This window comes from Equus przewalskii, chromosome 15 (genome assembly GCF_037783145.1).
Source record: "Equus przewalskii isolate Varuska chromosome 15, EquPr2, whole genome shotgun sequence".
Taxonomy (NCBI): domain Eukaryota; kingdom Metazoa; phylum Chordata; class Mammalia; order Perissodactyla; family Equidae; genus Equus; species Equus przewalskii.
Window position 1 is genome coordinate 16,856,837 of NC_091845.1, and position 72,089 is coordinate 16,928,925.

General features: G+C 39.1%; 2 long non-coding RNA genes across 2 annotated transcripts; one reads left to right on the top strand and one right to left on the bottom strand.

Moving 5' to 3' along the window:
- Positions 1-19,977: 19,977 nt before the first annotated feature.
- On the top strand, positions 19,978-20,464 carry LOC139076116 (uncharacterized). Its single transcript, XR_011527394.1, has 2 exons — positions 19,978-20,133; positions 20,246-20,464. It is a non-coding gene; the product is annotated as an uncharacterized lncRNA (long non-coding RNA).
- Positions 20,465-22,289: 1,825 nt separating this feature from the next.
- LOC139076117 (uncharacterized) lies at positions 22,290-51,321 on the bottom strand. The gene is made up of 3 exons (XR_011527395.1): positions 50,561-51,321; positions 48,140-48,316; positions 22,290-22,914 (listed from the first exon to the last, which is right to left on the bottom strand). It is a non-coding gene; the product is annotated as an uncharacterized lncRNA (long non-coding RNA).
- Positions 51,322-72,089: the final 20,768 nt, after the last annotated feature.

Genomic DNA, 72,089 nt, shown 5'->3' on the forward strand with positions numbered 1-72,089 from the left:
ATTCTTTCATTTAATTCAGGTTGCCATCTAAATGCCACACCCTTAAAGTGTCCTTTCCTGCTTGCTTTATTTAAAATCTATCTTCTTTCACTCTTTATTTCCAGAGACTGATTTTTTGGTATTTATAGCATTTATCACTAATTCACGTTACATTACATATTTACTGAATTATTTGTTTGATGTGTTTATTCTATAAGCTCCAAGAGGAAAGTGACCTTGGTTTTGGTCACTACTATATTCTTGGTGGCTAGATAAAGACATGTCTTTTTGTAGGCAACCAATAAATGCATGTCAAGTGAATGATCACCTGTTTATAAAGATTTGAAGATTCGTTCTTGCCTAAAGGGGAAAGACCATGGAATAGCCACAATGCCCATCCAAGCAGGCCTGTTATCTCTCCAGACTCATTTACTGGTGCTCATGGTGCCGATATTCTTCTGCCCATGGTTTGAGTCAAAATGGATCCCTTACCAATTCCTACTTAAGCTCTGTATCTTCTCCTCTCCAATGTTTGCACTGATCTTTTCATGTAGACAGTTACAAAAATCATTTTTATCCCTTCACTGTTAGCAAACTCCTACTCAATCTACAGGGACCTATTTAAGTATGATCTACTCCATTAAATCTTCCCTCAATAGCTCCTACTTCCTACTTCCTGTTTAGATATAAATGTCTGCAACTAAATATTCACCCTGCCAGCTTCCCTTGGAGTAAAGGATGGTCATATAAAGCAAGTCTGGCCAATGAGATGGGTCTTAGACTAGATTCCTCCAGAAATCAGAGCCTGAGACAAAGGTTTTCATGAAGTAAATTTATTTGAGAATTGATGCTAGAGATCAGGAGTAAGGGAAATGGGAGAATGAAACAGAAGTATGGAAAGACTGCCCAATGGTGAATTTTCAAGTTAGTCATGTTTTTTGGCAACTAGGGCCCCATTGCACTGTGATGATCTGAGGAACTATATGGAAAAAACCTCAGAATTGTCTACCAGGAATGGAAACGGGGAGAATTTATCCATTGGTTTCTGTCCCCAATGGTCAAGGATTGTTCTCATAGGTTGTTGATTCTTCGTTTCAGTTTGCACATGAGTGTGTGGCAGATTTCCATAGGTTTCCTAGGTCCTGTGTTAATGAGGCCCAGGAAGAAAGTGCTAGATACATAGAGCAGCTGAAATGGGTCCTATTAGGTCACAACTGCGTGAAGCTGGTTTTGGCAGTATTGGCTCAAAAGATTTGAAACAGGAAACAAAGACCTACTGTAAGCTGTAAGCAACAGTCTGCTGGGGTTTCTGGGAAAATGCTTGCTTTCTTGATAAAGGGAATAGATACAGCTGGTTCTGCCCATTTCCTTCTGTCTTCTCTCTGCCTTGAAGGAGGATATGATGTCTAGTACCAATCTTGAGAGCTGGAAGAGCTCGGCTTGAAGGAAAGGCCAAAGAAAAAGTGAGGACATCATCCCTGGCAGCACTGGGCTACTGAACCAATCCCTAACTACCCCATCTGGAATTCTTATTATAGAAGAAAAATGAACTGCTCGTCAATTAAGCCAATGTAGTTTGATTTTCATGTCACTTACAGCTAAATGCATTTCTGATTCCTCCCTCCAATCTGCTCACATAGTGCATTATTTTTGCGTTATTGCCTTAGCTACATTGCATTACATAATAATTTTTTATTTAAATATCATTCTCTCCAAAACTTCACATGTGGAGAAACAACTCAAACATGTTAATATCCCCATCTCATGTGTAAAGAAGAACTCGTCCCAATATTGTATTGGTATACTATAGTGTCCACCTCAGTGACGTCATAGGGACCCAGTAAATATTTCAGCATTACAAAGAGATATGGGGAGAGTTGTAAGGACAGAAAAGATCATCCCATAAATATTGATCGTCACATCCCTCTATAAACAATTTGGACCAATTCGGAACTAGTGTATATACATCTTTTGAAATCTCCGTTGGCGTATGGATTTTTAAGCATTAAGCAATAGGGAAGCTCTAAAACTTGTACATGATAAAAAAAATTGTTTTACACCAGTTGTCTTGACAATTATTTTCTCTGAAAAAATTATTTCAGACCCCCAGACAAAATATTAAGCTTTAATCAATGCAGGACCTACCCTGATTTTTTTTGTTTTGTTTCCTCCATCTATTTGTTATTGTATGCACTGATTTTGCTGAAATTGAGGCTATAAAGTGACAATAAGAACATCTTTGTTTCTGTGGTTGAGTAGTTCTCTGAAAAATGTCTTGCAGTTCAAAATGAGAATCCCGGCACAAGAAGGTCTAACCGACCCCAGTAAAGCCAATTTTTAGACATGCCTCTAATCATGCTTTCATCTCATCCTGCCACTTTTGAACTATGTGGGGAATCAAATTGAAAATAAGATTCTTCAGGGTTCAGATCAGAGCCTATGAGTGAATATTTTGTGATCCCACCTTAAAAGGACCTGACACACGCTCACTCGTCTTGTGTGTCTGTGAAAAAAAATTGCAAGGATTCTATCACAGCAACATTTTCCTTTGGAAATAAACCCAGACTTCTAGGTTTGCATTTTAACAATGGTAGCCCTTTTTACTTCTTCACAGGTAACTCATTTTATTATAAAAAGGTGGCTAATACAATTATGCAAAACTAAGAATGAAATATCTCTATAACCTTGTCTCTCAAATATGACCGCATTTAATATTTTAGTGTGTTTTCTTACAGTCTTGTTTCTCTGGATGCAGAATATATACATTTTTCATCATGTAACATCAAAATGTTATCTAATTAGGATCTTATTGTATTTACTGTTTAGTAAACTACCTTTTAAACATAATCATTCATTGTGAATGCTTTCTATGATATGACAGATTCTTTGACAGAGTAATTATAATAACTGTATAGAGCTTTGTCGTTTAGCTGTACCATAATTACTTTATCCAGGTTGGATATCCAGGTTGCTTCAATTCCTTTTGCCATATCGCTTGCAGTGGATGTATGTTGCTTTTATTTCCTCCCCTGCATTACTTCTTTTGGGAGCACTACCATTCCCTTAATTCTGGAGAGATGTCAGTCAGTGTCCATTGCCCATCCTGGCTACAGTGACCTTGAATGAACTAATATTTCATCTCCTGGGAAAAGAAACTGGCCTAATATTAAGAATATACCTCACACAGGTAAAACTAGAACCCCACTTGGGATTGATATGTAGATGATGGGGATGAGTAGGAGGGGAGGGAAGTTACCCCTTTTCCTTGGTGTTCCTCAGTTGTGTTGATATGACCCAGGAGCTCCAAGAAGCTCTCTTACAAGGTCTCTTGGGAGAAACCTACCTATAGTTAGGGAGAATAAGGATAAGACAACAGTGATACTGGTTGAGAAGTTTAAGAAGGGAGAAAGAGTGCTAAGTTTCTGGGTCAAGCTATGCCTACTCTTGGATTTCTCAGTTCCGTGAGCCAATATATTCTTTCGCTTTTGAATATCATTATTTTCACTTAGACTAGTTTGAACAGGCTTTCTGATAACATCTAAATAGCAATTCTAACATAGTAGTCTGCTAAATTTTCCATGAATAAATGAGAATCTCTTCATCTCATTTTTATGGCATTATTATTTTGATGCACAATTGATAACTGTGTCTTTTTAACGTGATAACGATGCCCTGAAAAAAACCTGGGAAATACATAGTTCATGAGTTGTATTATTTTTTTATATTGTCTTTTCAAAACGAAATAAGTTTTGCTCCTGCAGACCACTCTTTTGAGAGCCTCTTTAGTTCCGTCAGATGAGCACAGCACATGGTAAGTGCACAATAGAATCGTGATGAGTAGATTATCAAATGATTGAATTTGCTGCATGAAGAGCCCCAAGAGTTACTTTTTAAAGGTGCATTGATTCCCTTAGGTTATGATCAAACACTATATCAAACACTTTTTATACGGTCGTAAAAAATTTCATTGTGTTTGTTGCAATTTTTCAACATGAAATGTAAGCTGCACTTTAAAAACATGAATTTTGCTCTCAGGGAAGGAACTATAAAGTCCCAGTGAGATTTAAACACAGAGGATGGAATTATTTGCTTGGTTTTGGGGTTTGAATTCCAAGTATCCACACTGTTCTTACAGTTTGAAAAAAACATAATTGGAGGGAGTTAGAAAGCTTTTTGACCTATAGGATCATGTTTAAGATCATAAAGATGGTGTTGCAGGCCTCAGAAAAGGAGAATAAGGAGAAAGGTTTTCAGGTTCTCATTTACCCCTCCATCACTGAGCAGTGCTTGTCATGTTTTTTTTTTTTTTTTTTTCTACATGATCCTGGGAACTCTCCAGCTTTCCCAAGAGTGTCCAGCTTCTGTCTGGGATTAACTAAGAGGCAAAGAAAAAAAACCCATAAGGTTTTATAGTCAGAAAGCTTAGGGCCATTTCAATAGCAGAATCAACAGAGTCATAACAGCTAATTAATGTTGTCAAAATAAAAGTAGGCAAATGGCTAAAACAGGGTAGCGAGCAGGATATAATAAACTGTTATAATTGACTCTTCCATTCCTTTTCGGCATGCTTACCAACACACCTGTCAACTAAAGCATTTTTTTCTTCCTTGTAATGAGTTTATTTGGGTACATTTCTTTCTTTCTGATACGCTGCTTTTTGTCTGATGTTCTAAAGTTTGTTTAACTGAACCAATTATACTTTGTAAGCATCCCCCTCGTGGGCTGCTATATGCATAGGTCCAGAGATGGTCCATACCTGAAGGAAATCCATGCCCTGCACGGCTCCATTCAGCAGGGGCCAAGCAGGTGCCTGAGACCTCAAAGGAAGGCCGTTCTTCTGCAGGACATCTTGACTCCAATGGCATAAGTCAAGTGGGAACTCCAGAATTCTTCTTGCTTCTGGCAATAGCTCCCTTCTTCCCTCTTTCCCCTTAGCAGCCTCTTCATCCCTCTGCCTTGGGACCCCTGGGGTTTATCACTATGCTTCTTGCCTGGTTTAGGTTGAGCATCACAAGACGTCCAGGTTTCCCACATTGTTACTCATCCTCCAGAAACCAGATTCTAGCCCCCGTTGTATTTTGTGACCCTTGTCCTCCCTCTCCATCTCCTAAAACCCTTTCATGGAGCCCACTGGAGCTCTGGGTCAATCATCAGCAAATTCATATTCTCAGCCTCATCAGCAAACATTCGCTTCTTCTTGTTCAAACTGAAATCTACCCTCCTCTGATGGCACTACTTTCCCTGCAGCACTTTCAAGGGGTGGCTCTTTGCTCTCTTACAAGTCTCCTGTCATGGCACCTGGAGGCAGGATAGATGACCCACTATTCTGCACTGCCACTTCCAGACGATTTTCTCTTGAATCTTAAGCAGTCAGCTTTGAATCTTATCTCATCAGACTCTATCACCCAACATTTCTCCTTATTTGCCATCCGCCCTCAGGCTATCCTCTGTCTTTCTTTGGAAACGTTTTCTCCTAGCGTGATGTCACCTTCTTCAACAGTACTGATATCACTTGTTGTTGTTATTGCTGTCAAGTCGATTGCAACTCCTAGCTACCCTGTGTACAGCAGAGCAGAACCTTGCCCAGTCTTTTTGGCCCCTCCTCTCACCTTCCAGTGCTGTGTCAGACAATGCTCCACGGCTATTCATAGAGTTTTCATGACCAAGTTTTTCAGTGGATGGCCAAGTCTTTCTTCCTAATCCATCTTAGTCTGGAAGCTCTGCTGAACCCTGTCCACCATGGGTGACCCTGTTTGTATTTGAAATACTGGTGGCATAGCTTTCAGCATCACAGCAACATGCAGCAGCCACGGTATGACAACCAACAGGTGGGTGGTGTGGTTTCCTGACTGGGAAACGAACCCGGGCTGTGGTGAGGAGAGCACCGAATCTTAACCACTAGATCACCAGGGCTGGCTTCTGATGTCATAATTCTTGATAATTTCTGTAGCCACACAGATGATCTTTCCAGTACCCTCCTCTTAATTTCCTGACTTCCTCTGCTCCAGTGGTTTTGTTTTACTCTCTATCTCAGGCACTCTATATCACTGCCATATGCTCGACCATATTATTTACCAATAATGGTATGACATTTCATTCTACTTTTCAGCTCCTCCCCTGTAGTACCTAAGCTCCAGTAATATTCCAATCCATCCAGAATATCTAATGCATTGATCCCACCAATTGTTTATTGTTCTTCACTGCCTCCCCAAGTCTTCTCTTCCCTCCATCTTCCACTCAGATGTCATGGTCGGTTACTATTATCTTTTACAATTTATCTATTATTATAATATTATTATAATCATTTTCTTGCAAATACATCACCTACTCTCTTGGCAAAACTACATCCCTGGTTAAATTCACCGCTTCATGTACTCAATGCCTCCACCAGCACTGCTGCAATTGGCTGGAGAACACACAAATATCCTGATGGATCTCATTTTAAACTCATCAACAACCTCAAGTTGGCCCTTAATGCTGCCTGTAAAGCATCCTATATACCTAAGTCCCCTCTTTTAGCCTCTAGTCAGTGTCTTTCAAGCTTTAATGGGCAAAAATAAAATCACCTGGGATTCTTATTAAGATGCAGAGTCTAATTTTGTAGATGTGTGGAGGAAGCTAAGATTTTGTATTTCTAGTAAGCTCCTGGATAATGCCAATGCTGCTGGCCCATTTAGAAGCAAGAACCCAATGATGGTTACCAATCTTTTTCACCTCTCTCAAAATTCCATTACATATTTCCCCAACATCACTCTCAACAGTTGACCTTGCTTCCTACTTTACTTGAAAAGTGAGGCAATCACAATACAAATTCTATAAACAGTACCCATCATAGCTGCCCACCTTGCTACACTTGGGCTCATGCAGTTACTTTATTTCCTATTAGTAAGGATGGACTCTTCAGGGTCCTCACCAATGTCAAATGTTCTATTTATACACTAAATCTAGATCTTTTTCTTTCTTTCCAGCTCTCTCAGGTTGCTCTGGCAATTCTCCCTTCTCAGTTTGAAAACAATTTAAAAAATATCTGCTGGATCTTTCCCATAAGCATACAGATACAGTGCATTTATCCCATATTAAAGAAAATTCTCGCTCCTGGCCCCACTTCCCTGTGCAACCATCACCTAATTTCTTTTCTTACCTTGAAAAGATATCTGCATTTCATGTGACCAGTTATTCTACATCCATCTCTCTTGACACTGCTCCAATCAGTTTTTTACCCCATCACTCCACCATAACTGGCCTTCTGAACATCAACAATGACTACACTGATACTGAATCCAAGGTCACATGTCTGTCTATATGTATTGTTGAACTTCCAGCAACATTTGTCACAGTTGATCTCTCTCCTGGAGAAGTTTCTTTATTTTGCTTTCAAGACATCTCATTTTCTAATTTGCCTCCTAATTTTCTAATCACTTATTCTCAGTCTCTTAGGCTGGTTCCTCTTCATTTCCAACCTCTACATGTTGTAGGAGCTCAGGGTTCAATCCTAGGGCGTCTTCTGTTTTTGTTATTTACAGTCACTCCTAGGTGATCTCATCCAGTAACATCACTTTAAATACCTATCTCTATGCTGATGACTCCTAAATTCCTATCTCCATTACAATTTCTCATCTGAAATCTGCACTTGTATAGCCAACTGTCTAATTGTCATCTCCACTTGAGTGTCTAAGAGGTAACCCCAATTTGAATGTAACTAAAACTGAGCTCAGTATTTCGTCTTCTCAATCCCCTTTTCCCTTTTCCCAAGAACAGAACTTCTCCTGCAGGTTTTCTTCTTCTTTGTTAACATCTGTACTTTCAGTTCAAGCCTCACACCTTGAGATATCTTCCTGAACTCTTCCCTTTCACTTACTGTTCCATATTCAGCCTATCAGTGAATCCTCTCAGTTCTAACTTCAGATCATATGCAGAATTCATCCCGTTCTCATTGCTCCTACAGTAGTGGACCAAACCATCAGGGACTGAACCGCTATGCCTAAATTCTTGCAGTGATCTAATTGATCTTTCTGCTTCCAGCTTTGCCAGATCTACTGGACACAGTAGCTAGAGTGATCTCCTTAAATCATAAGTCAGATCCTGTCAATCCTCTGCTTAAGCTCCTCCAGAGTTCTCATTGCAACCAGACTAAAAGTTCTTACTAAGACCCTCAAGGTTCTACTTGTTCTGACCCTCGTTATCTTTCTACTGTTATCATACAGTCCTTTCTCCTTAATGCCTCTACTTTCTTCCTACAGCCATGACAGCTCTTTGATGCCAAGCACAGCTCAGGACCGTGGCACTTGTCCTCTCTACTTGGAATGAGCTTCTCCAACTATCTGTCTGGCTCAATCCCTCACCTCCTTCACAACTTGCTCAAAACTTCCAGTCTGAGCAAGGCGCTTCCTGACTACCTTTTCTAAAATTTGTCCAGATTTAAGTTCCTCTTTTGCACTCCTCTCTATGCATCTTTTTTTTATGAGGAACATTGGCTGTGAGCTAACATCTGTGCCAATCTTCCTCTATTTTTATGCAGGATGCTGCCACAGCCTGGCCTGCAAAGCACAGGCTGCTGAAGTGGAGCGTGCAAACTTAACCACTATACCACTGGGCTGGTCCCATAGTGCGTCTTTTATTTAGTTTATTGTGTCTCTTTCTCTGCTAAGCTTTTTAAGTGTAGCAATTTTTGTGGGGTTTTTTGTTTATTGTTGCTTCCCCAGTACTTAGATTAATGTCTAAGATATAGTAGAGGTTTAAAAAGTATTCGTTGAGTGAATAAATCACCTCAGAATTGTATATACTAAGTACTGAATAAATACCTAAATTTTTGCACCTATCTCTTTATTGGTGAGGTCTGGACAAGTGCCAATAATTGTTAAGGACAAAAATTTTAGAGTAGTCACTTGGACTTGAGCAAAGTCTATTTCATGCCTACCTCAACACCCTCCTTGCTTCCTCTTATTTCCTTTTTTTTCCCTCTAGAGAAGAAGGTGGCAGGTAGCTGCCTTGTTCAGCTTTGCTAGGGGAGGGGAGGTTGCATGCACAAATGAATTTGCCTCAAATCCAATCCAAGGTGTGTTATAAGAGCCTGTTGACATTATTATGGTCCGCTTACTCAAACTTGAAGTCTTCGCTGCCTCCCACAGCCCTCATCCCTGTATCAACCTCACCCCCACCAACCATAGAGATCTGCTCTGACATTTGACCCCCTTACTCATAATCCTCAGGATAAGACCATCATCTCAGTAAGCAAGACAAATAGTCAGAAGCATGGGTTCTTATATTTGTGTAAGCTCTTCCATAGTCCACAAATTATCCAAGAACTCTATTTGTTCAAAGAATCATCCATATATTCGTTAAAAAGTTCTAATTCAATCTCAATCTTACAAACTTTTCCAAATGAAAAAATTTGTTGGAACTTGCCGTAGTGAAAGTTCTTATTCATTTCTTTTCTGGCTCATTTCCTAGCGTTCCCATTATATCTTGTTAAGGAGATCATAGGGTTCCCAAATTGCTGCCGAGTGCCTAGTGTTTGTATAATGTATATCATTTGAGTGCTTCAAGTGTGCACTGAATCATGGAATCCCATGTTGAAGAAACATTAAATCGTCAAGCTACGACACTCATCCACTGTTTTACTCTCTCTAATGTTTCCTTTTGAACACCTCTTGGGAGGGATCACACACTACCTCTTGAAGAAATGTAAGAATAGGCCTGTTACACAACTCTTCTATGTTGAGCTGTGATAAAATTAATTTGTATATTGAGACCCACAAAATGGAGGCCGCCCCAGTGGCCTGGTTGACCATCTAAATCTAAGTTAATCACAAATCTAAACCTAAGTTAGCCTGTACTTATGGGAAATATGTGTCAAAGAAATCTGACATACACCAATTACAATCCTGCAGCTCAGCTTTAACTAGCCACCTTGCCATAGAAAGGTAAATGAAAAATAGGACCTGCGAGTCTTATAAGGAAATCTCCGAGCTCCTCACCAGTCATGCCCTGTTTACCAGTTACCTCTTAACACTCTATAAAACTCGCTCTTGCCCCAAATCCTGCAGGAACAGTGCTCCACTGCTTGTGAGGTGCTGCACCCTCTGATCCCTGAATTGTCTTCCCTTCAATAAAAGGCACCAAACTCATTACTAAACTGTTTTAGTTTTATCATTTGACAGCTGTAATCTCTGTCCCTTTCATTCATAACATTGATCCTAGTTAGTTTGCAGGGCAGGGTGGTACAAGAGAAAAAGATGTGGATTTAGAATGAGATGGCCTGAGTTTCAGTCCCATTGAACCACTTGATAATTTGATTGTCATTGGATTCCCGACACTCATCTGTTAAGTTTCACTTTCTGAGTCTGTTGAAGGAAATTGAGGTAGGCTAACTGCTTTAACAACAGACTTCAAAGTGTACAATGGTACAAACGTATTAGCAGTTGAATTCTTACTACATCACCGTACACGGTGGGTTAACAAGTTGGTGGGGCAGCCCTTCTCCATGTGGTCAGTCAAGGATCCAGGTTGATGGAGGCTCCATCATAGTTAGCATTGGTTTCCAAGGTTGTGCTGCAACTTTTCTTCATCCTAGCTAACCAGAAGGGGAAAAGCACATGGACGCAAGTCCATAGGAGATTGTGTGTGTCTGCATGTGTGTGTGTGTGTGTGTTTAAATGAGTCACGTGTAGAAGTGGCTACCAATTCTTTAACTAATGTTCCTTTGATTAGCACCCAGTCAAAGGGCCACATCTAACTTCAGCTGGGGTGGGGAAGCCTAGTCCTTGGCTGGCAGCCACTTCTCAGGGATAACACTACGGAAAAGGGCAAGACAAATATTTTTAGTCTCTGCCGCAGCTGTCGGATAGGACAGAAATTACTCACAGGGTTGAGAAGAGGTGCACATGTTGGTGTTTTGTGAAACAGTAGTTATCATTTTCTATAGCTTACATGCAAAGAGAATGAGCCCCTGTGGTCCTCTGCATGGCAGTCTTAAAACACTTAAAGTCAACCATCAGCTGTCATTTGAGTATTCTTTCCTCCTGGTTAAATAACTCCCCGTTCATTTCATATTCCCCACAGGACATCATTTGAAGCCCTTTGACAGCCGTGTTTTCTTTCCTTGCACATGCTTCAAATGTTAGTGTACACTCCTAAACGGTTAGTGTACACACACACCACATGTAACACTCCAGGTAGAGTGTGAGTAGCATAGAGGAGAGAGAGGCTGCTTCTTCACTTGTTCAACATTCTGTCTCTTTTAACGCAGTTAATGATAAAGATAGCTTTGCGGGAAGCCTCATCACAGTGTTGATTTATATTGACCTTGCAGTTGAATAAAACCCTGAAGTACTGCACTATTACATTGCTTTGCATTTCAAAGATGTTCTACTGCCTTTTGTCTGAAAAAATATCTGATTTTCACATCAATACAAAAAACACTAAAGGAACAAGAGAATTTGGGGCTTATCCAATGGACAAAGCTTTGATGAAAATGTGCAGCCATACAGAACAGCAAGTCCTTGCCACCATGGTTTTTATTGACCCAACTCCTTTTTATTTTTGTCATGTCTTAATTTTTTAATTACTCCAATGTTACATTGCAATGTCATTTTGCAATAATCAAACAATACCAGTAAAGTAAACACCCTCCTTGACTCCCCATCCTAACAGAATTCTACTCCTATATATATACGTACATGAGGATTATATAGTTTTGTTTGTTAAGATTCCAGATCTAAATTATATTATACTGTGCATAGATCTTTGCAATGGCTTTTCACTTTCCAATGTGTTTTTAACATCCATGTATGTCAGTGCATATAAATCTACCTACTCCATTTCGTTAGGGTTATCTGTTACATGGATATGGGTAGTCCATTGAATGAATATTCTGTTAAGAGGCATTTAAATTGGGTCTGATATTTTCCATTATTATAAACAATACAGCAATGAACCTCCTGAAGCTCTCCCTGTACACCTGTCACTTTCCTTTACATTTAAATATGTCACTGCTGGGCCATGGTAATGGCACATTTTTAATTTTAAGAGATATAGAAATACTTTTTCCTGAAAAGTCAATACGGATCCTCTCACCCACAAAAATAGTGGAAAGTACCTGCTTCCCTACAACTTTGCCAACATAAGCTTTGTTGTCTCTCTCGGGTTTTTTTGGTGAGGAAGATCATCCCTGAGCTAACATCTGTTGCCTGTTGCCGATCTTCCTCTTTTTGCTTGAGGAAGATTGTCCCTGAGCTAACGTGTATGCCAATCTTCCTCTGTTTTGTGTGTGAGATGCTGCCACAGCATGGCCCAATGAGCGTGTATAGGCCTGTGCTAGGGATCCAAACCTGTGAAGCCTGGACTGATGAAGTGGAGCGCACGAACTTAACTGCTATGACACTGGCTGGCCCCTGATGTCTCTTCTTAATTCAGTTAATGACTGAGCTAAGTTTTCAGGCAGCCTCATCATGCTGCTAATTTTTACTACTAGTTTTTAAATTTCCCCAATTATGTGAAAAAACTCATATTTTAATTTAGATTTCTCTGGTGAGCAGTGATTCAATCATCTTTTCAGGTGTGGATTGGGCACTGGTTTGTTCTTTCCTGTGTATAACAGGACCCTAGTTCCGTGTCGGTTCTTAGACTTTTGTGTTATCTTTTTGCTAAACTTTGATCATGGAGGGAGAGGTTGGTCTCCACCTTGTCATCAGTGTCTCTGCCAGGCCTGCTGCTGTATCTTCCACACTGCAGATGCTCAAGTAAGGCTTGAGTTTCGATTTCTCCTTTCTCTCACTCTCCATGTCTAATTTACCAGCAAATCCTTTGAGTTCCACCCTTGAAATGTATCCCAATTTGTTGTGTGCTTATTATTTCTCTCTCTTCACAAAGAACTTAATTTCCATATGATCAGGGACTCTGTCTCTTGTGTTCATGCCCTTATTCCCAGTAGCTAGGAACCATTCTTATGCTCTTGCTGACATATCGTCTGTCTTTTGATTAGTTTTCCTACTTCTCTTATCCTAAATTTTGAGAGAAGAAGCTTTTGGATCCCACTTTTGAAGACAATATAGACAAGTAAATTAATGGATTGGCTCTCTTTTGGCTTCCAGAAAATAATCCCCATCTTTGTCTGAGCCATGACACCTTTATAGGACCACATTTCCACATATGGCACCATGGAAGGTAAAATAATGGCCCCCTCCAAATATGACCATGTTCTAATCCCCAGTACCTGTGAATATGTTACCTTACACGGCACAAGTGACTTTGCAGATGTGATGAAGTTAAGCATCTTGAGCTGAGGAGGTTGGCCTGGATTATCCACACGAGCTCAGTGTAATCGCAGGGTCCTTGTAAGAGGCAGGCTGGAGGGTCAGAGTCAAAGAAGGGGATGTGATGACAGAAGATGAGGTTGGAGTGATTCCAGGAAGAGGCCATGAACCAAAGAATGTACGCAGCCTTAAGAAGCTGGAAAGGCAAGGAAACAGATTCTCTCCTAGAACTTCCAGAAGAAACACACCCTGCCAACTCATTTTGGACTTCCTACCTCCACGGCAGTAAGATGTTACAGCTGTGTTGCTTTAAGGCAATCAATTTGTGGCAATTTGTTATAGCACAAATATGAAACTAATATAGGCACACACCCATTAATAAAGAATCTGCTGTATAGGTAAGAGAGGCTGAGGGTTTTATAAAATCTCCAATTTATTTTTTAATACTCTCATGCCTTTGTCTTATAGCACTAAGGCTGGGAACTGCTATTTCAGAGGGACCTAACACCCATGCCAACTAGTTAGGTAACAGTGCATGCATTAGTCAGGGTTCTCCAGAGAAACAGAACTAACAGGGTGTGTATATATAGAAAGACAGCATTATTTTAAGTAATTGGTTTATGTGATTGTGGAGGCGAAGTCCAGCTAGAGATCAGGGAGGAGTTGCATTCAATTCCAAAGGGGTTCTTCTGGCAGAATTCCTTCCCGCTTGGGGAGGTCAGGCCTTCAACTGATTGGATGAGGCCTGCTCACATTAGGGAGGGCAATCTGCTTTACCCAAAGTCCACCGATTTAAATGTTAATCTCATCCGGAAAACACCCTCACAGAAACATCCAGAATAATATTTGGCCAAATAACTCATATTATGTTGAATTTCCTCCCTTTTTTCTTTTTTTTTTTTGAGGAAGATTAGCCCTGAGCTAACATCTGCTGCCAATCCTCCTCTTTTTGCTGAAGAAGACGGGCCCTGAATTAACATCTGTGCCCATCTTCCTCTACTTTATATGTGGGACACCTACCACAGCACGGCTTGCCAAGTGGTCCCACATCCGCACCTGGGATCCGAACCAGCAAACCCCGGTCTGCCAAAACAGAACGTGCAAACTTAACCACTGCACCACGGGGCCGGCCCCTCCCCTCTCTTACTGAAGTCAAAGCTCAATCACCTGTAGAATCCTCTTCCCATGTGTTTTAGCTAAGCTTCTTTTGATTTGAAACAATACAAATTAGTTCTTTCTAATGGAATTTATTGGAAGAATACTAGCTTTGTATTGGAAATGAAAAGAATTGAGGCACATTCAGAGAAATTCGGCAACAAAGCTCTGGGCTCTCTCTAGAACCCTGATAAGTATGCAAGGAAGCTTCAGTGACTTCCAATCTGTCTTTTCATTCAACATTTTAAATTAGATTAAATTAAATTTTAATCTAAAGCAAATTTTATTGTCTGCCTGAATCAGATGTCAAACCCTGATGATAGACCATGAGAAGGACGAAGAGGTTCACCAAGCAGAGATGCAGCCACAGATAGCCCAAACTTGGGTGTCAGTATATTTTCCATAAGCAGAAATCACCAGAGACAGGCAGCCTTCCTCAGTGGGAATTGTACTACATCAGAGAGGTTTGGTGGCTGCCAGGGACTTGCACAGATGCTCACCAATATTTTAGTAACGACCTTGGAACATCTGCAATGCCAGGTACTGCCATGTCCGTGATGAATTGGAGCGTCTCACTTGTCAAGGGTAAATGATGCTCTGTTATGGCACGTGAAAAGAATGCCTCTTTCCACTTTAAGAGTTTCACTCTGTATAAATGATCGCCAAGAGCTGCTGCTTCTCAAATATCTTATAGGCTCTAGTAGTTTATCCTTAGAGCTCCCCTACCCCTCCTTCCTGTGGCTTGTTACAAGAGGCCAAAGAGATGGAGCCAGAAGAGAAATCTAATGACAGTTATTGCAGTGGTTTCGTAATCGTTCACTTTCTCTGGTGATCAAAGTTATGTTTTCACTGGCTCCAGAGTGGCATGCCTGCCCCAGTCTCCTCTTATTATGACTTCTCTTCAAGCAGACACCAGGGCTCTTATGCAAACAGACTCCTGGGAGTGTTGCTCCACCATTCGCCAGTCAAGCTCAGACACGTCTGAATCCTGGCAATAGATGCAGTTTCGATGTCACTCACTCCTCCCAGTAATACTCCACCTTTGCACATGCTGCCCATTTTACAAAGCAGACAGTATATGTTATCTCATTTGGTTCTCAACGTGACCGTCAGAGGGAGGCAAGCTGGATAGATACTTTTATCTCTATTTTATAGACTCAAAAACTGTGTCATCCAAGTTCACATTAAGTGGGTTAGATCAGGCTCTTTTAACTTCAAATCCAGTGTTCTTTCTATTCCATCCCACCGTCTCCTTTAAAGGGGGCCATGGATTAATTTATTTCCACATGAGAAGTTATCAGGACAATGAGCAACCAGATGACAAACAATGAGAATTCACTATTTATTATGCAAGGAAGTGGGGCACTTTGCTTAGTGAGCAGCAGGATTTCAATTGTTGCTCATTCCGATACGATGGTGAGCATATATATTTTCTTTTTTTAAATTAAAAATAATTTTAAACAATTTATTGTGCTTTCTTGTATATATGAGTGCAGTGTAGCATTTTAGCTGCGCTGCTTATAATAAGTGTCAAGGCATCCTTAAGACATACTGAGGAACCAAAATGAAAACACTGGGTGTATATTTTGCACAAAAATCAAAAGCCAAGAACTCTCAAATGGATACCAATAAAGCCTAATAAGTAAGACAACCAAATTATGTGCCTTGCTGTTCCCACAAGTGCAGTGCCAACAGACTAAATGAAATCGACAACATTGTCTTTTTTAATTATCAAAAATGATCCGAGGTAACAGGAAGCTTCTGAAATTATTCCAAAGTCTACAAATTGTGGTTTTTCTTGTCTTGCCCTCTCATCTATCATTTAATTTTTCATTTCAAATCATTCACAGAGAAGGCATGACATTTTTTCATTTCTTTTCCACCTACAACTCATGTTGGAATCGTTTATTATATATTAGTAGTAGTTCAGAGTCCCGTGATTGTTGAATCAGTGAGGGCAAAAGTATCAGGCAATTTGCATTATATTTGAGTCTCATTAGCAACTCAACTTGGTGAAGACTGTGAGCCATGGAGAGCGGAATGCCTGGTATAAGGACTAATTCAAGAAATGCAATTAAAAAAGAACATTCAGGGGCCAGACAGTGGTGCAGCCGTTAAGTTCACACGTTCTGCTTTGGCTGCCCGGGGTTCCCAAGTTCAGATCACAGGTGTGGACATGGTACCGTTTGGCAAGCCGTGCCTGGTAGCATACTGGTTAAGTTCACGTGTTCTCCTTCATAGGATCCCAGGCATGGACCTATACACCGCTCATCAAGCCATGCTGTGGTGGCGTCCCACATAGAAAGTAGAGGAAGATGGGCACGGATGTCAGCTCAGGGCCAGTCTTCCTCAGCAAAAAGAGGAGGATTGGCAGCAGATGTTAGCTCAGGGCTAATCTTCCTCAAAAGAAAAAAAGCATATGTTTTTCACATTCATACATACAGACTTGTGTTAACTTGTCTTGTTCCAGCATCAAATTAAAACTATCTCTGTAATTATGTCTATTTTAAACTGTAACAATTCTGAAGATGCCTTCCATCTTAAAACTCTTTTCTCAGGATAAGATTTCTTGGACATTTCCACATAGTCTTCTCAATCCTAGCCAAGATCGACAACACTCCTTATTAATTCAGATATCTTTATTTTTTATTTAGTCTTTTTGTTGTGTGTTGTACAAAGAATAGTACCCACATCTCTCTATGCACATTTGGCTCATTGGAAATCATTCAATTTAACAGCACTACTAATAACAACAATAGCAATAATAACTGCACTTATATTCATTTATTTTTAATTTTTTTGATGAGGAATATTGGCCCTGAGCTAACCTCTATGCCAATATTCCTCTATTTTGTATGTGGGACGCCAGCACAGCATGGCTTGATGAGTGGTGTATAGGTCCATGCCTGGGATCCTGTGAAGGAGAGCAACTGAACTTAACCAGTACTCCACGAGGCTGGTCCGACAGCACTCACATTTAGAAAGTGCTTTCTATATACTAAAAATTGTGCTCAGTTGCTTACATACATCACCCCATTTCATCTTTATGTCAATCTCATGAGTTAGGTTCAGTTATATCCTCCCCACTCAAATATGAAAACTCATGGTTAGAGAAGTTACCTAGTTGATCCATGGTCAGATAGATACTACGTGATTGAGCTAAAATTTGAACTCAGGCAGTAAGGTACGAGTCTGCATATTTATACTGAAAATGCTGCACTTCAAAGTTTTGATCTGTAAACTTAAATTGTTAACATAATTATTGGAGTCAGTTAATACAGAGAACAAAATCCACCATCAAGATCCCCTACTATTTACTCCCATGAAGGAGTAAACAATTATTCAAGATAGGAGTGGCGTTTTTTCTGTGCAGCACCATTGGTCATTCCCATGGGCTAAGACAAGGTAAACCCAGCTCATTTCCTAGACATTTAAGGTTTAAATTCAAGCTTTACAGAGGCTGAGTTAGCTTCAGATGTGAAAAAGACAGCATACAAGGCAGAAAACATCAAGTTTCCTGCCTGACCCAAACCAGCTGTGTGACTTTGAGCTAATCTACATCCCTCCCAGAGTCTCAGAGTCCCATTAAATAAATAAAGATGGCTTACCTATTGCCCAAAGCCTCTTCCAGCTGTGTGAGACTCTGCTTCTATCTGGTCAGTGCTGCTCGTTGTCCTTTCGTGGGGACCTTTTTGGCAGAGATAGTGTAGGTCGTGTGCTTCTCCATGTCCTAGGGTTTTACTTATATAATACTCGGGAGCAGCGGTTCTTAATGGTGGTGAGGGGGCTATTTTGGTGCCAGAGGACATTTTGCAAGGTCTAGAGACATTTTTGACTGTCAGGACTCGGGTGATGCTACTGATATCTAGTGGGTAGAGGCCACGGATGCAGCTTCACATACATGCTAGATTGTACCGGACAGGTTCCCACAGCAAAGAATTATTCAGCCCCACATGTCAACAGTGTTACTGTTGAGAAACCCTGTGCTAGATTAGAATTTAATATCACCGTACATTACAAAATGCTAATCTCATATGGCTACATCTCATCAATGATAAATAACTCTAATGCCTCTTTTTCCAGTTCTGTTTTCTATTTGTAGAATGGTGCCAATAGTGCTGTATAATTTGATTTGCCTCTGCCATTGCTGACGTGTATCACTTGGTCATATAATGATCATTAAGAATAGAAATGCAGAAGATGAACAAGTCTATTGCTGCCAATTTTATTTTCCCTCCTAATAGTAAAAAGAGATAGTTACAATTCCCTTTGCACCTGATGTTTTCCTAACCCTGAATGTATTTTCTTTTGAAATGTGAATTCATGGTTAAAAACTACTGAGGCTGAAATATTTCCTGCTTACTGCAAGATAGCACAATGATGCTGCTCTTAACGATACCCTATTTTGTCTGCACAAAAATGAGAATCATGAGTACAAAATATCCTTAAAACAAAGTAACTTACACTTTTCAAATTGTCTCTCCATTTTAAATTGGCAGCTAAATACCTGCTGTGATTAAAAGATGAAGTAAATTCTTCTCACATGAAACAAATTTCAAACAAGCTTTGTTGTGCCTTGTCCTTTCATGGAATTCATACAGTTACTGTTGAGGCTACCATCACTGTTAGTAAAAATGAGCCACTGATGGAGACAGAAGCAAATGTGTAAAATGCTACCCATGATGTCTGTAGAGGAAATGCATATTGAAAAGAGGTCATATTCAACTGGTTGGGCCATTGGCCTCTGCTTCAAAATTTAAATCAGAATATATAATACAAACATGTTCCGGAGATTTCTGTGAAATCTTGAGTTCTGAATCAAAAGTATTCCAACCTTCCTCCCTCCCCAGAACTGCTCATCAGTCAGCCCCTTTGTTTTTGTTATGAACGACTATAATCAGGCTGTTTAAAGCAACTGATGCATTCTGTTGTCAGTTATAAATGTCGGCGGAGAGTACCACAAATGAACCACAATTTGATTTAAATCTTTTTCCTTCTTAACCAAAATGGCAGCATTTGAAAGAGTACAAAAAGTACATCTGTTATCGTGACAAAGACTGGAGGAACAATGAAGAGAAAGATTAGAAGGAAAAACACCTGCAAAGAGAAGTCAAAGACATTTAAGTAACGAGAGAATGAGACCAATACCCTCCTGCTCATTTCCTCTAAGACAAAGGAAACTGGCAGTTAAACAGGAAAGCAGGCCCAGTCTGCATTGAGTTTTCAAGTTTGTAATATTGATTTCATCATTGCCCTCTTTTGTAAAATAAACTCTTTTGTAATTGGCTACATTTTTTATCTTGCAGTGAAGCTACAGTTACTCTTAGTTGTAAATATAATTAAACGAAATTAAGGAGTTTTCTTCAAGCACCCTTCCCTTCATTAATATATCCAACAAATGTTGATTGTCTACTATGTGAAAGTTAGTACAGCATGGATGTATTAGTTATCCACTGCTGCGTAGCAAGTGACTCTCAAATTTAGCAGCTTAAAACGAAATAAATATTCATTATCTCATGATGATTGTGCATATTAGGAATGTGAGAGCAGCCTGGCTGGGTGGTTCTGGCTCAGGGTCTCTTATGACATCATAATCAAAACGTCTTCCAGGGCTGTAGCATCTGAAACTTTGACAGTGGCTGGAGGATCAGCTTCCAAGATGGTTCAATCTCAAGGTGCAGGCTATTGGCAGCAGTCCCCAGTTCGTCCCTGTGTGGGCCCCTCCACAGGCTGCTTGAGTGAAAAGGTGCTTGGCGTTGCCCAGAGTGAGCAATTCCAAAGAGAGCTACAATCTCTTTTATGATCTAGCCTTGGAAGTCATACATTGTAATTTCCATACTATTTCCCTTGTTACACAGGTCAGCCCTATTCCACTTGGGAGAAGACTACGCAAGGGTCTGAAGAACAGGCGGTGAGGATCACTGGGCCATCTGAGAGCCTGGCTACCACAGTGACTAAGAGCTCCTTCCTATTTACATTGAGTGGATTTTTAGGTTGAACAGTAGAGACGGTTCCTTCTCTCATCGAGCTTATATTCTGGTGGACAAAACAGATAATAAACTAATATAAAAAATAAATAGTCACCTAAAAATATGTGCTATTATCAAGAGAAAGAAGGATAGAGACTAAGTGGGCAATGAGACTGGGATATTTTTGATAAAATTGTTCAGCACGTTCCCTCTCAAATGGCTTTTAAACTGAGATCTAATTGACAAGAAGGATTCAAGCATTTGAAGCTCTCTGGAAAAGTATGGCAGGCAAAGAGAAAGCTGATTCTAAGGGCTTAAATGGACACAAGCTTGGTTTGTTTGAGGAATAGAAAGAAGATCAGTGTGCTTGGAGGTTAGTGTGAAAGAGAAGTGTGCAATGAGACAAAGCCACATAAGTAGACCCAAGCCAGCTCATTTATGCTTCATAAACTAGAGTGAGGAATTTCCATTTCATTCTAAGCCTGATAGGAAAAAAAATGGAAATAAATCTTTTCAGGGTGGGAGAGAACGTATTCACCATGGTTAATGGGTACATATTTGCTCTGACATGTGTGCATGTTTGGGTATGTATGGGTGTGCTGGTGTGATTGCTGGAAAGGAGAACTGATAGCTTTCCCTTGGCACCATGGACAGAGGCCCTAACTAATAATCACTGTATGTCTCTAGGACAATATTCCAACTCCCAAGTCTTGCCTTATGATGTTACCTTCATTAAAAAGGCAAAGGGAGACAGAAGGAAACAATCTTTCTCCCTGTCTGGCTCCCTCAACCAGGCTGAGCTAAAGATATGCTGTCAAGTAACATACCTCTATTAAGTCATTATATAGATCCATCATTCTTTAGTTTATTAATCACCATGTTCTCTCTCCTCCCACTCTCCTCACTCTCTCTTGTTTAAAGATAAGATGATATACAAGTTATCAATACATTTTAAGCCACAAGTACAGTCCCAACACATAATATATGCTCAGGAAATATTTGTTGAATGAATGAATGAATGGCTGATTAAAGGAATGCATATAAGAACAGAGTAGCTTTTGCAAAGAAGAACGGAATGCAATCATGCAAAATACAGATATATAGACCACAATAATATGAAAGTGATACTAATTATTTGAAATACGAGAAAGAGTTAAATTTACGATGCCTACACTGCATGTGCAATCTCTAGGGACTGGTTATGAATTTAAGATAAGAATATTCCTAGATAGGAGATAAAAACTGACTCCTGGGGCTGGCCCCGTGGCCGAGTGGTTGGGTTCGCGCGCTCCGCTGCAGGCGGCCCAGTGTTTCGTTGGTTCGAATCCTGGGCGCGGACATGGCACTGCTCATCGGACCACGCTGAGGCAGCGTCCCACATGCCACAACTAGAAGGACCCACAACGAAGAATATACAACTATGTACTGGGGGGCTTTGGGGAGAAAAAGGAAAAAATAAAATCTTTAAAAAAAAAAAAAAAAAAAAAAACTGACTCCTATGTTAAGTAGCCAAGAGGTATCCTGGCCTTGATGCTACGTATAGGCTCTCTTAGAATCTTAGGACCTTTTACAAAAGGAATTACTGTACAGGATGCAAATATTTACATGAATGTGTCACTTCTGGAAATAGCTTTTGCTGCTTTCTTATGTGTTTTATGGTTGGATGCTACATTTGCATTTTGCAGTGGATTTTATAATTACAGACTGTCTTCTATACCTCCATTCCTTTTCCATTTCTTTTCCTTCTATGATTTTCCCTCCTTCCCCAAATGACAATTTCCTCCTTGTCACTTTCCTCTCTCTGCTTGAAAATTTGAATTTAAGAAATAGACATCGTAAGAATTCTTTTCAAAGCACATTCACCTCTTCAGAGAAAAAGTGTCATGGAAACATAACAAATGCATAAAATAAATGAGCGTGATGCAGTAGCACATCAGATATATTAGTATCATTTATTTTAGATTTTAACCATCTAAGAGATAAAGGTCATTGAAGATTGGATGTGAAGACAATTAAGGTCATAGGGATTTCCTGGGGATTATTAGCTTTCCTTAAAATGGAACCAGACCTAATATCAAGCTAGGACTGCAGAATGGCAAGAGCTATTTTTAATTATTAAAAGTAATTTCACATATGGTTTAACAGTCATAATTGGAATTTTGAGTTATGCTTTCCTTGGTAACAACCCATTTCCTTTGTTTGGATAAACTGCAGGCATGGAGAGATGAAATATGATGTCCTTTAAAATGTGGTACTTCAAGAAATTATGTTTCACTGGCAGGCATTCGGCATTTCTGCAGCTGAAATGAAATTTCAGTACAATACAATAGAGACTAGGCCCCATCATGAATACATCTCACTCGCCAGTTTCCGAGGCTTCAGTAAACAAAGGCTGTTGGCAAAAAAAGTGTCTGTGTGCTCTTTGAAGAAGTACTCACAAAGACATCGGGAAAGAATGGCAATATGTGGCTGTCAATCTGAGTGGCTCAGTGGGTCACAGGGAAGGTGGCAATCCTGGAGCAATAGCAGAAGCAGACGCATAGCAGCTCCTAGTTGTTCTGGGGGAAAGGAGGAGGCATATCAGCTCAAAGCACAATATCCATCTCAAAGAACCACCACCACCACCACCGCAAGAAATGGAATTGCTCCTGCCATTGCAGCTTCCTGGGAGGAGCGTCTTTTCTTTACGTGCCTGGTAAGATCTTATTCAGCCTTCAAGGCCCATTTCAAACATTCCTTCCTCCTGTGAAGCCATGGCTGATTTACAGTGGACGTAACTTCCCCTTCCTCTAGGTCCTTAGGGCCATTTACTCCCCACACAGAGATCCTACCAATCATTGTTCACTGCCTCATACATTAAGCAAATCCTGACTGAGCACCTACTAGGGATCGGGGGCTGAAGTAGCATTTCTAGGTTCATTCTCACAACAGGCCTAGGTTACAAGTACTAGCATTTCTTCCATTAAATAGATGAGAAAACTCAGGCTTAAGAGGGTAAAGTAATTCACTAAAATCACACAGCTAAAAAGTAGTTAAGCTGACATTTCATGTCATATTGGTCTGATCCCAAAACCTAAACTCTTACGTAATAGATTATATTATCTTAACATGGTATTATCTTATATGATTTTAAATTACATTGCATTTATTATATTTTATATATATGTATATATTTATTTATGTGTGCATATATACTAATAAGACATGATCTATGGTATGATATGATATAATAATATAACAATATAATACAATACAATATGTGGTATGCTGGAGCTGAATCGTACTGCTTATAACAACCAATCTCTTCCCATCTCCCTATTCAGTGACATCACGTGGGTAACTGAGTACTGATCATGGCAGGAATATGTATTTACACCACGGCAATCACAAATGATACAAATCCGGGCTATTTTTCTTGAAGAGCTGTTTAAACACTTGTCACACTACTGATTATTATATTATTTTATAGTTACTGGTATAACTGTCCATGTCTGATATTTGTGAGTTCCTCATGAAGAGATTACATTTTCATGATGGCTTTTTCAGAACTTGTCTAAAGCACAGTGCCTAGCACAGGGGGGTGCTCAGTAAATTATTCTTGCACGGATGAGTGAATATTTTACCGCATCTTTCACAGCTTTTACAGTATTTACTTCCATTAGTCTAACAGTCTCCCCATTTGTAATAGCACTACAGTGGGTTGCCAAGGGATAAAACGTATAAAGTCGGAAGTGCAATTCTTTGCTTCTCAGCAGAACTGCCTCACAGGGCAGAAGCACACTGCATATCAAGTACCTCACACTTATTTCCACCTGGGAGGCCTGGAAGGATGCTGGCTGCTCAGGGGACCAAACTGAAATCTACAGCAGCTCCAAAGTGATCACAAATACACTGCTAAAATACAAATATTTGAGGTATTTGTGTGTGCTTGCCTTTGTGTTTTATTTATTTTCTTTCTTCCCCTTCGCTTGCTCTCTATCTTCCTTCAGCTTTGAAGAGATCCATACATTAAAATCCTAAGTTCTTGTCGTAAAAGAGAATCCTTCCTAAAATTATAAAAATACAACCTGTCACTTCTCACAAATGATGATGATCATTTAGTCCAGAAGTTTAATTTTTTTATCGAAAAATATTCCGGAAACCATTTTTATCCCAGAGTAACACAGGTTTTGGAATCTGAAAGGTGGTTCATGCCTCCCAGCTCTGTACTGAGCAACGTTGTGATCCTGGGCATCGGTTTCTCTTCTATAAAATAGGTGCAACATACCTACCTCAAAGGGGAAAATCCGGAAAACTCCAGCACTTTGTACAATGATGCTCTCTAATAAGCGGTCAGTAGGTGGATGATTTTTTTCAGCATCTAGCAGCACACTGCCATTAAATTAATATATTTTGAATGAATGATTGAATGAGGAAAAAAAACAAAACAAACAGCTCCTTGAGATTTAAACATTCACCCACTTTCTTCCAGAGCTGTGCGTTAGGACTTTCTGTGATGACAGGAATGTTATATATCTGTACTGGCCAATATGGCAGCCACTAGCCAAATGTGGTTATTAAGCACTTGAAATGTGCCTAGTATGACTGAGAATCTAAATTTTAAATTTTATATAAATTTAATTCTTTTAAATGTAAATGCTTGCCTAAGGTTGGGTCTACTATATTGAAGTGCAGTTAAAGGATTAACTGTAGGGGACTGGGTTATATTTTGGACTCAGAACAAAATTTTCAGAGAGTATTACTCATTTTTTGAAGGACAAAATAAATAAATTTCTCCCTTTTTTTCATCCAAAGCCCACCTTTTTGTCCCTTCCTTATCCTGTTCTCACCCACGCAACTGGAACTGCTTGTGGAATTTTCTACTTTTGAGAGACAGCTTTGTGTATTGCGATTATAGCCACCCTTTAAAAATCCTACCTGCCTGTCTGGATATAGTTAAGCTCCGAGGATTTCTGACAGGCCCTGGGGTCACTAATCAGAACAGAGCGGGAGGTGAAAAGCATTAGAAGGTCATGGGTGGCCAGGCCTATAGTCCGCAAGCCTGTCTCACAGGTCACATGTAGCTGCAGTTAAAGGTGGTGGCTATTACTCTGTGCTGGCTGCTGATAAAAGTCACCCGCAGCCCTGCCAGCTTCATTTGTTCTTAAGTATTCTATTAGGGAGGAACGCATAAATTTATTTTAGAGAGTGCCCTGAGTAATGAGGAGAAAAGATGCCATGTGCATTAAAAAGTGTTGTCTTAAAGAGGTGCTCCAAGTATTAATATCTGCAAACATTTAAACCTCTAGATCATAAAGCATAATGACCCTTAGAAATTGTCTAACTCAGACTATGTGTTTTATGGTTAAAGGCTGAGGAGTGACCAGCTCAGGGACAGAAAGATCACACCACAGCTAAGACTAAAACCTGGGTTTGCTGATTCTCACTGTTCTTTCTGTGACACCCCACAGGCAGTTGCAAATAGAAAAGAAAAAAAAAAATTGAGTCTATTTTGAAAGACTGTCGGAATGTCAAAGCACTTGTAGGCTGAGAAAAGAGTTATATGTAAATGTATTATAATGTGATCCTGTGGAAAGGGGTGGGTGTCATTTATGTATTTTCCCTAATTTTGCCCGCCACCCCTTTCTCCGCAGGCACACATTGACTATGATTCTCTCAGAGGACATAATACTCTCTCGGAGTAAATTAGGCAGGTAGGAAAATTGCATTAACTCTTTCCACTCCCCAGGGAGCACATTTGGCAAATCCCTGCTTCAGTGCACTAATTTTCCTCCTGGTGTGTGGCTAATGCACTGGGGGAAAAGGGGCTTATAGGGTGTGCTGGTGAGGTCAGGGACCACATTATCGCGACTTTATTGCCAATGAGATGAGCCGAAGCCTCCCACGTGTAAATCAAAGAGTTAACAATGGGGCCGGGTGGCTGCTCTGGCTTTGTCATTTCAGGGTCACAACTGGACAGGCTGTGATCTGTCATCTTTCAGACACTCGGGTTTAGCAGCCCCTGTATTTTGCAAGCCATCATTTGTGTTTCCACAAAACCTGTAACATGGTATTACCCAGCCTGAAATCACTCAATCTTTGGGACTCATTCTACTTCTACCATCTAATCTTCTATGGGATTGAGAAGCCAAGGTGAGCTTGGAAATCTATGCAGTCATCATTTCTCCAAGTTTTTCCAATTTCCTACTTTGAGTCAGACACGACTGTGGACCCTGAATCCAGCGTTCTCTTCCAGACTGGAAACACATAGTTTCATTTCCCTCCTCACCAAAGAAAAATTGCTTCAAGATTATAAATTAATATAAAACTCTTCCCCAAGCCCACCACATATCTACTCATTCCTACACAAGCTCATACTTGCGTTTTTCTCAAGAAAAAAAAAAACACAACCAAAACTGTATCTACCAGAAAAGATGACTAGCAAGCATCGACTTCAATTGCTGGTACACAGATTTTAGAAAATAAAATAAGAATTTACAATTCTGTGAGTGGAGTTATGTGCATGGAAAACTAAATTCAAGAAAGTGACTCAATCCGCATTAACCTTCTGGAGTCTTCTCCATTTTTCCGGTGGCTGCAGGCTAACATCGAGGGATTCTGTGAGGCCCAGGCTTCTGAGTATTCAAGTTCATTAGGCATGCATCTCATTTTGGCAGGAAGCCACCCTCTTTAAGCAAAACCCAGTCACAGATAAACGGAGGGCAATCATCTCCCGACTAATAAATGCAAGGCTGCAAAAACCCGGCTGCCAATCTTGCAGGATGGGGAATAAAAGGGGCGGCGGAGCAACTGTGCTTTGCGTCCCTGTGATCCCAGAGTGTACAATACAGCCGAAGCAGGAAGAAACCTCAGACCAGCTCTCAGAGGCGAGATCAAAACTGCCTGTGCAAACAGTAATAATGCGATGTGTTTGGCCTGAGTGGTACGTTTGTCCCTGGGAGCTTAGAGCATTTTACAAACTCTTTCTACGAAATCCCTGTGCTGTCCTTGGGAAAGGAAATGAGACCAGGAGTGCAGTACGCATTGGGCCACTGAGGCTCAGCGAAGCCTGGGGACCAGAGGAGGGTGACTTGAGAGAGGTCTGTAAGCAGAGTGAAATAGAGGATTGAGGGGCCCTTCACCAATCTTCAGACACGGGCACTGAGAAAAAGCTAGAAAAAGGCAGCTGGCACACTCCAGTATAACAAACTGAAATGTTCACTGCCGCCAGGAAGTACCATCAAGGAATGAACAGGAGAGTGTATAATCATAGGGAATAAAGGAGCCTACTATCAACAACATCTAGAAAACCAGTTATTTTTGGTGGAATCTCCCAATTTACATATAGTGGCAACTCAATACTTCTAAAATACAGTGCAAGCCAAAAAAAACATGTTTTTAGGTCAGATCCAACCAGTAGGCACCAGTTTGTGCCATTTGACCAGGTAATTATATACACCAGCTTATAGTTCACGCCTCTCCTTTCTCCTGCCTGAGTAGATACAGCCAGGCTTTCATCACGTTAAGCATAATGGCATTGTGGTTCATTCTGAACACATGACTTATAAACTTAGTTAAAGATGCTGTCATAGCAATGTGACCCAGGCCACAGAAGCCAAGATTGGAAACAGAAATGCCTTGGGAAGGATGCCCTAAGGAAGTGGGGACCCTCTTCCTTCTTTGCAAGAAAAACAAAGGACCAGCCACCTCATTAGGAATTCAGTAACAAAGATCTGCTCATCTCTTTCTAATTATGTGTCTAATTGTCTAATATTTTGAGGCCTTGTCTCGCCAATCAACTCTCTCCAAAAACTCTGCCTCTATCTCGACCCTGTGACCCACGCTTCCCCCATTCCTTAAATCTCTGCACATCTGCCTGTCAAACAGCTGTCTGGGTATTCACATCTTTGCTTATATCCTAGAGAGGCTAATCTTTGGGATTTTTATAACCCTTTAGGTGAGAGAGGGTAAGCCGACTGATGAAATCCCTTCCGCGTTAATGGGCGATAAAGTAAAATCCGATCCCCAGGGGCCATGATACAGAAACCCTCTGGTCCTACTTTTATGTGGGTCATATATCTTAATAGGTTTTCAAGCAATTTAGAAGACAAGACAAAGCAGCTGGTAAGGGCCAATTTACAAGGCCTCAGTTCCCCAGCAACACGCGGGCTGCCCTGTAACAGAAGCACAACTGGTGTAAACAAGCCTTTTCCAAGTATGGAGACACACACACACCTCTGAGCAATTCTGCTTTACCCAAACACTCACTTGCTTTATTTCATAGAAGCATCATTTTCTGATTTCTTCTATGGCCTGCTTCATCTGTTCAGTATTTATTTTCCTTCTTAGCTATTTCAAAATGGCCACACTGAGCCCTGTAAATGCTAGCTGCTTTCTTTGTGCCTCTTGTTAAGGGGAGGGATAAAACTGTAGATACTCTGAATGAACCAGCAACCCATGGACCTCTTTCTTTACAGTGTTAGTGGTTCCGTGGCAACATTTTCCCCAATTCAGAGGTAAGAAAGTGACAACTGATCCTATGTGTGATAATAATTTAGCTCAGCAATTTCACGTTATGCAAATCGGAGGCAAGCTGTGCTTTGAGCTGTGCCAGGGGGTGCAGTACGGCTGCATGAATCAAGACAGGGCAATCTGCAGGGGAAGAAAATGAATCTTGCTCTTCAAGGTGCCTTCTGCTCTGGAATACATTCAAGAAAATTAATCAGCCCCTAACATCACCATGTTACTCTCTCTCATTACAAATCAGAGTAAACAATTACTGCATTAAGCACTCTCTGAGAGGTTTCGAAAGGCCACTGGTGCTTACTGCTGATTTTCATAAATGATCTTCAAGGAGCTCCCCTGGGGATGGGAGATCTGGGGAGGTCTAGGGAGAGGTTACTGCGGAATGCATCTCATTACCATGGTGATGAGATGCAACATGCAGCCTAGCTATAAAACCAGTTGACATGCTTTTGGGCTGTGAGTTTCTGGTTTTCTGGGAGACAGTCAAATCTTAATTGATGGAAGGCTCTCTGGACACTCTGTGCTTCTCTTCTGAGCACTAATCACAAGAGGATGAATGCTGGAAGCAGAATCTGAGTTCCAACACTTAGGAACTAGGTGACTTTTGACAAGTTAGTTGAGACAGGACAGTACCATCTATACTTCATAGAGTTGTTGTGGGGATCTAAAGTATTCTCAGTAGCTCCCACCCTAGAGTTAACACTCAATGAATGGTCACTATTTTATTCATTTATTTATTTTGCTAAGGTCTACCTCCCCCATTGGCTGGACATATTTGGTGAAAATAGGAACAGCACTTCCACCTAATGCGTTGCAATATTTATGGGAGCTTATAAAGTGCCAAGTACATAGTAGGAATTCAGCTAGTATTTTGTCAGTGAATAAGCAAATACATGGAGAATGACCATTTCCTTTGAAAAAGGGAGTCCTTTTGTCTGCTTTACTTATAGAGACTTAGGCGGAAAACTGAGACTAGGATGGTTCAACTCTAGAAATTCCAGTATTCCCCTTGATTCTACCAAGGAAAGAATTAGAGACCAGAGACAAAATATAAGAATGTCAAGGTGTTAAGGCATTCTTGAGATGAGTACGTCTGGAGAAAGCAAATGCAAAAACTGATAGAGAGGAGGGAATTCTTGGAGAAGTCACAGTTCTGACCCATGTGTCCTTGTCCTTTTCTTCAGGACATGATTGATAATGCCTGTCCATCTCTCTCCTGGGGCTTTGAGTTGCAATGATGAGACAACTGTAGAACTTGGAGCCTTTTGTAGAAAGAAGTTATAAAATCAATGATTTTGCTTATTACTTCTGTGGTTGCAGGGCACAGCTTGCACTGAGACTACCGTATCCAGCACAGAGAGGTGAAAGAACGTGATTTTAATATGCAGTGGGCCATGAGAACACACTCCACTGTGTTGGTGAACATCTATGTCTCACCTACACAGAGTCCCACTTGTTTTTAGTTAAAGGCTAACTTACAGTATTCTGTGGATGTGAATGAAGGTGTAGGGTGGAATGTCCCCAAGTTGGTACATTAATGTGCCATCATATGTGTTGATGTCCCAAACTGACTATTGTACCCCATGATCGAACAGCACATTTTGGCTTTGGAGAAGAGGAGCTCCCTTAAATCAAAGCGGCTTCCAAACTGGAGTGTGTAACTAATGCTGCCTAGCACAGCTTATGGGCAAAAAATGCCCTTCCACTTCCCAATGTAAGGGAGATCAATGACATGTTCATCAGACATTGCTTTCAGAACAAAGGAGGAGTTATCAGTAAGTTTATTTTCCCTGACCAAACTTTGTAATAACCTCTGTATTTATTCAATTACATGGTTTGTGAGTCAATGATATTTACTAAGGGACTATTATGTGTACCATACTGGGTCTCATAGGAAAAAGAAGCCCACTGTCAGTCAATAAAATCCAAATACCTTAGCTTGTCATTCAATGTCATTAATTATCTGACCTCTACTTACCGTTTTGGCTTCAGCTCCACACACTGCCACCCACAGAACCCAATTCTCCAGTCATTGGAAGTACACTTGCAACCTGACTGTTCCACAACTGTTTCAGAACTGAGAGGTCTTGGAAATGCCTTTCCTCCCTCCTTGCTTGACTAGTGAACAAAGTCTCATAATTAAACATTGTGTTCAAGCATCACTTCTTCAAAAGGTTTTCCTTACTTTTCTCACTCTCTCCTTTGTAACTTGTGTGTGCATGCATGTGCGCGCGCGTGTGTGTGTATGTGAACATACTTCTATAAAGTGCATGGTCGTAGGCAGAATAATATTCCCCCCCCCAAAGCTGTCCACTTTCTCATCCCCAGAATCTGTAAATATGTCATCTCACGTGGCAAAAGGGTCTTTGCATACGCAATTAAATTACAAATCTTGAGATGGGGAAACTATCCTGTGTAATCGTGAGGGTCTTTAAAAGTGGAAGAAGGAGGCAGGAGTGTATGCGTTAGAGAAGGTGTGTCATTGGAAGCAGAGGTTGAAGAGATGACATTGCTGGCTTTGAGGACTGTGGGGGGAGGAAGGGGCAAAAAGACAAGGAATGTGGGTAGCATCTAGAAATTGGAAAAGGCCAGGAAACAAATTTTCCCCTAGAGCTTCCAGAAGGAATGCAACGCTGTCGAAACCTCGAATTTAACCTACTGAGACCCATTTCAGATTCTGACCTCCAGAATGGTCAGATAATAAATTTGTGTTGTTTTAAGCCACTAGGTGTGTGGTAATTTGTTACATATCAATAGGAAACGAATACACCCCCATAACATTTTATTGATTTTATTTGTTTCCATGTCTTCCTCCTTCCACAGTACTGTATGTTTCTTGAAGTAGTTAAAAATAGCTATCCTATATCAAAGGTGTCCATGTCAGACCCTGTGCTAAGTACATACATTACTTCATCTGATATGCAAAACAACCCTACAACATCGGGTTACAGTGCAGGAGGCATTGGGGTTCAGTACCTGTCATGCAGACCCCAGACTCCGGGTTCTCATCTTCTTCACATAATAGCTGTATGACCTTGGGCAAATAATCTTTTCTCTGCCTCACTTTCCCCATTTGTAAAATGGGGATACAAATGATGCCTACTTTTCAGGGCAGTGGTGAGGATTAGTTGATTAACTCATATAAAGAGCTCAAAACGATGTCTGGCATACAACAAGCATTACGCAAGTGCTTAACTACAGAAATTATTATTCCCATTTTAAAGGTGACAAAACTGAAGCCCAAAGGACTTAATGCACTTGACCTGCAGAGCAGGGATGGGAAGAAAACAAAGCCCGTTCACTCAACTTCAATGCCTGAGAGAAATGCGTGTTTCTTTACTGAACACACCAGTGAATTCATCAAGCTCTCTACCTAACGGGAAAAGCAGCACCTACAACAACACGGAAGAAAGAGTGAAGCATTGAGTGTATTTCCGAAGCTTGTACGGAGGTGTGAAAAGGGAGCTACGTTTTGATGGAAGTGAGAGACAATCAATGGCATAATTTAATAGGTATGTAGGTAGTGGCAATATCGCATCAGAAAAATGTGTATGACAGTACAGGAAGGTTTGGGTTTTATGCTAAGAGGATGATTGGCTTGGGGAGATTAGTACTTATTGAAATAATTGCTTACCCTGGAAATATGCTGAAGAGTCAAAAATCAGAACCACAGATAACAGCATTTTCACAGACTTCACAGAAAGGCATGCATTTCTTTGTGAAATATCTCTCTATAACCGGTTCTTAAACCCGAGTGCTGGGCCCCACCTCCATGAGTTTCAGATTCAAAAAAGCTGGAGTCGGGCTACAAAATTTGCATTTCTAGAAATTAGCAGGTGATGCTAACGCTGCTAAGTGTGTTTAGGAGACCACACTTAGAGACCCACTGATCTATAGCAATTATTTCCCCACTGCCTTGGTCCAAGATTACTTCCAAAAGACTCTCAAAGGGAATTTAATTGTCTCAATCTAATGTTTCAGGGAATTGAAAGGGAAGTCCTGTCTGAGTATTTGTAACAGCATGAAGCCCATTAAAAGTACAAGACTCTGAGAAAGCAAATCAGCTTTATTCTAGAAAGCTTTTAAAGGACTTGCAACATGAAGGAAATGATTCTAAGGCAATGGCTATGTCAAATACTAACGTTCTCAATATATGGGACCAATTCATTCCGTGTAGATTTCTCCAGACTTATTCAATCTCTTAGGCCCTACTCCCAACTCCACCCCCAACAATTTGTCCACACTTGAGGGTGAGATTTTAAGGATACAAGACAAAAATCTTTAAGAGGTTTTTGCTTGGATTTCTGTATTAGTACGTTGGCAAGGAAACATTCTCAAGTGGCACAGCACTGCAGCCTAAACATAGAAGGCTAATCAACCTAAGAAGACTCATTCCTAACACAGATGCAAACTCACTCTTCTCTCTCTATCCATCATATTTGTTGTGGTTCTCTCTTAGGGATATCACCATCAAATACATGTAATATATCAGGAGGAAGAGGAAGAAAAGAGATCCGAATACTTTTGCAATCTTTCTTTTATTTTCTTTTTAAATTTCTCATCTAGCTAAGAAGTAACTTTGGGCTCATATCTGAAAGTGAATAAATCAAGAGTTTAATTAAGATGATGAAATATTTAAACATTGCTAGTTAAAAAGAGAAAGTAAGAAGGCTGTCTCCGACTGAAATTGAGGGCAGCAATTGGGCAAGATGAGCAGAAAAGAATGAGTATATGTTATACAAAAGGGATCTCAGTCGTCCTTAAAATTAGCCAGTCATCAAAATGTGAAAAAAAATACCATGTTGGGGGATGTGGGTCATGAAGAGATATACATACAACCACAGGAACATAAATGCCCTTCAAACCCTCTTAATTATGAATAACCATACTGGCAGTGCTCAATGTTTGATAAGAAATTATTATTTTTTTAAAAATTAATAACAAAAACATCAGTGCTAATAGGAAAACTGATAAATATTTGATTTATTGGAAAAACTACTCCCTACAATTGCTTCCACCCAGAAAATTCTCAACAGGAAGACGTGAATGCAGTTGTAATTCCGTGAAAACATTGAAAACAACATAAACAAGAACAAACTCATATGGTCAGTTTAGTTGTCAGCCTCTTAGCTCAAAGATGAATTGTTGCCCACCTGTAGAGATGAGCTAAGGGGCAAAGGCACAATTTCTCTCTCACTTTGCATGGGTGAAGATTTATTTCTCACTCAGTAAAATTAAAATTATGAAGCTAAAAGGAAAAAGCAGACTGAGTACCATGAAGATGTTCTTGTCAATTAAGATATATGTATTCCAGATCTTCCAATTTGTTGATTGATCTCTGTATTCTCCATAACATCTTGTACATAAGGGCCCTGCCATTACTAGCTTTGTGACTTTGGACTAGTTAGCTCTATCTTAGTAGTTAAAAATCCTTAGCATATGCCAGGCACGCTTCTAAGTGCTTTAAAATATTAAATTACTTCACCTTTTTAATAACCCAATGAAGCAAGCATTATTATTATTCTCAATCTATAGATGGGAAAACTGAAGCACAAAAATATTAACAAATTTTCTCAAGGTCACAAAGCTGGCAAGCAGGAAATCCAGAATTCTTTACCATGAAGCTATAGACACTTTCTGTGTCTCACTGCAGAAAATAGGAGAATTTATCGTGTGGAGCAGTAACAATTTGATAATTTTATAAAGCCTTTGGACCATAGTGTAGTTGATAGTCATTGATGAAAATGCATTAGGTAAAAGTAGTGGTATAAAATAAGCACTTAATAAATGCTTTTTGAAGGAGAAGTTTGACTTTGCAATAGTGAATGAAATCAATACAAACATAAAAAAGTAATTAAATATCATTTAGTAGACAATCACTCTTAGCGAAGAGGAGTTCCATTTCTTGACAGTCATCTTAGTAATTACCTATAATAAGTTTCCTATATGGATGGTATTGAGGAGTATGTATGTGTAATTGTCAATAGAAAAGGTTTTAACATATGTTTCCCTCTCGATTTGGAATCCAGACTGTTGAGAGCCAAGGTTGAAAGCAATATCCGAGATTGTCAAATGGACTTTGGAACGAGCTCTGATCGGGATGGAAGGTTGCAGGTTGAAGCAAAAGCAATTAGTTACCCATCATGTGGTTATTGATCTTCCTGTCCTTTTTGTTATCAGGACCTCAAAGGCGAGATAAAAGCTGTGACTTCAATACATCACAATTTGGAGTAAATATTAATAACCTTTAGAACATAGGGGCTGTATTTTTCGATGAGATACAGACAGTAACTAGCTCTGACCCCTGCAAAGGGGAAGTAATTGTCAAATTCAGATGACACCTTTCAAAGTTGGGTAATTTAAAAAAGAAATTAGAAGAATGAAATGCCACTTGGAATAATTGAGGTGAATTAAAAATAACAATAAATCTTCACCTCTGTCACTCAATTTTAAAAGGTCTTTTCACCTCCATTTTCTATTGAGGTTTGAAAATAGAGAGATCTTTTAATCAAAGAGCTCATATCAGATTTCCAGATTTTATGCCTCGCACGTTTGTAGATGAGTATTTGGACACATTCAGATGCTTACCGGAATTCTTAATGAGGAAAGTAAAAAGCTATAAAAATTAAAAAGACCGTCAGTCTGGTTTTGCATTCTCTTGTGAAACCTCCCTTCTTAAGTTGAATATGTGCTTGAAGAGCTGTATGAATTAGGAGAATCTATGAATTTTGTTCAGAAAATCATTCTATGACCATAATTATCAGGGGTAGGTCAACTATAGCCCACGTCTGTTTTTTGTAACTAAGACTTTATTGGAACACAACCACACTCATTCACTTATGTATTGCCTATGGCTGAAGACACTATGGTCATAAGGCCTGAAATATTTACTGTCTTGTCCTTTGCAGAAAAAGTTTGCCAACTCCTGATACGTATTACAGGAATTGTAAAAATAAGCAAATATAAATAAACATAATTTATAAGTTGGGGAGATATTTTATAGCCATCAGCATAGCTTGTAAAAGTTGTATACCTTTTAAACAGAACTGTCATTGGTCTCATGGAAAGAAATAATTTTTTTAAAAAAGGAACTACTCAATAAATAAAAAATTTCTTTGCCTTTTCAGTAATGGCATCATCATCCACTCAAATGCTTAAGACAAAAACTGAGGATTCATCCTTAATTTCTCTCTTCTTACCCTCAATATTCACTTTATCAGCAAATCTCGTCATGGCAACCTTTATTACCTTCAACACGTGTCCTTAATCCATTCCCTTCTCTCTAACTCCACTGCTCCAATCCCAGTGCGAACCTTCATCATTTCTCAGCTGGACTTCAGCAACCGCATCTTCACTAATATATTTTTTGCCCCTGTTCCAAACCATTATTCATTCATGGCCAATGGGATCTTTTTAAAATTCAAGTCTGACTATGTGTATCTTCTGCTTAAAAGCTTCCCCTGCCTTTCCATTTCATTTAGAGTAAAATCCAAACTCTGTGCAAGGACCTGCCTTGTCTGGCTCCCTTCTGCCTCTGCATCACTGCCCACTTGCTTACTGGGCTTCAGCCATACGTACCCTCTTTGTGTTCCTCAAGCAGGTCAAGTTGGCGTTGCCTCAAGGCTTTTGCATTTGTTCCCTCTGCCTAAAATAATCTGCTCCTAGATCACTACACAGGCTACTTCTCATCACTCAGGTCTCATTCCAAACATAATCTCGGCAAAAAAATTGTCCTGAATCCTCCATCCAGTGTGCCCTGCTTCACTCTCACAATCCCTTGCAAGCACATCACCTGGTTAATTTCCTGGAGGATTTGTTATTAGCAGAAATCACCTAATTTAGTTACATCTCATTTCTCTTGTTTTTCTTATTACATTTAAGGTCTATGACAACAGAGAGTATGGCTGTTTAGTTTACTGCTATATCCACATTCCCAGTGTAGCGTTTCGTACATAGTAGATGCTCAGTTTATATCTGTTGAATAGATGCTATTGGGTGGGGGAGATTATGGTTTAATGGAATAGAAAGATATATGACATATTTAGTCACCTAAAATCTAAGAATTATATATTAATGTAAAGATCAATGAGAAACATGGTTAATTAGGTCCATAGGAGACCAGAGAATGAGAAATATGTGGGTTGGCATGGGCAAGAAAGATCTTTTGGAAGAGGAATTAGACTCCCGTTGAGGGGAAGAAATGGGCGAACACGGAGACAAGGATCCGTACTTGTGAAAACAAGATAAAAAGGGAAGAACTTCTGGAGACTAAACAGATATGAAATTTGCAGAAATAACAGAACTTTATTGACCATAAAATCAAAATTAATGAGGTGGCTGAAAGCACATCACACAAGGAAGAAAGACTATTTCAAATCAAATTACTTAAGTACTGCAAATTCCATGCTGGAATCAAAGGAAGAGATGAGGAAATTTTCTATTGTGATGTCATAATGTCGGCACTTGCAGGTGGTTCATTAGTGCTCCTGTACATGGAAAGATGTGGCGATGGGATTGCTTCCTCGGCTGCCCTTTCTCCTCCCTCCCTTCTGACATTCTTCTTTTTGCATTCATCCCCTGGTTGCGTGAGCAGTTTTCAAAGGGCTCTTACCTTTGCAAGGAACAGATTGGATGATATCTGGCCCCTTTCTCTTTAATTTAGGAGTTCACCTTCTGAAATAGAGTGGCTAAATACTCCAGGCTACAATAAATATTTTGTTCTCAGAACTTCTAACGCAATTCCAATGTGTAACCCATCAGGTAATCACTGCTCTCTCTTCTGATGCTCTAGCCTTATTTTTCTGCCTTGTCCATGTACCAACATTCCCTGAATCTGTACAGTCCCTCTATCCTTGTGCCTGAAAATTCTTTCTATTGTTTTCTCTGTCCTCCCTACTCCCATTTCTATCTCCATCTATACTTACCATCATTTTAGAAGCTCAAATGCTACTGTCTCCTTGAAATCTTTTAAATTTTTATAGCCTATTTCCCCTAATAATAACTTATAGATGCAGCATGCTTGCTGTGGATCAGAAACTGTGTGGAAGTGTAACATATGTAAATATCTCACTGCTTTGGATCCTTGTACTTAAGCATCATTATCCCCATTTTACAGATGAGAAAATTGAAGCTGAGAGAGGTTAAATAACTTCCCCAAGGTCAAACAGTTGTAAGTGTTAGAGTCTTGACTTTAATTCAGGCCTGTTTGATTCCAAAGCCTGTGCTCATAATGACTGAACTCTAAGGCCAAGTCAACACTGATCACTACCTTCCTTAAACTCAGGTCCAGTTATTCAGTCCGCACACACCTCTATTGCATGACAATGATCTCCTTTCTGACTGCCCAGTCCTCTGCCTGATCAGTCTATGCCAGTGCTGAGTTCATCATTAAATTTTGAATATACTTGTGCTGGTACTTTTTTTATTATGTATCTTACTCATCTTTATAACTTTTCTGATGCTTAGAAAAGGACTCGACTCAGACACCTGCCTATTATTAGTCTAATGAAACATGATGAAATGATTAAATAAATAATATGCATTTTAATTTCTAACAATTTAATATTTAATTCTCCAAGGTTGAATATAAGGTTCTCAAGAGATGTTCTTTCCTTGATTCACTGATTCTTTATTCATCAAATATTCTTCACTTAGGAAGCTCTTACTATTTGCTCAGAAGCATGTAAGATACTGGGCAATAGAGAATAAAATAGATCTGCTGCTTGGCAGACAGAGTTTACAACTTGTGTTTAAGGTCTTTGTTCCTCTCTGTTACTCGATGCTAGGCATCAACATACAGTGATTGATGGATAGTCACAAATTCGTGGGCCCTTACTGTAAGTCTGGCACAGTGGAAGGAATGCACAACACAGGAACATGGGAATAATTTCAAATACAATTGAAAAACCATTTTTTTTCAACTTGTCAAACTAACGGAAGAAGTTCGCTAGAGCAGGGAATAATAAATTGAACTATACGTATCTTACACATTTTATTTTTAGTTTGAAACATAGGAAATGCAATACCAATCGTTTTATGGAAGGCCAAGGTCTTTTCTTTCTGTATGGATCATCTGATCAGTGCTCGTGTCATCTGTCTTACAGAAACCATACTCAAAATGGATTATCTGTAATTTCCATTTCAATTTCTATAACAAGGAATGAGAACTTAAAGATATTTACGGTTTTTTCCTAAATCTTTTACAGTTGTCTTGTCACATATAATTTAATAACATTTTTTTTAGCAACTTTCTTTTATTGGGTCTTTCCAAAACATTCAAATTGTTTCCATAGAGACACAATTCTTTATTTTCACACAGACATTTCATCAGTTTATATTATACTTAATTAAATTACGTAATTATAGCAACAAGGAAATGACTTCAACAGGTTTGGGACCAAATGGCGTAACAGATTCTTGGTAAACATTCAACTCAACTGGTGGGAATAAGAGTGCACGAGTCACTAGAGATTTTCTTCCTAGGTACCCAAATTCAGTGTGTTATGAGTAGAGGTGTGACCAAATATCTGGGTTTTCTCAGGACTGATGGTTTCTTGGGATTCAGGACTTTCAGCGCTAAAACCAGGACAGTTTTGGGCAACCATGCTGGTTGCTCACCCTAGCTATGGGTGTCAGGGGCTACGGTTTGTAGAAGAGAAGTAGGGTGTTGGTAAATCCAGCAAATTAATTAGGTAGAGTTTGATTAAGAAAGTTTGTGCACAGACTCAAGCAGAACCTCAGGATCCCTTACCCAGCCATGTTCTTGTCTTATCCCCAAATGTCTACTTGGCAAGAGGTAGTTTATGCCCATCAGTGGAATGACTGGTTATCCCTGGGCCTTGAAAGTTGGGCCAAACTGACCCCTAGCCCCACAAAGTAAAGAAGATTGTAAGTCACTTAATTCTAAAGTTGAATGAGTTTATGTTCTGCCCCATGACACACATCTCTATATGATGATTGCCAATGGAGCCAACTATTTCTTCCTGAGGATGCCCCACCCTCGTCCATATGGGTGTGGTCTGGCCTCTGGCACCAATGAGAAAAATCACACAATCTGATATCTATGCACTTCCCAAAGTAGTTTTAGATGCTGTTGGTGGGGATTTCAATGGTTCAGGCCAGGTTGAGCTTTGGCAGACACAATCTAGTTTCCAAGACATGTTTCTTCATCAAAAGATCAAAGTGTTGTGAGGTCAAGTTTTGCCTATTCTCACCTCGTCACATGTGAGTTTCTGGTTGCCTGAGCACAAGAGGCACATTGTGGCGGCTCTACACCTGATATCTGTGTGGTTCTCCTTTTCAGCAGTGAGGCTGTGAAGGGAATCTTTAGAAGAATAGGAATAATCCCAGTCAAAGAGAAGTTCGCATAGTTTCCTCCCACTCTTGAAAGTGTACTAAATATTCAGTGTTTACCCCCATGATCAAACACCCTTCATATATTTTCTGATGAATGTAGAGACATAACCATTCTAGCCCAAACCAAAACCTAGAGAAAAGGGTAATATGCAGAATCTCTAAGCACATCCTCCTTTGAGTTATTCCAAAGAGGGAAACTTTCATTTATCATTCACCTGATGAAAGCTGTTGACAAGTATAGGAAGTTCCTACCAAGGGGCTGTCTTGCAATTTCAGGAAATCAGATAAGAGAAAGCCCTGCCCAGGATTGCTATCATTTTAATAATCATAATTCAAGCCTTAGTTAGAACTTGTTAAAAATGGCATTTGTAAGATAATCCAAATAAATCAATGTTGTATCTCTCTTTCTCCCTGGAGCTTCCCCAATTGGAGAGAATTATATCAGACTCCATGTTCCTAAAGCCTGCTTCCCAGGCTCTAAGCCTGTCAGATATAAGGGAGCACTATCTTCTGGTGTGTCTTATGATACAAGTCCTTTTTTAATGGTTCTTTGTATTGCAAATTTGGTGTCACACAATGTCTTCTCGTGTCTAATATATTTGTTATTATTCTCAGTGCTCATATTGTCAATAAAACTCATGGACCTGTCCCGATGAGGAATGACAATGTGAATAACATTGCCATATTCCTGGAAGGCTGAAGGGCCCTGTCACAAGATCTGGTTGGTTGGTCATCTTTGCAGACATGAGCTGTGGGAAGAAAGCCGTAGGCAATGCAATTTTACAGGGAACATATGGGCAGAAATTTACAAGATCCTTGGGGAGGGACTTCTGTTACCCAGATGGTTGCCAAAATTCCTGATCCCTGCACTCTGGAAATGAGACTGGGGGAGTTAATCAGATTAGTATGAATGATGATGTGGGAACTTCAGTGTGTGCCACCTCCCTGGTTCATAGACCTCTAATGAATGCCTTCATTATGGTCCACCTCTTTCAGAAGCTCTTAAAGTTATAGAGATGTCAACCTAGCACCACTTGGTACTTTACTCATTTGTGAGTGATCATGCACATGCACAGATCTTAATGAGCAGTGCCCAATAGAATAATGATTAAAATACTCTCTTCTTTCAAGTGCCTTGAACAACAATTTTTTAAAGATTATGGCCATAGTTGCTATCAATAGTCACAGACAAGTATAACTTTTTGTGTATAAATAAAAGTCTCCCAAATGAGAACCAATTTCGCAATTTGCTAAAAATTGTGAAAGAAGCTGGTGAAAGAAAAAATAATCTCAGTAATTAAAATTTATTAGAAATTTTCCAGTAATCACCTTGTCTCTATTGCTTACCATTATGACTCCAGGATTTATCACAATATTTGCTACATAGTAGCAACTAATACGTTTTTTTTTTTTGATGAAGGAAAAATTAAATTTCCCTGGCCCTTACTTTAGCCCTTTGCACTAACAAAATCAAGAACTGGAAATTACTGTGTTTCTCTGGTTACAGTTCACATAACGTGTGAAAGCCATATCCAACTGAGAACTAGAAATCTTGGGTTACACTCCCTGTTCTCTTCCTACTACTTGGCTGTATTATCTCAAGCAACTAACTACAGCAGAAAGATCTTGGTTTGGCATTAGACAAACCCAATAAACCATTTTAAGTCCTTTCTGCCATTCGCCATTCTGAAGCTTCATGTCTGCATCTGTAAGGTGGTAGTGCAAAATTCCTGTGTCAAAGATTTGATGTCAGAATTAAATAACATGAGGGGTGTTTCATTGAATTAGCACAGTTCTTGGCACAGAGTACTATGAGATAGCTTGCACAGAACACTCATTATATGCCAGACACTCTTCTAAGTCCATTACATGCATTAACGTACTAAACCCTCATAACATCCCTATGAACTTGATAATCTTATTATCCCCATTTTATGGATGGGAGAAATGAGGACCAGAAAGGTTAAGTAACTTTCTCAGGTTACACAGCTAATAAATGACAATGAGGGGATTTGAACCCAATCAGACTATCTTCATCATCTGTACTTTTCTCCACTTCTCTACTTACCAATAATAGATGCACACTAAAAGTTAGAGTTTTTCCTAAGATGTTTTAAAAAATACTTGCATTCTCTTGTTATCTGGAATATGGACAAAAAGTCAAGAAAGAAAGGTATCCTCCAATCAGGCTTGGTATTGATATTCAGGTTTGATATTCTTCAGCAAAAAATTCTTTCCGAGCTCTCTGCCACGCCGATCTTCAACTCTGGAGAATCAGGCAGAGAATGGAGGCACAGCAATTTTGACTCTTACCTGCCATGGCTGATCCAGTGCCCTGACAGACTGGATACGGTCCCACAGTGATTTTCAGTACTGGTCTTACTCTCTTGCCCTGAGATTCTTAGGACCATATTGGAAGCTGAGTCCTACCACACTGCTAAATTCAAGACTGCCCGAGACTGGGGATGGGTGCCAATGGCATAGCTGCTTTAGCAATAGAGACACCTGTCTCCTAGCAAACTAAATGAGATCACCAACTCATTTACATAAACCAGCAGATGGGGAAGAGTTGCATTTGTTATCATATTTGGCTGGATTTCAACCAATTACATGGACTTAAAATGTTTGGTCTCTCACTGCCAAACTTCTGAGCTAGATACTCTGCTAATGCTTTTTTTTTTTTTTAAATAAATCTGCTTTTTAAGATTCAAAATATTAATGGCATCTGCTTTGCATTTTTTTCCCTAACCGGCTAATACATGAGTTGAGACACTCACACTTCCCCATTCCTTTCTCATAAAACTTTCTAATAGTCAGTAATTCCACCAGTGACTTCTAAACATTGAAATTGTGACTCTCCATGCACCATTTATTTTTTTAAACAGACCATAGCTTAACATATCATATATTATAGTTTAATATTAAAATGTTGTTCACCAGTTTAAACAAAGCATAGTTCCTGGAACATAATAGGTATTTAGTAAAAGATTTGCTGAATGACTGAGTGAACGAATTAAAGAATGAATACTTGAACCACCAGCATCTGAGTATCAGCTTTCACAGCTTTCATGGAAGGCAGTGGGAATTTCACCAACCTCAGCAGGGTCCGGGTAGGGAATAGCAATCAATCATCCGCTTGAAATCAATATGTACAAAGTGTCCACTCCTGCAAGCACCTCCAGTTTGGGCAGAGGTAGTGTATTTTTCATCTTTCCAACACAGGTTGTTAAGCAGGGCCATCTGCATGGCAGAATCTCAATAAATGCTTTTAAATGAGCACAAAAGAAGTGTCAAATTTGACCCTCCCTTCCAAGGAATGCATAAGCCATATTTTAGTGGCAGAAAGTCTGTCTCCGACATCCTTCGGATTGCTGCCTACTACTCCTACAGGTCAAAATGAATATCAATATAATATTTAGTGAAGTTTCTTAATATTTTAATAGTCCAAACTGTTTCTAGCTCAATTTCCTTTCAAAATGAAAAGGTACTCAGCACATGGGTCTCCCTATGACTTTATTCTAAGATAGGGATTCAGAGAGAAGAACCACTACTTCCGATCATGAGTTACCATGTAGGACATAAAACAATTCATCTTTTGTCATTAAGTTGTGACACTTGCCTGCATGTGGCCTGAGTTCCAATGAGCTTGGCTTTGTCTAATTCCCTGGGTCATTAGCTACGTAATCATAATTATTTTCAGCTGTGCAGACTGCTGTTATTTTTCTCATCCATTTTTCTCCTCCCCTTCTTCATCACATTTCCACATTGATGGAAACCATGAGAATGCCATCTGGTACAACCTGTGCATGGGGACACTCAAATGAAAGGCAGCCACTGAAGGATGCCCGTATTTCATTAGATGCATTTGTATGCTTCCTTCAGTCTCACGCCTTTTCCTGTCCCTCCAGATTCCCCTTTAGGGAGTTCAAGGGCTCCCCAAAGCTGACTAAATACAGACCTCCTGCCCCCAAAGGCAGTGACATCTGAAGAGCTGTCTCTATTGAGGGTGATACAGTGACACTGAGTTATGAATAACTATATTCGCAGAGAATTAACATTTCCTGCATGTCTACCAACTGACTTAGGCAATTATACAGGCAGCTGCCAAATGAGTATTAACATAACTGGAAAAGCTTCACTGTGTGTGAGTCAGACTATCCAGGCTGTGTGCAGCACCCTCAATATACTGCAGAGGCTTTTATTTCCAAGAACAATTCTTCCACGTGCAGACAATGCCCCATCTTGGAGCATTGGCCTGGAATCCTCCTCAGTAGAAATTACACTGTAGTTTATGGAAAGCAAATGAATCAGAAAGATCCTGCTTCCACTTTTCTTTAAGTTCATGCATTACATTTAGGCAAACTCCCTGATCTCCATGAATATCAGTGAAACTGGTACATTAACTCCTTTTGGGATTCTCAGCTGCTTTATTCAGTGTCACAGGGAGGAAATGGCATTGAAATGGAAGCCAGGAGACATGGGTCCTACTTTAGACTTCATGTTGTGCAACTGAGTATTTGACCTCTGTGCCTTTGAGCTCCTCTCTCTGGGCCTCAGTTTCATCATCTATAAAATGTTCCTCAAAGTGTGGCCCATGGACACCTGCCCCAGAATCACCTAGGATGTTTATTAAATATATAGATTCTTGAGTAGTTTCTGCTTCCAGAAATCTGGAATAGAAATACTTTTCCCTATCCCCTCCACAAAATACAACTAAAAACTATGGATATGATATATAAAACAAGCATAAGAAAATTCTAAAAGGTGGAGAGAAGAAGGCAGCTTGCCTAGGGAGTTCACGAGCCAAGGAATGACATGGCGGTGAGTTTCTTCGGTTTTCTTTTTGCTTCACATACCCTGGATCTGGAGCTGAAGAAGCTGGAAACCTGGAAATAGCAATGAATGTAGACCAAAAAAGCCTGAACAAAAGATTATTTGCTTTAGCCAAAGTTCCGGGAAAGGGATAGCCTAGAAAGATAGAAAATTTCTATTCAGGAACCACTCTTCTCCAGCCAGACATTACAAAAGGAACTGTGGCCTCATCCCTAACAGCAAAGGCCAAAAAGGGAGCCTAGACTTCTACCCTCACAAGGCTGTAATGAGGTGTCTTGACATTCCTACTGGGTAATGTCAAAAAACGCCAATTGGGGAGCTAAAACTTTTATCTCCACAGGCAAGTCCTAAGGCTCCTGTCTCCACAGTGTCAGTGGAGACCAACCACACAAGAAACCAGATCTCTCATCCTAACTCTGCAGTAATGGGGAGCTCTACTCCTCTGGTATCAACAGAAACTGTGGGGAACTTGGACTTCTACCTCCATTTGACAGTATCGGGACAATGTCTCCCTCTTGCTAGACTTGCCAGAGTGTCATCAGAGAAAGTCAGCAAAAGCAGAAGGTTTAACTAAGATCTAGAGTCTTATAACATTCTATGAAAATGTCCAGGTTTCCATAAAAAAAAATCACTCATCAGACCAAGTACTAGGAAGATCTCAAACTAAATGAAAAAACAAAAACCAACAGATGCCACTACCAAGATAAGAAGAGATGTTAGAATTATCAGACAAAGATTTTAAAGCTGCCATGATAAAAATGCTTTAGCAAGCAATCGCAAACCCACATGAAATAAATGAAAAATAGAAAATCTCAGCAAAGAAAGAAAAGTTATAAAGAAGAACCAAATGGAAACTTTAGAATTGATGAATACAATAACTGAAGTAAAATTCTCAGTAGATGGGCTCCATAGCAGAAAGGAGGAAATAGAGTAGAGATCAGTAACTGAAAGATGGAGCAAGAGAAATCACCCAGTTTGAACAGAGAGAAAATAGACTGAACAAAAATGAACAGAGCCTCAGGGAGCTATTGGACGATAACTAACCATTGAACATTCATGTCATCAAAGTACCAGAAGGAGATGAGAAAGAAGCCAAAGTTGAAAAGTACTCATAGAAATAATGGCTGCAAACTTGCCGAATTTGGCAACAGATATACACCTAGAGACTCAAGAAGTTGATTAGATGCTGAACTATGTTAAGATATAATACAATCAAACTTCTGAAAACTGAAGACAAAGAAAAAAATTTTGAAAACAGCCAGAGAAAAATGGCACATTTACCTACAGAGGAAGACAACTAGAATGATATTTTCTCATCAGAGATCATGGACACCAGAAGGAAATGACAAAATAGTTTTCTAGTTCTTAACAGAATTGTCAATCTAGAATCCTATAACAAGTGGAAATATCCTGGGAAGAAAGGGAAAATAGAGACATTCTCAGATAATGGAAATCTAAGAGAATTTGTACTATCAGACCTACCCTAAAAGAAAGGCTAAAGAAAGTTCTCAAAACACAAAGGAAACGATGCGAGAATGAAACATACATCAGGAAGGAAGAAAAAATATGGTCAGCAAAAATATGGATGAATAACATGTGACTTTTGTTTTCCTCTTGAGTTTTCTGAAGTATATTTGATCGCTGAAAGGAAAATTATGACACTACCTGACATGGTTCTAAATGTATGTAGAGGAAATATTTAAGACAATTATATCATAAATATATGATATATGGACATAAAGGGAGCCAGAAGGAGTGGAGCTCGTATCAGGGAAGCAAGAGCTTTTCCCATACCCTCTAGCAGATTTCTCATTGTGTCTCACTGAAAAGAACTCTCCACCATGGCCACCTAGAGGCAAAGGAATCAGGGAAGTAAGTGCTTTTAGCTGGGCACATGGATTTTGTTAGAAAGGAAAAAGGGAAGAATAAGTATTTGGTGGACCCCAAGCAGTGTCTGATACTAATTTTGAGAGTCAATGAAAGAATTATATAAGATACTTTTTTTAAATGCTTAACACAGTTCCTAGCCCATATTATTAACTGCTTTAATAAATGTCTCTTCCTCTGCAATGGAAACATACAAGGATAGCATAATATCAGGTTCCACATATCTAGAATTGTCATGTTGTAGTTGACCTAGTTTTTTATTGCCAAGAATAATTTCAGATCTGTTCACGGGCTTTGATGTACTTTCTATTTTCTTGGCTGGGGACTGTGAAGTATAAGCTGAGAATTCAACAGTAAACAAGGGTGGTGATACAGGGCCCTGGGGTCAGTAAGTTTAGAAAATATGTTGAAGGGAAATGCCCACTATCAATATATACAGTGGACCTAGGAAAAGACACTGGTGATGCAGCAACGGATAACCCCTGATTCTTCAATTAGAAGGGAAATATAGAGCCTTTCCCCAACAGAGGAAAGTATACCCATTCACGTCCCTCCCTCAAGTACACACATGGTTTCCTGCGGCCACACTCTTCAACCAAACCATAATTAAATATCTTATTTGAAGGAATGAAGTGAAACCACACCTGTTCTAAGCCTGATCCTGGAGCACGGAACCCAGGGTACTCTGCATTTCTGTGTCTGTTCCCTATCCTTTCCACTTCCCTTCCTGAAGGAATTCCTTTTTATATAAGCTGAAACCAAGCCCACATTCCAGTTGTTCTGAATTATTTCAGGAGCACACCCCTGACACAAAGATGCCAGAGAACTTGATAAATTATAAGCTTTGTGAACTCTAGTTAAAAAAGAACAAAAAGGAAGAGAAAAGAAAAAGCAATAAACAAAAACTCAGCAATGACAACAGCAAGAGCAAGAAAAGTACTAGATGCTTTACAGACCAGAATCCTCCCGAATTATTAGAGCCTCTACACTCCATGGATATAGGTTTGGAATATGCAAAGCATTATTTATTTTTATGTTTTTGGCAAGGGTATCAAGTTAAATTTAAAGAATCCTATTAGATCAGACACTGTCGGATGTCCACCCAGTATACATTCCCCAGTTCTTTTTCTTTTGACACAACTACAATGTTGTAAGTTATCTACCCGTCTCCCATACAGCCACAAACTCAGGTCTGAGACTCACCAGTTCTTGGATCAGAAACAGGCATATGGGTCAACTCAGGCCAATGAGGCTTCAGAAGGCTTCTGTGAAAATCTACTTGCTGCTAAGAAAGATAATCTCCCTTTTTCTTCTTGACGTTGCCATTTTGGGGATGGAACCCTTGAACTGCTTCAGCCATCGTGCAACCAGTCAGAAGATCTAACCAACACAAGGAGATGGAAAAAACCTGTCTTTGATGTCATTTTTGAGTCATTCACCGCACCAAGCCTGAAGCCTGTTCTACCCTTAACTTCCAATTATATGAAATCATAATTTTTCCTATCTTTATTCCACTTTCAGTTGTCATTGGAATCAGAAGGACCCAAATTGATACATCTCAAAAAACCAAAACGGTAAAAATTAAGTATTCAGGAAAAATCATTTTGGTGAGCTGGAAATCAAGCTGAAAATCAAAACACAAAGTGTGTTAATTTCCACCTTGGTTTTAAAAATTATTTCCAAATTGTATTAGCTTCCTTCTCATATTGAGAGACACTGTAGAGTAAATATTGTTTACTCTTTATTTACTTATGATATTTTTTGCCCAGATCTTGCAGGACGTTAGAGTATCTTTTATAAATGTAGATATAGATGGTCCTGGTGACACTTGAGCCCCAGGGACTATGTACATAATGTAGCTGTACTGATAACAGGGTGAACCTTGGAAGATTTTCTTGTCTTTTTAAATTATTCCCTCATATCTTTGATTTTTTTCCTTGTGTTTTTGCTGAGGAAGATTAGCCCTGTGCTAACTAACATCTGTGCCAATCTTCCTCTACTTTATATGTCGGTTGCCACCAGAGTGTGGCTGACAAGTGGTGTAGATCTGTACCCAGGAGCCAAACCCAGGAACCTGGGCTGCCTGAGTGGAGTACGCCAAACTTAACTGCTACGCCATGGGGCTGGCCCCATATCTTTGATTTTTATCTTTATATGTTTCCTATTGCTCAAAGGCTAAAATTCAAAGATTTTGGTTGAGTGAGTATTGTGTTAGTTGCATCTAGTTAATGAATACATTCTTAATGGTAAAGGAGTAAAGCAATTGTGAAGGCAAAAGTACATGTATATGTTTATTAAGGGAGCTGTTAATTAAAGGTGCGCCTTCAACTGGCCACAGACCCATACACAAAGATAGACACAGAGAGACAGAGAGAGAGAAAATAAAATGTAAACCTGTTTGGTATACATACATCCAGCAAATCAAAGAGAAGAGTGAATTATTTAGCATGGCACCAGCTGAAATTAAGGTAAATTTTGACTAGAAATGAAGAAAATGCTTCCTGACAGTGAAAATAATTGGATTGTAAAGTCACATCCCGAGAGAGAGAAGGCACTTTATCTTGGATCATTTGCGAAGGTGCAAACACACAGTGGAAATATTCAGGCAAGTCCCCATTAGGGAAATAATTTCTCTCATGGCTAATTGTTTTAATGTGGCGCAGTGATTCTGTTCTTTCTCCCTTTTTGAAATAAACTGGTGAAATGGCAAAAGGAAAATAGTCCTATTAAAGATATGAAGAAATAAGTGTGTGCTATATAATTATAGTGAATATGCACATATTTAAAAATTTAAGATCATTAACAATGATCCATGGAATAAGAAAATTTTAGGGGCTAGAACGAATCACAAAGTCATTCAGCCTCTCATTAGACAGATAATAACTATCATTTACTCAGCATTTACCGTTCATTCTTTTTTAATCTGTCCCACCCATTCCTGTAAAGCAGGCCTTATTATCTTCTTCCAAAGAGGAGGAAATTGGGCTCAGAGAGCTGAAATATCCACCTGAGATCACACAGCTGTTGAGTCTATGAGTCAGGACATTAATCCAGTTGGTCTGGCTCACAGTTGGAAAGAAGCTCAAAGTTTCTTTCCTTTACACCATGTTTCTCAGGAGGCAAAGATCCTGAGGCCCAGAGGGTGAAGCATCTGGGCCCAAGCTTCGAAGCTGGTTAATGACAGGGCCGTCACTATCCTCAGGTCTCCACCCTCCTCCTGAGTCCAGTACTCTTTATCAGCACATTACCTAAATGGACCACCTCAGTTAACAATCAGGTTCTAACATCAGGGTAATTAGGGGCAGGGCCACCGGCTTCTCTGGCTGGTGATGATTAAACTGCTTTCAAAAAATGTGCCTCCCTGTGAGTAGCTTCTCTACATGTCTTATTGTCCCCCTTTCCCCTAGAATCTTTTTATGATAGTTAAAGCCTTAAAAATGTAAAACCTTAAAAATCGTTGGAAAGCTCTACCCTTCCTAGCTACACATTTGGAGAAAGAGGACGCGTTATTTCTCCAGATAGAGCATGATCCATTTGCTCTATACGTTGATTTCCTTAATCTGCCTTCCTACATTCCTCCCCACCAACCCTAAACCTAGCTCCCCCCGAAATCCCCTTTCTTACCTTCAACTTCCTGGTATTTCTACCATTGGCATGCACCCTGCTTTCTCCCGCGTTGAATTTTCCTGCCTCTGCCCAGAGTTTTGTTGGCAAGTCTTTTATGTCAAAATTAATGTGACTTCTCTTTGGAGAAGCCAGACTTCCTTCCTGTGATCCGTGAAAGGTCAGTCCTCATGCTAGCTTGGTGGGGAGGCTAGCAGTGTTCTTGCTTACGAATGTGAAAGAGCCACTGGCTAAATTCTGAGTTCAAGTGACCTGGTTTACAACTTTGACTTCCAGCCACCCACAATCATAAGCCAAGTGGTCCATGACGGGCACTAAGCAGGGCATTTAAGAAACTAATAATCCAAGAATAAAGCCATTCACAATATCTACGCAAAGCAAAAGGGACTGATTTCCTTGAGTTTCTTCCTTTCCAACTTCTGCCTTTTCCTTTCTCTTTCCTGTTGCTCTTTCCCTTCTCTTTAAAGACTACATTCAAGGCAGGGTTGTCTCTTTCAACTGCAAATTAAACACTGGCTCTCTAAACACAAGTTCACTCTTGGCAAGCCTTGCAAAAAGACATTTAAAAGCCGGATTCAAAGTGGCGGAGGGATTCAGGTTCTGGAGACATCACAAAATGATTCCTTATTGGAAGCCGCGGGTAAAACCTGTGGCTACAGAAGCCGGACCAGCCCCTTCCGGATGGTCCAGTGGAAAATTCTCTGTGAGTTTTGACATTTACATTAAAAATAACATGTATTTACAAAGACGGTTGCCTCTCTGAACCCTGTAATATTCTCTCAGTTTTAATTGGCACCCAACTTGAGGCTCTGTAAGTGAAAACAGAGAAGGCGAACTGGAAGGAAACTTTGTCTGAGAAAGATTTAGGAACGTCGAAACCACAACAACCTTTTGACACATTTTCACTCATGAGCACTGGAACAGGTGACCTCTGGGGCTGAACTGCAAAACTTCAGGATGAGGAAACACACACACGAACAAATACATAGCAAAGCTCATCGAAGTACCCAGAGTAAGAATACTACACTGCAGGCTTGGTTCTAAGAGGGCTGTTTTGAAAAGGAATGTTCTTCTCTGTCCTGAACTGGAATTCACTGCACAAGAACAATGCTCTCTTCAAAGATTCTGGCACATACACAGATAGCAGGAGCCATCCAAAAATCCTTGATAAACATAAACAGGCTTTTTCACAGTGGCTGGAAGCAAAGTGATTTGCAGCATGAATTAAATTTTTTGACCTCAGAACAAAAACGCTTCCTTGCCTCATGGTAAACTTGTGAAACTAGAGACCATTATAATCTCTGTGGTCTGGTTTTACTGAGGTGGACGATATATAGTGGTTTGACAGTGGCCCATGTTCAATATTGATTTTTGTCCCTTTTAAGTTACTATTAATAGCAGAACACGACAAATCAAAACCGATATAACGTTGCAACCTGCAGAAAGTAATTCTTTGGAAGAGAGAAGCTGAACCTAAACTTTTTTGAAAAAAAGAGAGTCCTAATGTAAACATAAAACATACATGCTTTATTGAAGAAAAGCAGAGCACCATGCAAAAAGGCAATTCTCTTGATACAGCCACCAGAGTCATTACTGTTGAAGATGTGTGCATTTTTCAAAGCCACATTTCTGAGTGGAATTCAATATTAACAGCGTATCCAGTGGTGTCTTTCTCTGGCAGGAATATTATAAGGGGACTAGTTGAAATTCGGTGGCAGGTAATCTAGAAGAAGTCTCTACCTATAAATCACCTCAGTACTCTGAAGATTGCTATGATCGCCCTCACTTCATCTCTGTTGAAATCCATTCTCTATAGTTCGTCCTCTATCAAGTTGAAGGCTGATTTACTAGGTATTCTGGCCATTTGCAAGATGGCGAGCGCTATATAGGAAGAAAGTAATATTTCATGAATATTAAAACACGCCCGGTATTTCTTATTTTATTCAGATTTGAACAAGGCTGAGATGGAGTATTTTGTGTGTTCATTGGTTTGTCTGCAGAATTTCCGTAGCAATCTGGCCAACTGTTATTTCTTCATTTATTTAAAAAAAATAATTATTAAATGTGAAAAAATGTACCTGGCACATGGCATAGCAGAGGCTGGTAATATAAAGGTTAACAAGGTACAAGCTTCCAGTTAGAAAATAAATAAGTAATAGGGATGTAATGTACAGCGTGGTGACTATAGTTAAAAACACTATATTGCATATTTGAAAGTTGCTGAGAGAGTAGATCTTAAAAGTTATCATAAGAAAAAAAGTGTTTTAAGCTGTGTGGTCATGATATGTGGCTAAAAAGGAATGGATGGAGGTGGATGGCACAGAGGAAGTGGGGGGATGAGGTTCAGGGTATTAGAAGAAACATTCATGGAAAGTTGATGGACAAATCTTCACATAACCTTATTTTTTAGAGAGTTGAGTGGAAACAACCTATATTTCCCTCAAGAGGAGATAATGCAAGAAAGATTGGTACATGAAAAGATGCTCAACATCACTAATCATCAGGGAAATGCAAATCGAAACCACGAGATATCACCTCACACCTGTTAGAATGGCTGTTACCAAAAACACAAGAAATAACAAGTGCTGGTAAGGATGTGGAGAAAAGGGAATCCTGTGCACTGTTGGTAGGAATACAAATTGGTGTAGCAGCTACGGAAAACAGTATGGAGATTCCTCAAAAAACTAAAAGTAGAACTACCATATGATTCAGACTTTCTACTTCTGTGTATTTATCCAAAGAAAACAAAACACTAACTTGAAAAGATATATACACTTCCATGTTTATTGCAGCATTATTTACAGTAGCCAAGACATGGAAACAGCCTAAGTGTCCATCAATAGATGAGTGAGTAAAGAAAATGTGGTGTATATATACAATGAAATATTATTCAGCCATAAAAAAGAATGAAATCTTCTCATTTGCAACAACATGGATGGATCTTGAGGGCCTTATGCTAAGTGAAATAAGTCAGACAGAGAAAGATGTATACTGTATGATCTTACTTACATGTGGAATCTAAAACAAAAATCAAAAAGAACCCAAGCTCATAGATTGGTGGTTGCCAGAGGCAGGGTGTTGAGGGTAGGATAAATGGGCGAAGGAAGTCAAAAGGTACAAACTTCCAGTTACAAAAAAAAATAAGACTTGGGTTATAATGTACAGCATGGCAACTATAGTTAATAATACTGTATTGCATGTTTGAAAATCACTGACAGCAAATCTTAAATGTCCTTGTTACACACACAACAAATTCTGTAACTATGTATGGTGACAGATGGCAACTAGACTTTCTGTGGCGATCATTTCTTAATGTATACAAATATCAAATCATTATGTTGTACACCTGAAACTAATACAATGCTGTATGTCAATTATACATCAATTAAAAAAATTGAAAGGTAGGTAAATTCTTACAATAGGCAATTATGTAGCCGTTCAATGAGATGTTTATGAAGAGGTTTTGTCGATGATTGAAAGTGCTTTTGATAAAAATGGGAAAAGCAGGATATAAAGGTGTATATTTAAGAAATGAACACTGAAACTTGCTAGTTCCCATACAATGAAACAAAACTCTGGACATACATTCGTAAAGTATAATATTTTAATGTTAAATCTATCAGTTTTGATATTCAATTGTTATGTTCCAGGTGTTATGTTCGGCCTCTATCTTATCTCATTTATGCCCATCAAAACGGTAAGAAGAAGGCATATGATGGTACACAGGAGTAAACTGAGGTAAGAAGGCTCAATGAACTCACTTGCTATCATAAGGCTAGAAAGTGGCTGAGCCAGCTGAGAAATTATCTACTACTATCTTTTAAATTGTTTTTTTCTTTTCTTCATTTTCCAGTTTTATACTGTGGAAATATACTGCGGTATAATTTTAAAAGTAAATTGAATGTCAAGTCAACTAAAGAGATATAATTGCAACTTGTGCTTCACTGGTGATCTGATTTTTCTCTCCCCTCCCTGGTTCTTGACTATGTCTTGATGGCTGGCTTTCTAGTCCGTTTTCAATTCATTAAGTGCTCATTTAGCATTTACTATGTTGCTGGTGTTATTGATTCTATTTACCCTCAGAAACACTGGGCACGAGCTACTGAAACACAAATTCTCTTTCAGTGCAATTACCCTTGTGCTAGGGAAATGACTTCCTGTGCTTTTACTTCTTTCTATTTGTTGAAGATGGGTGGCCAGAGGATTTGCACAATTGAAGTTGGCCTTCTGACTTGCCTTCAGCAAATTCCTTATATCTGTATGAAAACCTCAAATTTCGTAATTCCAATGAACTCTTGCCTCATAATATTCCTGTCTCTGCCAAGGAAACAAGCAGCATTTGGGGACTGAAAGGCGGCCAACATGAGTCGTGTCAGCAACAGTAGATGCCTCCACTTTTTGCTCTTAGCAACCTCCAGCTTTTCTCTAACTATGAATTGAGGAAGCAATAGTGTGCAAAGGATTTATTTTTATCTTCTTTTCTGCCTGATGTTTTATTGATGTCTTCATAACAAGTGGCTACAAATATTTTACTTCAATAAAATGTTTTCAAGAATGTGACACTATTTTTCTGAATTTATGACATCACTGTGGCTTTGATTATTCTGTTGGTTTTGGGGGTATGCCAAGCTAAAAAGAAGAAGCAAGTAAAAATGACTGTGATAATTTTATATGCTCTAAAGACGTCCTTGAACATAAAGTTGATTATCTAGAATATAAAAATTCATACCTGGAAGACTTTTTGCAGAAATTTTCTAAGGACATTTGCTAAATATTTCAAAATCATGGAACAATAAATACAATAACCATAACAAAAGCAACAATGATTGAGGCATTACTATAGGCGAGATGCTGTGCTAATTTTTTTAATGAAAATATTATTTATTTCATTTAATCCTCCAAACAAAGATAGGAGTTAGGTATTATTACTGACTTATAGATGGATGAGCAGCCTGCAGCTTGGAGATGCTCTGTAACATGTGTCAGGACATACAACCAATAAACAGCAAAGCTGGGATTGAAGCCCAGCTCATTCTCACTCTAATGCATAGCTTTCAATAACCATTATGTACTGCATGGTTAAATCATATTTGGCAAATGAGATGACATTTATGTCCATTCATTTTTAAATAAGACTACAGCTTGGGAAGCCAGGAAAGTTTTATTAACATCCATGTCATTCAGTTCCGTTTATGTTGAGTGTGCCTGTGTGTTAAAGGAAAGCTGCTTCCGGGATATTGATCAAAGCCCATCAAACTCACAAAGGAAGAGGGGAAACAGCAGATCTAATTTACCGACCGCAGGTCCCCAAACGCACATGTATATAATTAAATCAATTGCCTAATTTTAATAAACTTCGCCTCCACATACATAATCAATAGTATGAATTTAAATTAGCTGTCTCATATTTTTACAGAAATAATCTGCAGCATGTAATACTTAGTCAGCATTACACATGGTCACAGGGGAAACACGAGTTTACAGTAATAAAAGCAAAACTGAAATGTTTTAAATTAACCATCACTTGAAATGTAATAATGAGCATGCGATTTAAAGATCTCCTTTTAGAACCTTTAGTATTAACAAAAATGACTACTCTTAATTCAGAGACCACCATTTGCCACGCTCTGTCAGGCACTTCACACACTTACCACTTAATCCTCACAACAATTGTCTGAGATAGGTGTTATCTCCAATTCATGGCTGAAGAAACTGAGCCACATAGAGGCAAGATGACCCTTCAAAAACCTCTCAACAATTCAAATGAAGGTATGGCAGCTGTAAGTGCTTCTGTTCTTTCAATTCAGTAAGATTGGCCACCTCTCCAAGCACTCGGCCTCTGTTTCACACGGCTTCCAAATTTTATAATGCACATGCTGAGATACAAAAGGCAAACTGGACTTATTTAGAGAAATGTGAAAAGTACACTTTAAGGTATGCTTTTTCTACCTAAATTGCTTGATATTTTTACTAAGGCTTTACGCTAGCCTTGGTGTATTTGTTATTTATGCAATCATTATAAAATCCTTATGGATAGAGGAACATGAGAAATCCTACTATAAATTTGCTTGCAAACATTTAGATAGCAGTAACTCATGAGCCTTTAAAACATCCTCCATGGTTAATGAGTGGATGAGTGTTTCTCTGCATTGGGAGACAGAAATGTTCTTAGAATATACCTGTGAACAGGTCATGGACAGAATACGTGAATGCTGCATCAATCCTCCATCGATTTTCTACATATCATCCCCTTCTGTGCTGAGTTTGATGTCGGAAATTTTCATTTGGGCCACCAGTAGTTACTAGTTGTCTGATCAGAGACAAATTGGTTAAACTTGCTAAACATCAGATTCTTAATTTGAAAGAAAGATTATGGTAATACTAAGATTGATATAATAACACTGCATTATATATTTTATTAACACTAAATGAGGTTATGTTTGTAAAAAAGAGATTTGTAAACACAAATGTGAGTTAATGCTCCTAAAGATTATCCCAAAATTTACCTGGTCTAATCTCTCAATTTTGTGTACATTGAGGCCCAGATAATTAAAAGAATTATGTAAGAACACACAGTGACATTTCTAAATACCATGCTGGCTCTTTCATGCCAGCTTTTATGGGACATTGCTCCCAAAGCAACACAGTTACAGGGTTGCCACATTGCACATCTCTAGAGGGCACCATTCATATTATGAACTACAAACAAGGCATGCCCTTGAAACAAGGCACAACTTGAAACTCAAAATGAATGGGGCTCCCCAGAGTTGTGCTGCCAAGTGGCATTGTTTAATAGCTTCATCTCAACTGGCTTTTCCTTTCCTCCTACAAATACTTATCAAGAAGCTCATTGTTTGAGTATTTAGAAATTTCTGTCCTTTTTAGTGATTACCCTCGCAGTATCTTATTTTTCTAAACTGAATAAAGGGTCTGTGTTGCATACCCTTTTCTCAAAACACATCGCCTTTGCAGAGCCTGCATTTTTTGTGGGGCAGGGGGCTTCAATACCCTACTGAAATCTACTGTCCTTAATATCGTAATGCCAAAAATAACGGGTTCTTCCATATAAATTGTCCTTAATCTTTCCTTGTTGTTTGATATTGTCAACTTATATTCCTTGGTTTTCAGACTATTAAACCCCCTTATGTTAGCATGTCGTCCTGCATCCCTCACACCTGGAACACTGTACTTAGTCGTCCATCAGCTATTCCTCTTCCAACCAATGACTGTTGGCATCTCCCAAGGGTTAGTTCTAAGCTCTCAGTTCTTTCCTATTTAATGATTGACTGTCTTCCACTGCCAAGATGAAGGCCTTTGGAATCAGACAGACCTATGTTTTGAATCCCACCTCTGCTATTGATTATATATGTCTTCTTTGAATGGACTGACCCTGGAATCTCTGAACTCTGTTCTCTCACTACCAGATGGGATTGATAATACTATCTCATAGGACGGATCTGAGGAATAAATAGCATTGTGTGTAAAAACTTATGTCCTCACAAATTATAGTTCTGTTGTGATCATTTCAATGTCATTGCCTTTTTATTGGAATGTAAGTTCTTTGGGACCTGGAGACTATGCCAGTCTTGATCACTATTGTATATTCAAGGCCTAGCCTGGTGCCTTCACATAGAAGGTGCAAAGTAAATGTAAGCTGAATACAAACTTTTACCCCTGTGATGCAGTTTCTGAATAGTATTCTAGTCAAATTTACCCAGCCGGGGAGCCAGAAGCAGTGCAAGCTGGAGCATATCCATTAACTTGCATTTCTTAGAGAAAAGAACTGTTAATTCAAATTCAAACAAATGCTTTATAAAATCCTCTTTCTCCTAATCTGTCATCCTCTCATAGCTCCCATTTCTTTCTCAATTCCTCACCCTGAACTTCCCTATGAACACCGTCAGTCTATGTCACCATCCCCCGCATCCCTCCTGCCTCTCTTTCTCTCGTTACTCATATTGTGCAAACATCCAGGAACTGTACAGGGAGCAGAAGAAGGGGAGGACAGGATTCTACTTAGCTGGCAAAGGAAGGGGTAGGGGAAGAATGGCTATTCATGAATTAGTGGATTTTGCCTCTATGTCACTTAGGTTTTGAATGAATAGATGAATGAGTGCAATTGGCCTGGTCCCATGGTCTCAAAAACTTGTAGTCCTCTTTGCCTCTTAGTCTTCTTCATTTCCTGTATCCAGCAAGTCCTGTACCATGTTCATTTTGAAATGTATTCTTTTAACTTTACTTAGCTGTAAATAATGGATTTATGATATTTGCTCCCATTGTGAAGGATTCTGCAAGAGCCATACTGCCTAGTGAAGAGAGGGTGCTACTGGGGCAGATAAAGAGAAATGAGCTGGTGTAAACCCAAAGGGACAGTTATTGGATGAGAACTATTTCACATTTACTCTCCAGGTGGTGACGGTGAACATGTTACAAGGCGATAGAAAGTAACATCTGAATGAGGGAAATCTCTGTCCAGAACTAAGTTTTGTGTTGTCCTCCCTAATTATTTCCCAAAGTGCAACTCTTTCCCTCTTGATGATAAGCAACTTGAGAGCAGAGGCTTTATTAATTCGTTTATTCCTTTTGCAACTCTCAAGGTGTACCAGCAAGGAACTAAGCATTGCAGATACTCAATAAATTGAAAAGACGTCTTCAATTCATAAAATTTCACTTTCCTCAGACCTGTGGAGAACAGAACAAGTAATCCTCCTTGAGAACCTGAAGGAGGTAACTAGAGAAAATAGGTGCTGAGAGAATCTCTCTTAAAATATTACATAAAATCTTGCTTAATTTAATTGCTTTATTATTTTACCCCACCTACATCTGAAAAGATTGCTGGTAAGAAGGCTCATGATCATACCTGTAACGTTAAAGAAGGAGTGTTCCGGGGCTGGCCTAGTGGTGTAGTAGTTAAGTTCATGTGCTCCACTTCAGCGGGGTTCATGGGTTCAGATTCCAGGCATGGACCTACACACCACTCATCAGGTCATGCTCTGGCGGCATCCCACATACAAAACAGGGGAAGACTGGCACATATGTCAGCTCAGTGACAATCTTCCTCAAGCAAAAAGATTGGCTCAGGGCCAATCTTTCTCACCACAAAAAAAAAAAGAGGGAGTGTTAGTTTTGGTAAAGAGTAGAAATTTTGGTATTCGACTAAAGAGCAGTAGCATGATCTAGTGGAAGGATGGTGGACCTGAATTCATATCTTGTCTCTGACAATTATGAGCTGTGTGATTTGAAGCAGATCTTTTAATTTTTCCATTTCAATTTAGACACCTGACTTTATCGTGTAGGGATATTAGAAATAAATGTAAAATATTTAAGGCAGTATCTGACATAGAGCACTTGCTAAAAATTTGGTAATGTATCCTCCATAATAATATGTTTTTATCTGCATATTTTAACCAGAAACTAGGAACCAAAATCTGCAAACTTAAAAAAGAGAGATACTAAAGTTTTACCAAGTCAAGTTTTCTGTTACTGCCATTTAATCTCCTTCCTTAAAATATTTTTTTATTATTTTGACTATTCCCACTGCCGTCTAGCTATACCTTGTCAGTTTTATCATTCGCATCCTTCTAATTCATACTGATGTTTTTCAAATCTTGGCTTGGTCACCATTTGGATGCAATATTTATGTTACCTAATTGGGATTCATGAATCAGTTCCTCCTGAATTTCAGTCATTGTCTCTGCTTGGTTTTGGGTTACCCATTAAGGCTTATTCAGCACCTTGGCATAGAGTCAGATGAAGGTAACACGCCTGGGGTGGAGCGGTTCCCTGGACACAATGTTTCACCAGGTGTCCGAAGGAGGCTCAATTCACCGGTTATCTTGCAAAACTGCGTTTGCTTCCTTTGCTTCTGGCTGAGAGCAGACTGCTCTCCCCCTCCCCTTCGCTTCAGAGCAGTGAGAACAAAGAAGCCTGCTCCTGTGAGAGAGAAACTATTCAGCAGTGTTTGAGATGATTAAAAACAAGAAAAAGATTCCTTGTGGGTTGTGACAGGGCTTTCTCCTCCCTCTGGTGGAAGGCAGAGAGCTTCAGTCAACATTCTACTATTAGGCATGGGGTTTACGGCAATTCTGAAGCCTGTCTAACCAAGCCAAACAAAGAATTTTTTTATGCTTTGAATAACTTGCAATGTGTTTTGGGGATTGGGTGATCTCCTTCCCTGAAATGGAATGTAAAAGTGGCTTTCATTTTAACAAGTTCATAGGATGACTTCGGGGAAATCTCATGTTTAATCTGTGTATTGACCATGTAAATATGTGGTTTTGAAATTGGTTCTTTGCTGTTGATAAGCCGTCAATCAAGCTGCATTTTTCAACTTGTTTTTGGAGCGTTGTTTACTTGAAATGAGTGTTTGGAAAAGAGTATTTAGGAAGAAAATGACCTTTCAAAATGTGGCCTTTGAGACTGTTTTGGAAAGGTCCATGAAACCTATTTACGCATTATGGGGACATTCACTTAAGTCGAAAAGTGCTTACTAAGCATACACAATATCCTCAGAAATGAATTATAACATAAGGACATAAAGACATTGTCAAAAGGCTTCATGTTTACCCTGGATTTTTCCACCCTCTGGTGATTGCAAAGAAGTAAACCAGTTGTATTTGTTTCCTAGGCTGCTGTAAGAAAGTACCGCAAACTTAGTGGCTTAAAGCAGCACAAATGTATTCTCTCACAATTCTAGAGGCCAGAAGTCCGAAATCAAAGTGTTGGTGGGGCCACACTCCCTCCAGAGGCTCTCGGGGAGAATCTGTCGTGTGCCTGTCTCCTAGCCTCTGGGAGCTGCCATCAACCCTTGGCATTCCTTGGCTTGTAGTCATGTCACTCCAATCTCTGCCTCTCTCTTCTCATTGCCTTCTTTTCTGTGTTTGTCTTCTTTTCCGTGCATCTCTCTCCAATTTCCTCTTCCTTTCTTTTATAGGAATACATGGGATTGCACTTAAGGTCCACCCAGACAACCTATGATAGTAACTCTTCTTCTCAAGATTCCTAACTTAATCACATAAATTGGCTTATGAGATAATATTCACTGTTTTGCCACGTAAGGTGATATTCTCTGGTTCTGGGTATTAGGACATGGGCATGTCATATCTTTGTAGGAAGTCATTTTCAGCCTTGTGGAGTCTGCCTTCCGGCTCCTAAAAATTAATGTTCATCCCACATGCAAAATACATTCTTCCCATCTCAGCATCCCCAAAACTCTCAACCCGTTACAGCATCAACTAAAGTCCAAAATGTCATCTAAACATCATCAGCCCAGAAGTTCCAAATCTCATCATCTAAGTCATCTAAATCAGGTATGGATGAGACTCTGGGTATGATTCATCCCGGGGCAAAATTCCTCTTCCTCTGTGGACCTGTAAAACCTAGAAAAAAAGTTACCTGACTCCAAAATACAATGGTGAAACTGGAATGGGAGAAAAATTATAGATGTTCCCATGGTAATAGGGAGAAAATGGAAAGAATAAAGAGATCACTGATCCCAAGCAAGTTCAAAACCCAGCAGGCAAATTTCATTAGATTTGAAGGACTGATAATAATCCTCCGCTGCCTGAAGCTTCATCCTCTGGGCCTGTGTCTCTGCCCTATGGACCCAGTCTGTACCCAAGGTTCTGTCCTAGGAGTCATTCCTCCTTTTTCTTGAACAGTAGTACATATTTGCAATGAGTAACTCTATCAGCCTGTTTCCTGCCTGTGGAATCCCAGAAATCTAACAGTTTTCTTTCATTTTGTCTCATCTCCATCCCTTTCTTTCCAGTTTGGCAGTGTTTCTGTTCTGCTGATATAATATTCTCAGAAAAGCCTTGTGGGCCTTCTATATATGTCAGAGGTTGTCACACCTTAAGGCAAGAGCATCCTCTACAGAGCTTTCCTGGATAACCCCATCTCTATTCCTAGCTTCTGCTGGGATGGTTTAGGGCATCCATGAGTCACACACAAATAATCCCTTCATCAAATTGTTGTCCAACCACATCCTTGGCCTTCTTTTGAGAACAGGCCTTCCTAACAATGAATCCCTTAATTTTAGCTTTACTTGCTATCTGGATTGGCTGTGAATTTCTAAAAAATTATTAAATTCTGGTTCCTTTCTGCTTAACAGTTCCTTGCTCAATTTATCTCTTTCCTCTTGGATTTTTACCCTCAGCAACAAGAAGAAATCAGGCTGCACCTTCAACATTTTGCTTGGAAATCTCCTCAGCTCAACATCCAAGTTCAGTGCTTCTAAGTTCTGTTTTTGACACAACTATAGGATGCAATTCAGCCAAATTTTCTGTCACGATATAACGAGGATACTCTGTCCTTCATTTTCCAGTATCATGTTCCTCATCTCCTTCTGAACCCTCGGTGCCTTTAGCATTCATGTTTCTGACAACATTTTGTTTATGACAAAAATATATGTATTAACTAAAACTATAGAAAAATCTCTCTACCGTGGTCCTCACTTCCTTCTGAACTCTCACCAGAATCTCCTTTAATGTCCATATTTCTAGCAACTGTTTGTTCAAGGAAATGTAGGCGCTTACTATCATGCTTCTCCAAATTCTTCTAGCCTCTATCCATTATCCAATTCCAAAGTCACTTCCTCATTTTTAGGAATTTATTACAGTAGGTACAAACAACTGTGTTTTAGTCTCCTACTGCCACTATTACAAATTACTACACATTTGGTGGCTTAAAACAACAGAAATTTATTCTCTCATAGTTCTGAAGGCCTGAAATCCAAAATCCGGCTCACTGAGCTGAGATCAACACGTGGGCAGGGCTGTGCTCCCTCTGGAGGTCCTTGCTTCTTCAGCTTCTGGTGGCTGCAGAGATTCCTGGGCTTACGGACAAATCACTCCGATTTCTGTCTTCATCTTCATATCACCTTCCCCTCTTCTGTCTGTCTTTTTCTCTGCATGTCTGTGTCTGAACTCCCTCTGCCTCTTTCTTACAAGAATACGTGTGACTACATTTCGGCCCACCTGGATAATCTAGGATAAATGGCTCTTCTCACGATCCTGATCCTCAACTTAATCACATCTTTTGCCCTATAAAATAATGTTCACTCTTTTACTATATAAGGTAATATTCCCAAGTACCAGGAATTAGGACTTGGACATATGTTTCTGGGAAGCTATTTTTTGGCCGCCCATAACAGTTAACAATCAATGATACCTTACCGTGGGTGCCAGACACTGTGATAAACATTTGGAAATTTTATTTCATTTAGTCCTTAAAGAAATGTCTTAAAGAATGTATTATTATCTCCATCTTAAAGATGAAGAAATTAAAAATCAGAGAAGGTATAACATCCGCAAACGCTCACAGTTAATTTGCTTGACTCTAGAGGCAGAGGCTTTAGACATACTGCCACCCCACCTCTGTGTGGCTCTTGTGCTTCAGGAGTGGGCATTCTTATTTTGTAGAAAAGATACATATACCTAAAACAGTAATGGATTCCATCATAATCCATGCCTGCTCCCCTTTACTGTGTGTCCCATACACTTTAAACATAACCAGTAAAGAGAATGACTCAACTGCACGTAGATATATTGTGGGGGTAGCATTGATTTTTGGATTACAAATGTCCATTAATTCTCATTCTCTGCCCCAGGTGAAAGATTCATTGTTGCCTGATGGCAGCATTAAATTCAATCATGGGGGGGGAGGGGGGACTGTGTGATTCAAAGTATTGTTTTGCTACGTGTTTCCAATCTGATGAAAGATTTAGAGCTGGGAGTCTAGAGAGAGGAAAAAACCAGTCTGGCCAGTTGTTAGTGTCCGTGTCTGCTAAACAACAATGTGGTCTCAAGCCCTCTATGAGGAACTGTTGAGATACACAAAGGAAAGAAGACGTAAGCAACTCCTAATAGAAAATGGTGGAAGCTCATGTACATTTAAATGTACATGATAGGAAAACTAAACAGTGGTATTGGAAAGGACCATTGGAAAGTAGGTCAAGTATCAGCAATGAACTGAGATGGAAGAAACTACCTTGTAAAGCTAGCATAGACAGAACCTTTAAGAGAGTATGTGGCTGGGCAGACAGAAAAGGAGAAGCAGATGGAGGTGATGACAATGCTGTACACGTTTGTGTGGGGTTTGTCTGACTAGAGCAGAACTCAAGGACTGGATTGGAAAGGAAGGTAATTAGGTAATTTTCCCCCAAACACTGAGGCATTTTTAAATTTATAAAACAACATTTATTAGCTATCATTATGTGTATTATTACAAACATAATCTATGTTTATGTAAAATATTACATAAATCACACAAACGCACAAGTGAACACAGAAAATAAAGATTGCTGGTAATGACAACTTGCAAAAATAACCACTAACATCTTATTCTGAGTCCTTCCTATTGTATATATTTATGCACATCTATTTATACACTTTTTTTCTATATTGGAATTTTGACACACAATCTGCCCTATAACCTGATTTCTTCACTTAAAAACATACTGTAAAGATTTTTCAGGTAGTAATTAAATATTCCTCAAAAACATTATTTTAATGGCTGTATAACTTTTGATCATATTGGTATATTAGTATTCATTTAACAATTCCCTATTATTGAATATTTAGGTTATTTCCTAATTTACCCTTTTATAACTATTAACCTGACCAATACATTTGTATCTATATTTCTTGTGTACATAAGTTGGATTCCTCAGTTTCAAGTGAGAAGCAAGGAAGGTTCAGCAGTTATTCAATATTAATATTCTCTCTCTTTCTCTTTCCCTGTATGTATAGTATCTGTGTGTATTATATGCACACCCCATACATATGTATATATGTATGTATCGATATACACATAGACAAATGTGCAAAATACACATATTTGTTTTGTAAGGTTATTATATATATATACGTATATATGATATGTTATATTAATAACATACAAAGAGGAGTTACATATTATTATAAATAGTGTTTTATATTGGTTTTGTAGGATTATTATACATATATATAACAACCTTACAAAACAGATAACAATATACCAGCAAGGATAGAGAGGTTGTTGAAATACATACGTGGCAAATCCAGGATGCAAACTCAGTCCTCTCTATCATCAAAATCTAAATTCTTTCCTCTAAGGTACTACTGTTCCTGCTACTACTACTGACTTATCTGAACTGAGCGCTAACTATATGCTAGACAAAGTGCTAAGTATTTTGTGTGAGTTGTCTCATACAACTCTTACAACAATTTTATGAGGTAAACAGCTGTTATTATAACTATTTTAGAGTTGAAGAAATAGAAGCACAGAGAATTAAACAATTAGCACATGGTCACATCTTATATTTATCAAGAAGTCCCAGTGTGTGGAAATATGATATTAAAAGATGACTTTGCATTTGCAGGCACTGTATGTGTTTGGGTTAGAAGTCCCTGCTGCTTATGACAGTCCTACTGCAAATATTTCAGTGGTGGCCGTGTATTGGCTAACACTACAGCCTCTATAGCCAGATTGCTCAAATTCAAATCTCAGCTCTGGCACACACTAGCTGTGTGATCTTGGACAGGTTACTTAACACATCTGTGCCAAGTTTTTTCACCTCTAAAATTGAGATAATAATAATAGGTTATTGGGGCTGGCCCCTTGGCCGAGCGGTTGAGTTCGCGCGCTCCGCTGCAGGCGGCCCAGTGTTTCGTTGGTTCGAATCCTGGGCGCGGACATGACACTGCTCATCAAACCACGCTGAGGCAGCGTCCCACATGCCACAACTAGAAGGACCCACATCGAAGAATATACAACTATGTACCGGGGGGCTTTGGGGAGAAAAAGGAAAAAATAAAATCTTAAAAAAAAAAAGGCATTTTTCAAAAAAAAAAAAATAATAATAATAGGTTATTTATGAACACTGTATAAGATAATTAAATAAAATTGAAGTGTTCTCTTATAATAAGCCTTCATTAAATGTTAGCTAACATCCAAACAAGTAATAATAATGACAAAAATGTCAAATCAGAAATAAAAGATAAATGGAGGCATTTTCTCTTAGGTTGAGCTGTAAGAAAGAAGGAGACTTCTGTTGGAAAATTCCTGTTAGAGCTTCTTCTGGTAACAGTCAGAGTACAGTGAAAATAGAAAACACTACAGAAACCATCTAGCATTTGACTCTTTTATCCTTCATAAAATAATTAGCTTTAACTCTTCTACTCCTGCTTAAATCAAGTGAGCTGCCAGCTCTCTGCCGGGTGGGCCTTAAAATAGAAGCCCAAGGCACACAAAGAGCTGGGATCTCTTTTCTAGCGTTTAGGAAGCCAGCACCAAGGAGATATAAAAAGACCACAGGCATAGCCCAGGGAAGGTCTGAAATGTGTACAGGCACCGGTGAGTTGAGGGAACCACCTTTCTCACTCCTCTAAATCAACACCTAGAAGTCCCCAAGCTTAAGGATGAGCTTGGCTCAGCCTTAATAAGACATCTGTACCGCATCTGGTAAGATAGAGGCTGAGGGTTACAGAATGAAAGAATTTTACAATTAAAAGGGCCAATGGTCCAAACAGCAAGGCCTCGGAGGCCCTGAGAGCAGGAATGAGTGACTCACACCAGGTGGCTGGACTCCAGGTCTCCAGACTCACAGGTCAGCGCCCTTTCACTCTACCACCTCGCCCCATTGGTGTAGGTGTGTGTGCATAAGCATGAATATACATGAGTGTGTGTGTGGATGCATGAATATGTGTAAATATGCATGTGTGTGTCTGTGTGTATATATATATATACATGAATATGTGTATGGATGTATACACAGGAACATGTACATATTTTTATCAGTATCTGTGTATATATGTATATATGTATATATCCATATTTCATTCTGTATATTCTATCAATTACTGTCAGCTCTGTTGCATAATTTATGTCATGAATAATGGATAATATCCATAGAGGAAGTTTAGCTTAATTTACATCAAGATGTTTCTTGAACACATTTAGCAGTTTTTCACAGCTACACATATAGCTGCACGGATACAGATTTGGTTTTTGTGTCCACGGGTTTTCTTTTGCTGATGTGGTACCGAACTGCAGGGGCACATTCGAAAAGGGATATCTCAAGAAGCAAAATCAAATGACTCTGTAACTGAAGTCTGCATTTTTGGTAAGAGCTTTCCTCTGCTTCTTTGTCACCATGCAGAAGACAAGCTGTGCTGTGCTTTTTCAGACAAAGGAGCCAGCAAGAGAAAGCCTACAAGACTTTCCTGTGTGTCTATTTGTTCACAAATGGTGTCAAAAGCGTGCCCACCCTGTTTACTCCTGTAATAATGGGCAATTGTAATTCATTCCTTTGAAGAAAAATATGCTATGGTTTTCCTTTCACTGAAGCAAAAAGCCACCGCAACTACCCCATGTATTGTTTTTCCTTAGTAAAGCTCACTAATTTCATCTAATATCAGAATGACATTTTCTTTTATCTTAACTCTTTCTTTTCTCCTAGATAGTAAACCAAGCTCAGTGATGACAAAGTTTATAAGGGTCCCCCGGTCAAAGGCCATAATCTTCTAAACCTTCTCTGGCATGGAAGTCAGAGCTGCAGTTTTTCTACATTGATTGGATTTGATTTCTTTGATTGAAATATCTCCACATTTCCCCATCACACCAGGATGTAGAAAAATGGGGAATAATTGGCATGGTCTCTTGTTTTGATCTTTATTAGAATGTGATGTTGGGAATCTACTTACTGGGAATTTCAGCCGAGTTACCAGGGTATGTGTTGTTGGGGCAATAAAATAAGCAGCTTGACTCAAAGATTAAGGTGATGCCATGCCATGCTGTGAAATCTGGGATGCAGTTTGGAAGTGGTAGATATGATTGTCAGGAAGGGGAGTTCTGTTACACAGCATTGGTACAGCGCTTGGCACACCGTTGGCACTTAGGGGGATGGATGAAAGAAGGAATCAGTTTTACCACTTCCCTGCCCCACTGGAACCATTATATCCCTAATATTTTTGTCCAAAATGGCTCACTTCTTTTAATCTAATAAGTGTATTACAACAGAAAATTTGATAATAAAGGTATCTGTTGGTAGCCATTATCCATATTATATACATAAGTACGGCACTATTAATATTTAGATTCACTAGCTTTTTCCTTCCATATACAAATGATAGCACATAGACCAAACTTTGGGAAATGCTGAAGTTTGAAAGTCCTCAAATAATATTCATGATAAGAATATAAAGCAGCTAGCATTTAAGTACTTAGTACATACAGAGTTAGCTCATTTAATTTAATCATCACAATAACCCCAGGAGAAAATCATTATTTTTCTCACTTTATAGACAAGGAAATTGAAAGTCAGCAAAGCTGCTAATCAATACTGTGATAAAACATGATAATAATAATAAATCATAAGTTATATGTTGAGTAGTTCTTTAATGCTGTGATTTATCAACAATATCTTACTTGATTTTCACAATGACCCTGTGAGATGAGAATTGCTATCTTCATTAACAGATGAGGAAACTTAAATAAATTGCCCAGTCACACGGCTACTACGTGGAATAGTTAGAATTTGAGCCTGGTTGTCTCCACCTCCTAAGATTGCAACAGTGCTTCTACCTAGTAGAATTTGCATAATCACACTATACGAGTCCAAAGCATACTTCATAAAGTGGAAAACCAGGAAGGCTTTAGAGATATTCTAGTTTTGCTATCTCATTTTACAAATGAGGAAACTGAACCTGAAGTTGCAAAGGTCATCAGTTAGACTGCCATTTCAAATCAGTCAAAGGAACTGAGTGAGTTACATTGTTTTTCTTTTTTTAATTCTGTTCATTGCTGAAGGTGGCAGAGAATCATTTAGCATCAGTGAAATAACCAGGTAGTTTTAGACTGATAACTAAGTCTGTTAGAGCTGTGTGTACAAACTATCAGAGAGATTATTTGTATAAACTGAGAAGAAAATCACCCAGTTCTGAGGGCAATAGAAGGTTACCAGTTGACCTTTTGCCTTCTTTCAGGAAGCATAGAAGAGCAAGAAACAATTCAAGCTTGGGAGAAGAGGAGCCACAAAGTGCTATTTGTTTCTTCCATTTGATTTCTATATTCAGCTAAGCATTTCCTTGAAACTGATGCCCAGAGCTGTCATTTATCCTCTTTGCCATTATCACATCTGAATCCCACAGGCCCACTTCAAAAGCAGGGGATACACCTGCAGGTTCTGAATGGATCTCCTCAACAATGCTGCCCAATTGACTCACATTTAAAAATACTTTGATCGACCCATCCCTTTGTCACACTAAGCTAGAGACACTAGATGAGGCTGTTGGAAATAAAGGTCTAGTTCCATGGCTAAATATGTTGACTTCACCAAAAAGAAATATTTCCTGTCTCTTTAGAAGAAGAATTACATGCAATAGGAAGATTGATGTTCCTCTGTCAGGAAGCTACCTTGGAACAGGTGCTCCCAATTAATTCCATGAACCACATTCACCCAGTAGTTAGATCATTAAAAAAATGACCTGAGTGAACCTTCTCATGTTGGTTGAGTTACCTCATTTGATGTCATGAAACAGCACTTATGAATATTCCACTAAAAAAATAATTAGTCTTTATTCTGGCATATATTTTAAAGAATAATATTATTGATGTTCTAGGTTTTAAAATTAAATCAGAGCTATCCCATAGAATAAAAGGAATATAAGATTATTATGGAAAACGTAGAAAATATAGAAAAGTATAAACAAAAATTTCAGTTTAAACAGAGAAATGAGTGTCACTTATTTCCATTCTATTTTTGCATATAGACTGACATAGATGTTGTCAAACAATATATGGAGTTTTACAAATTAATAACACATTCATTATCCAATGTTACTTCAATTTAAAAAAAAAAGTAATCAACCAAGTAACATATATAGTCATTATAAACTAATTGGAAAACCATAGTTAAGTAAAATATAAACATCACTTTTTTTTTATAGTAACACAATATTTTGTCTGATATATGTCATTTCTGTTTGCTTTACAATTCAAAGAATTGTATTAATGTGATAATTGATTTTTGTGGTTGTTATGGAGTCCATGTGCCCTTGGGGAGGATTTTAAATACCGTGAAACTGAATTCCTTCCAGTTTTCTTTCTCATTGGGAAGACTGGAGAGACCAGCCCCTTAGCAAAGATTTGACTGAGATATAAAAGAGACAATTATGTGGGCTATTACCAATTCTGATGGACCTTATGGTATTTAAATGAACAAAGCTCTCTTTGTCATTTCATTAATATGATTCCTTTTTGGAGAATGAGCAATTCTCATCTACTTCCTCCATTTTGGGAAAACAACCCAATTTTTCTCAAGCTCATTTGCAAGGGAAGAGGTTGTTGGTCTGTCTGTAATGGATTGAGACTGTGTTTGGCCTTTGAGTGGACCTGACTGTGGCTGAGCTCAGGCTATGCTAGTATAAGAAGTGGTATGTTATATTTCAGCGGAATAACTAGAGGTTTAAAAGCACAGCACGGAATAACCCTTATTGATTTATAATGCCATGACATTTGTTAGTTTGTTTTTCTCATTCCTTCTCTTTTTCCCCCTTAGGAAAATGAAATGTGTAACATCTGTGACCAGAACATACTGTTTTGAAAGGATTCAAATTTAATATGCTATATTTATTCATTTGAAGTGTACCCCATCACAAGAATTTTGGCATTTGCATATTACTTTTCCTTATTCCTTTAAAAAGTCATTTTATACATTAGGTAATGTCAAAAAACGAAATTCAAATGAGTGCATTTTAAGGATCTTATTGGTTTTATTCAATGATTCATGAATTGGGCAGCATCCAATCTAGCAGACAGAAAGGAGCTCCAAGGAGCTGCAGAAAATGAAAGACTTTTATAAGCAGAAGGAAGAGGGAACAAGGAAGTTACACAGGCAAAAAAGTGGATTGGTTGTGACAAGATCACTCTCATTTAGGGGTGGCAGAGGTCTATCAGGCAGATGACCTCACTAGTGCTGACCTGGTGATTCCTGACTGACCTGTTTAAGATTGCATTTCTGGGAGAGGCCAAACTGTCATTGAGTTAAGTCTTGGTTTGGTGACGTGGGGCTTAGCACAAGCGTCTTCATTTGGGGCCTGTTGTCTTGTTTTTAACAGTAATCTAGAGACTGAAAACATACATAACCAAATTTCCTGTATCTGAAAAGCCATGATGAGCATAAATGAAAATAATGGATCCATATAAACAATGAGCTTTTCTAGGGTTTCACGCTGGCCTATTTTAAGATCTACTTAGGCACAGAAATATTATTGTATGGACACTATTGTCTATATTGTATACACATGAATGTATCCTTTGATTACTTATCATGATGTTCAGTATAAAAAGCTGGGGAGGATTTTTTGTTGAGCTGATATCTACGGAGAGACCTCCGCATGGTCTCTTTCTTTAAATCTCTGTGCTGCTTATATAAGATACCACCTTGTATAAAACATGGAACTCCATCCTTTGAGTGCTCTCCCTATTGACTCTTCCAAACTTGAAAGAAAGAAGTCGAGATAAGGTGAATCAAGAATGAAACACAATA